Genomic DNA, 72,089 nt, shown 5'->3' with positions numbered 1-72,089 from the left:
AAATTTGGAAAAATGATGCATAACAACAATAAAAATCCCTGATATTCTTATCAGTTGACTCGGTCAAACAGAAAAATTTTTTCGGACAATAAATTTGTGAAAACTGAAAAGACAGCCAAATTCCAGGGAAAAAAATAGTTAAACGTTAATAATTTTGACAAATCTAGTCGAAAAGTTGTAAAATTCGGTGACATGATGCATAACAACAATATGAATCTGTGATAAGCTTATCAGATGACAGTGTTTTATGGAAAAGATCTTTTCAGAGCATATAAATTTGAGAAAACTGAATATCACATGAAAAAGACTGCCAAATTCTAGGGCAAAAGAATAGTTAAACGTTAATAATTTTGACAAATCTAGTCGAATATTTGTGAAATTTGGAAAGATGATGCATAACAACAATAAAAATCCGTTATATTCTTATCAGTTGACTCGGTCAAACAGAAAAGATTTTTTCGGACAATAAATTTGTGAAAACTGAAAAGACAGCCAAATTCCAGGGCAAAGAATAGTTAAACGTTAATAATTTTGACAAATCTAGTCGATTAGTTGTGAAATTCGGTGAGATGATGCATACCAACAATATGAATCTGTGATAAGCTTATCAGATGACAGTGTTTTATGGAAAAGATCTTTTCAGAGCATATAAATTTGAGAAAACTGAATATCACATGAAAAAGAATGCCAAATTCCAGGGCAAAAAAATAGTTAAACGTTAATAATTTTGACAAATCTAGTCAAATATTTGTGAAATTTGGAAAGATGATGCATAACAACAATAAAAATCCGTAATATTCTTATCAGTTGACTCGGTCAAACAGAAAAGATTTTTTCGGACAATAAATTTGTGAAAACTGAAAAGACAGCCAAATTCCAGGGAAAAAAATAGTTAAACGTTAATAATTTTGACAAATCTAGTCGAATAGTTGTGAAATTCGGTGAGATGATGCAAAACAACAATATGAATCTGTGATAAGCTTATCAGATGACAGTGTTTTATGGAAAAGATGTTTTCAGAGCATATAAATTTGAGAAAACTGAATATCACATGAAAAAGACTGCCAAATTCCAGGGCAAAAGAATAGTTAAACGTTAATAATTTTGACATATCTAGTCGAATATTTGTGAAATTTAGAAAGATGATGCATAATAACAATAAAAATCTGTGATATTCTTATCAGTTGACTCGGTCAAACAGAAAAGATTTTTTCGGACAATAAATTTGTGAAAACTGAAAAGACAGCCAAATTCCAGGGCAAAGAATAGTTAAACGTTAATAATTTTGACAAATCTAGTCGAATAGTTGTGAAATTCGGTGAGATGATGCATAACAACAATATAAATCTGTGATAAGCTTATCAGATGACAATGTTTTATGGAAAAGATCTTTTCAGAGCATATAAATTGAAGAAAACTGAATATCACATGAAAAAGACTGCCAAATTCTAGGGCAAAAGAATAGTTAAACGTTAATAATTTTGACAAATCTAGTCGAATATTTGTGAAATTTGGAAAAATGATGCATAACAACAATAAAAATCCCTGATATTCTTATCAGTTGACTCGGTCAAACAGAAAAATTTTTTCGGACAATAAATTTGTGAAAACTGAAAAGACAGCCAAATTCCAGGGAAAAAAATAGTTAAACGTTAATAATTTTGACAAATCTAGTCGAAAAGTTGTAAAATTCGGTGACATGATGCATAACAACAATATGAATCTGTGATAAGCTTATCAGATGACAGTGTTTTATGGAAAAGATCTTTTCAGAGCATATAAATTTGAGAAAACTGAATATCACATGAAAAAGAATGCCAAATTCCAGGGCAAAAAAATAGTTAAACGTTAATAATTTTGACAAATCTAGTCAAATATTTGTGAAATTTGGAAAGATGATGCATAACAACAATAAAAATCCGTAATATTCTTATCAGTTGACAGGTCAAACAGAAAAGATTTTTTCGGACAATAAATTTGTGAAAACTGAAAAGACAGCCAAATTCCAGGGAAAAAAATAGTTAAACGTTAATAATTTTGACAAATCTAGTCGAATAGTTGTGAAATTCGGTGAGATGATGCAAAACAACAATAAGAATCTGTGATAAGCTTATCAGATGACAGTGTTTTATGGAAAAGATGTTTTCAGAGCATATAAATTTGAGAAAACTGAATATCACATGAAAAAGACTGCCAAATTCCAGGGCAAAAGAATAGTTAAACGTTAATAATTTTGACATATCTAGTCGAATATTTGTGAAATTTAGAAAGATGATGCATAATAACAATAAAAATCTGTGATATTCTTATCAGTTGACTCGGTCAAACAGAAAAGATTTTTTCGGACAATAAATTTGTGAAAACTGAAAAGACAGCCAAATTCCAGGGCAAAGAATAGTTAAACGTTAATAATTTTGACAAATCTAGTCGAATAGTTGTGAAATTCGGTGAGATGATGCATAACAACAATATAAATCTGTGATAAGCTTATCAGATGACAATGTTTTATGGAAAAGATCTTTTCAGAGCATATAAATTGAAGAAAACTGAATATCACATGAAAAAGACTGCCAAATTCTAGGGCAAAAGAATAGTTAAACGTTAATAATTTTGACAAATCTAGTCGAATATTTGTGAAATTTGGAAAAATGATGCATAACAACAATAAAAATCCCTGATATTCTTATCAGTTGACTCGGTCAAACAGAAAAATTTTTTCGGACAATAAATTTGTGAAAACTGAAAAGACAGCCAAATTCCAGGGAAAAAAATAGTTAAACGTTAATAATTTTGACAAATCTAGTCGAAAAGTTGTAAAATTCGGTGACATGATGCATAACAACAATATGAATCTGTGATAAGCTTATCAGATGACAGTGTTTTATGGAAAAGATCTTTTCAGAGCATATAAATTTGAGAAAACTGAATATCACATGAAAAAGAATGCCAAATTCTAGGGCAAAAAAATAGTTAAACGTTAATAATTTTGACAAATCTAGTCGAATATTTGTGAAATTTGGAAAGATGATGCATAACAACAATAAAAATCCGTAATATTCTTATCAGTTGACTCGGTCAAACAGAAAAGATTTTTTCGGACAATAAATTTGTGAAAACTGAAAAGACAGCCAAATTCCAGGGCAAAGAATAGTTAAACGTTAATAATTTTGACAAATCTAGTCGATTAGTTGTGAAATTCGGTGAGATGATGCATAACAACAATATAAATCTGTGATAAGCTTATCAGATGACAGTGTTTTATGGAAAAGATGTTTTCAGAGCATATAAATATGAGAAAACTGAATATCACATGAAAAAGACTGCCAAATTCCAGGGCAAAAAAATAGTTAAACGTTAATAATTTTGACAAATCTAGTCGAATATTTGTGAAATTTGGAAAGATGATGCATAACAACAATAAAAATCCGTAATATTCTTATCAGTTGACTCGGTCAAACAGAAAAGATTTTTTCGGACAATAAATTTGTGAAAACTGAAAAGACAGCCAAATTCCAGGGAAAAAAATAGTTAAACGTTAATAATTTTGACAAATCTAGTCGAATAGTTGTGAAATTCGGTGAGAAGATGCATAACAACAATATAAATCTGTGATAAGCTTATCAGATGACAGTGTTTTATGGAAAAGATCTTTTTAGAGCATATAAATTGAAGAAAACTGAATATCACATGAAAAAGACTGCCAAATTACAGGGCAAAAAAATAGTTAAACGTTAATAATTTTGACAAATCTAGTCGAATATTTGTGAAATTCGGAAAGATGATGCATAATAACAATAAAAATCTGTGATATTCTTATCAGTTGACTCGGTCAAACAGAAAAGATTTTTTCGGACAATAAATTTGTGAAAACTGAAAAGACAGCCAAATTCCAGGGCAAAGAATAGTTAAACGTTAATATTTTTGACAAATCTAGTCGAATAGTTGTGAAATTCGGTGAGATAATGCATAACAACAATATGAATCTGTGATAAGCTTATCAGATGACAGTGTTTTATGGAAAAGATCTTTTCAGAGCATATAAATTTGAGAAAACTGAATATCACATGAAAAAGAATGCCAAATTCCAGGGCAAAAAAATAGTTAAACGTTAATTATTTTGACAAATCTAGTCGAATATTTGTGAAATTTGGAAAGATGATGCATAACAACAATAAAAATCCGTAATATTCTTATCAGTTGACTCGGTCAAACAGAAAAGATTTTTTCGGACAATAAATTTGTGAAAACTGAAAAGACAGCCAAATTCCAGGGCAAAGAATAGTTAAACGTTAATAATTTTGACAAATCTAGTCGATTAGTTGTGAAATTCGGTGAGATGATGCATAACAACAATATAAATCTGTGATAAGCTTATCAGATGACAGTGTTTTATGGAAAAGATGTTTTCAGAGCATATAAATTTGAGAAAACTGAATATCACATGGAAAAGACTGCCAAATTCCAGGGCAAAAAAAATAGTTAAACGTTAATAATTTTGACAAATCTAGTCGAATATTTGTGAAATTTGGAAAGATGATGCATAACAACAATAAAAATCCGTAATATTCTTATCAGTTGACTCGGTCAAACAGAAAAGATTTTTTCGGACAATAAATTTGTGAAAACTGAAAAGACAGCCAAATTCCAGGGCAAAGAATAGTTAAACGTTAATAATTTTGACAAATCTAGTCGAATAGTTGTGAAATTCGGTGAGATGATGCATAACAACAATATAAATCTGTGATAAGCTTATCAGATGACAGTGTTTTATGGAAAAGATCTTTTCAGAGCATATAAATTGAAGAAAACTGAATATCACATGAAAAAGAATGCCAAATTCTAGGGCAAAAGAATAGTTAAACATTAATAATTTTGACAAATCTAGTCGAATATTTGTGAAATTTGGAAAGATGATGCATAACAACAATAAAAATCCGTGATATTCTTATCAGTTGACTCGGTCAAACAGAAAAGATTTTTTCAGACAATAAATTTGTGAAAACTGAAAAGACAGCCAAATTCCAGGGCAAAGAATAGTTAAACGTTAATAATTTTCACAAATCTAGTCGAATAGTTGTGAAATTTGGTGAGATGATGCATAATAACAATATAAATCTGTGATAAGCTTATCAGATGACAGTGTTTTATGGAAAAGATCTTTTCAGAGCATATAAATTTGAGAAAACAGAATATCACATGAAAAAGACTGCCAAATTCCAGGGTAAAAGAATAGTTAAACGTTAATAATTTTGACAAATCTTGTCGAATATTTGTGAAATTTGGAAAGATGATGCATAACAACAATAAAAATCCGTGATATTCTTATCAGTTGAGTGGGTCTAACAGAAAAGATTTTTTCGGACAATAAATTTGAGAAAACTGGAAAGACAACTAAATTCCAGGGCAAAGAATAGTTAAACGTTAATAATTTTGACAAATCTAGTCAAATATTTGTGAAATTTGGAAAGATGATGCATAACAAGAATAAAAATCTGTGATATTCTTATCAGTTGACTCGGTCAAACAGAAAAGATTTTTTCGGACAATAAATTTGTGAAAACTGAAAAGACAGCCAAATTCCAGGGCAAAGAATAGTTAAACGTTAATAATTTTGACAAATCTAGTCGATTAGTTGTGAAATTCGGTGAGATGATGCATAACAACAATATAAATCTGTGATAAGCTTATCAGATGACAGTGTTTTATGGAAAAGATGTTTTCAGAGCATATAAATTTGAGAAAACTGAATATCACATGAAAAAGACTGCCAAATTCCATGGCAAAGAATAGATAAACGGTAATAATTTTAAGAAATCTAGTCGAATATTTGTGAAATTCGGAATGATGATGCATAACAAGAATAAAAATCCGTGATATTCTTATCAGTTGAGTGGGTCAAACAGAAAAGATTTTTTCGGACAATAAATTTGAGAAAACTGAAAAGACAACCAAATTCCAGGGCAAAAAATAGTTAAATGTTAATAATTTTGACAAATCTAGTCGAATAGTTGTGAAATTCGGAAAGATGATGCATAACAACAATATAAATCTGTGATAAGCTTATCAGATGACAGTGTTTTATGGAAAAGATCTTTTCAGAGCATATAAATTTGAGAAAACTGAATATCACATGAAAAAGACTGCCAAATTCTAGGGCAAAAGAATAGTTAAACGTTAATAATTTTCACAAATCTAGTCCAATAGTTGTGAAATTTGGTGAGATGATGCATAATAACAATATAAATCTGTGATAAGCTTATCACATGACAGTGTTTTATGGAAAAGATCTTTTCAGAGCATATAAATTTGAGAAAACTGAATATCACATGAAAAAGACTGCCAAATTCCAGGGTAAAAGAATAGTTAAACGTTAATAATTTTGACAAATCTTGTCGAATATTTGTGAAATTCGGAAAGATGATGCATAACAACAATAAAAATCCGTAATATTCTTATCAGTTGACTCGGTCAAACAGAAAAGATTTTTTCGGACAATAAATTTGTGAAAACTGAAAAGACAGCCAAATTCCAGGGAAAAAAATAGTTAAACGTTAATAATTTTGACAAATCTAGTCGAATAGTTGTGAAATTCGGTGAGAAAATGCATAACAACAATATAAATCTGTGATAAGCTTATCAGATGACAGTGTTTTATGGAAAAGATCTTTTCAGAGCATATAAATTGAAGAAAACTGAATATCACATGAAAAAGACTGCCAAATTACAGGGCAAAAAAATAGTTAAACGTTAATAATTTTGACAAATCTAGTCGAATATTTGTGAAATTTGGAAAGATGATGCATAACAACAATAAAAATCCGTGATATTCTTATCAGTTGACTCGGTCAAACAGAAAAGATTTTTTCGGACAATAAATTTGTGAAAACTGAAAAGACAGCCAAATTCCAGGGCAAAGAATAGTTAAACGTTAATAATTTTGACAAATCTAGACGAATAGTTGTGAAATTCGGTGAGATGATGCATAACAACAATATAAATCTGTGATAAGCTTATCAGATGACAGTGTTTTATGGAAAAGATATTTTCAGAGCATATAAATTTGAGAAAACTGAATATCACATGAAAAAGACTGCCAAATTCCAGGGCAAAGAATAGTTAAACGTTAATAATTTTGACAAATCTAGTCGATTAGTTGTGAAATTCGGTGAGATGATGCATAACAACAATATAAATCTGTGATAAGCTTATCAGATGACAGTGTTTTATGGAAAAGATGTTTTCAGAGCATATAAATTTGAGAAAACTGAATATCACATGAAAAAGACTGCCAAATTCCATGGCAAAGAATAGATAAACGGTAATAATTTTAAGAAATCTAGTCGAATATTTGTGAAATTCGGAATGATGATGCATAACAAGAATAAAAATCCGTGATATTCTTATCAGTTGAGTGGGTCAAACAGAAAAGATTTTTTCGGACAATAAATTTGAGAAAACTGAAAAGACAACCAAATTCCAGGGCAAAAAATAGTTAAATGTTAATAATTTTGACAAATCTAGTCGAATAGTTGTGAAATTCGGAAAGATGATGCATAACAACAATATAAATCTGTGATAAGCTTATCAGATGACAGTGTTTTATGGAAAAGATCTTTTCAGAGCATATAAATTTGAGAAAACTGAATATCACATGAAAAAGACTGCCAAATTCTAGGGCAAAAGAATAGTTAAACGTTAATAATTTTCACAAATCTAGTCCAATAGTTGTGAAATTTGGTGAGATGATGCATAATAACAATATAAATCTGTGATAAGCTTATCACATGACAGTGTTTTATGGAAAAGATCTTTTCAGAGCATATAAATTTGAGAAAACTGAATATCACATGAAAAAGACTGCCAAATTCCAGGGTAAAAGAATAGTTAAACGTTAATAATTTTGACAAATCTTGTCGAATATTTGTGAAATTCGGAAAGATGATGCATAACAACAATAAAAATCCGTAATATTCTTATCAGTTGACTCGGTCAAACAGAAAAGATTTTTTCGGACAATAAATTTGTGAAAACTGAAAAGACAGCCAAATTCCAGGGAAAAAAATAGTTAAACGTTAATAATTTTGACAAATCTAGTCGAATAGTTGTGAAATTCGGTGAGAAAATGCATAACAACAATATAAATCTGTGATAAGCTTATCAGATGACAGTGTTTTATGGAAAAGATCTTTTCAGAGCATATAAATTGAAGAAAACTGAATATCACATGAAAAAGACTGCCAAATTACAGGGCAAAAAAATAGTTAAACGTTAATAATTTTGACAAATCTAGTCGAATATTTGTGAAATTTGGAAAGATGATGCATAACAACAATAAAAATCCGTGATATTCTTATCAGTTGACTCGGTCAAACAGAAAAGATTTTTTCGGACAATAAATTTGTGAAAACTGAAAAGACAGCCAAATTCCAGGGAAAAAAATAGTTAAACGTTAATAATTTTGACAAATCTAGTCGAATAGTTGTGAAATTCGGTGAGAAGATGCATAACAACAATATAAATCTGTGATAAGCTTATCAGATGACAGTGTTTTATGGAAAAGATCTTTTCAGAGCATATAAATTTGAGAAAACTGAATATCACATGAAAAAGACTGCCAAATTCCAGGGCAAAAGAATAGTTAAACGTTAATAATTTTGACAAATCTAGTCGAATATTTGTGAAATTCGGAAAGATGATGCATAATAACAATAAAAATCTGTGATATTCTTATCAGTTGACTCGGTCAAACAGAAAAGATTTTTTCGGACAATAAATTTGTGAAAACTGAAAAGACAGCCAAATTCCAGGGCAAAGAATAGTTAAACGTTAATAATTTTGACAAATCTAGACGAATAGTTGTGAAATTCGGTGAGATGATGCATAACAACAATATAAATCTGTGATAAGCTTATCAGATGACAGTGTTTTATGGAAAAGATATTTTCAGAGCATATAAATTTGAGAAAACTGAATATCACATGAAAAAGACTGCCAAATTACAGGGCAAAAGGATAGTTAAACGTTAATAATTTTGACAAATCTAGTCGAATATTTGTGAAATTTGGAAAGATGATGCATAACAACAATAAAAATCCGTGATATTCTTATCAGTTGACTCGGTCAAACAGAAAAGATTTTTTCGGACAATAAATTTGTGAAAACTGAAAAGACAGCCAAATTCCAGGGAAAAAAATAGTTAAACGTTAATAATTTTGACAAATCTAGTCGAAAAGTTGTAAAATTCGGTGAGATGATGCATAACAACAATATGAATCTGTGATAAGCTTATCAGATGACAGTGTTTTATGGAAAAGATCTTTTCAGAGCATATAAATTTGAGAAAACTGAATATCACATGAAAAAGAATGCCAAATTCCAGGGCAAAAAAATAGTTAAACGTTAATAATTTTGACAAATCTAGTCAAATATTTGTGAAATTTGGAAAGATGATGCATAACAACAATAAAAATCCGTAATATTCTTATCAGTTGACTCGGTCAAACAGAAAAGATTTTTTCGGACAATAAATTTGTGAAAACTGAAAAGACAGCCAAATTCCAGGGAAAAAAATAGTTAAACGTTAATAATTTTGACAAATCTAGTCGAATAGTTGTGAAATTCGGTGAGATGATGCAAAACAACAATATGAATCTGTGATAAGCTTATCAGATGACAGTGTTTTATGGAAAAGATGTTTTCAGAGCATATAAATTTGAGAAAACTGAATATCACATGAAAAAGACTGCCAAATTCCAGGGCAAAAGAATAGTTAAACGTTAATAATTTTGACATATCTAGTCGAATATTTGTGAAATTCGGAAAGATGATGCATAATAACAATAAAAATCTGTGATATTCTTATCAGTTGACTCGGTCAAACAGAAAAGATTTTTTCGGACAATAAATTTGTGAAAACTGAAAAGACAGCCAAATTCCAGGGCAAAGAATAGTTAAACGTTAATAATTTTGACAAATCTAGTCGAATAGTTGTGAAATTCGGTGAGATGATGCATAACAACAATATAAATCTGTGATAAGCTTATCAGATGACAATGTTTTATGGAAAAGATCTTTTCAGAGCATATAAATTGAAGAAAACTGAATATCACATGAAAAAGACTGCCAAATTCTAGGGCAAAAGAATAGTTAAACGTTAATAATTTTGACAAATCTAGTCGAATATTTGTGAAATTTGGAAAAATGATGCATAACAACAATAAAAATCCGTGATATTCTTATCAGTTGACTCGGTCAAACAGAAAAATTTTTTCGGACAATAAATTTGTGAAAACTGAAAAGACAGCCAAATTCCAGGGAAAAAAATAGTTAAACGTTAATAATTTTGACAAATCTAGTCGAAAAGTTGTAAAATTCGGTGACATGATGCATAACAACAATATGAATCTGTGATAAGCTTATCAGATGACAGTGTTTTATGGAAAAGATCTTTTCAGAGCATATAAATTTGAGAAAACTGAATATCACATGAAAAAGACTGCCAAATTCTAGGGCAAAAGAATAGTTAAACGTTAATAATTTTGACAAATCTAGTCGAATATTTGTGAAATTTGGAAAGATGATGCATAACAACAATAAAAATCCGTTATATTCTTATCAGTTGACTCGGTCAAACAGAAAAGATTTTTTCGGACAATAAATTTGTGAAAACTGAAAAGACAGCCAAATTCCAGGGCAAAGAATAGTTAAACGTTAATAATTTTGACAAATCTAGTCGATTAGTTGTGAAATTCGGTGAGATGATGCATAACAACAATATGAATCTGTGATAAGCTTATCAGATGACAGTGTTTTATGGAAAAGATGTTTTCAGAGCATATAAATTTGAGAAAACTGAATATCACATGAAAAAGACTGCCAAATTCCAGGGCAAAAGAATAGTTAAACGTTAATAATTTTGACATATCTAGTCGAATATTTGTGAAATTCGGAAAGATGATGCATAATAACAATAAAAATCTGTGATATTCTTATCAGTTGACTCGGTCAAACAGAAAAGATTTTTTCGGACAATAAATTTGTGAAAACTGAAAAGACAGCCAAATTCCAGGGCAAAGAATTGTTAAACGTTAATAATTTTGACAAATCTAGTCGAATAGTTGTGAAATTCGGTGAGATGATGCATAACAACAATATAAATCTGTGATAAGCTTATCAGATGACAGTGTTTTATGGAAAAGATCTTTTCAGAGCATATAAATTGAAGAAAACTGAATATCACATGAAAAAGACTGCCAAATTCTAGGGCAAAAGAATAGTTAAACCTTAATAATTTTGACAAATCTAGTCGAATATTTGTGAAATTTGGAAAGATGATGCATAACAACAATAAAAATCCGTGATATTCTTATCAGTTGACTTGGTCAAACAGAAAAGATTTTTTCGGACAATAAATTTGTGAAAACTGAAAAGACAGCCAAATTCCAGGGAAAAAAATAGTTAAACGTTAATAATTTTGACAAATCTAGTCGAAAAGTTGTAAAATTCGGTGAGATGATGCATAACAACAATATGAATCTGTGATAAGCTTAGCAGATGACAGTGTTTTATGGAAAAGATCTTTTCAGAGCATATAAATTTGAGAAAACTGAATATCACATGAAAAAGAATGCCAAATTCTAGGGCAAAAAAATAGTTAAACGTTAATAATTTTGACAAATCTAGTCGAATATTTGTGAAATTTGGAAAGATGATGCATAAAAACAATAAAAATCCGTAATATTCTTATCAGTTGACTCGGTCAAACAGAAAAGATTTTTTCGGACAATAAATTTGTGAAAACTGAAAAGACAGCCAAATTCCAGGGCAAAGAATAGTTAAACGTTAATAATTTTGACAAATCTAGTCGATTAGTTGTGAAATTCGGTGAGATGATGCATAACAACAATATAAATCTGTGATAAGCTTATCAGATGACAGTGTTTTATGGAAAAGATGTTTTCAGAGCATATAAATTTGAGAAAACTGAATATCACATTAAAAAGTCTGCCAAATTCCAGGGCAAAAAAATAGTTAAACGTTAATAATTTTGACAAATCTAGTCGAATGTTTGTGAAATTTGGAAAGATGATGCATAACAACAATAAAAATCCGTGATATTCTTATCAGTTGACTCGGTCAAACAGAAAAGATTTTTTTCGGACAATAAATTTGTGAAAACTGAAAAGACAGCCAAATTCCAGGGAAAAAAATAGTTAAACGTTAATAATTTTGACAAATCTAGTCGAAAAGTTGTAAAATTCGGTGAGATGATGCATAACAACAATATGAATCTGTGATAAGCTTATCAGATGACAGTGTTTTATGGAAAAGATCTTTTCAGAGCATATAAATTTGAGAAAACTGAATATCACATGAAAAAGAATGCCAAATTCTAGGGCAAAAAAATAGTTAAACGTTAATAATTTTGACAAATCTAGTCGAATATTTGTGAAATTTGGAAAGATGATGCATAACAACAATAAAAATCCGTAATATTCTTATCAGTTGACTCGGTCAAACAGAAAAGATTTTTTCGGACAATAAATTTGTGAAAACTGAAAAGACAGCCAAATTCCAGGGCAAAGAATAGTTAAACGTTAATAATTTTGACAAATCTAGTCGATTAGTTGTGAAATTCGGTGAGATGATGCATAACAACAATATAAATCTGTGATAAGCTTATCAGATGACAGTGTTTTATGGAAAAGATGTTTTCAGAGCATATAAATATGAGAAAACTGAATATCACATGAAAAAGACTGCCAAATTCCAGGGCAAAAAAATAGTTAAACGTTAATAATTTTGACAAATCTAGTCGAATATTTGTGAAATTTGGAAAGATGATGCATAACAACAATAAAAATCCGTAATATTCTTATCAGTTGACTCGGTCAAACAGAAAAGATTTTTTCGGACAATAAATTTGTGAAAACTGAAAAGACAGCCAAATTCCAGGGAAAAAAATAGTTAAACGTTAATAATTTTGACAAATCTAGTCGAATAGTTGTGAAATTCGGTGAGAAGATGCATAACAACAATATAAATCTGTGATAAGCTTATCAGATGACAGTGTTTTATGGAAAAGATCTTTTTAGAGCATATAAATTGAAGAAAACTGAATATCACATGAAAAAGACTGCCAAATTACAGGGCAAAAAAATAGTTAAACGTTAATAATTTTGACAAATCTAGTCGAATATTTGTGAAATTTGGAAAGATGATGCATAACAACAATAAAAATCCGTGATATTCTTATCAGTTGACTCGGTCAAACAGAAAAGATTTTTTCGGACAATAAATTTGTGAAAACTGAAAAGACAGCCAAATTCCAGGGAAAAAAATAGTTAAACGTTAATAATTTTGACAAATCTAGTCGAAAAGTTGTAAAATTCGGTGACATGATGCATAACAACAATATAAATCTGTGATAAGCTTATCAGATGACAGTGTTTTATGGAAAAGATCTTTTCAGAGCATATAAATTTGAGAAAACTGAATATCACATGAAAAAGAATGCCAAATTCCAGGGCAAAAAAATAGTTAAACGTTAATAATTTTGACAAATCTAGTCGAATATTTGTGAAATTTGGAAAGATGATGCATAACAACAATAAAAATCCGTAATATTCTTATCAGTTGACTCGGTCAAACAGAAAAGATTTTTTTGGACAATAAATTTGTGAAAACTGAAAAGACAGCCAAATTCCAGGGAAAAAAATAGTTAAACGTTAATAATTTTGACAAATCTAGTCGAATAGTTGTGAAATTCGGTGAGATGATGCATAACAACAATATAAATCTGTGATAAGCTTATCAGATGACAGTGTTTTATGGAAAAGATCTTTTCAGAGCATATAAATTTGAGAAAACTGAATATCACATGAAAAAGACTGCCAAATTCCAGGGCAAAAGAATAGTTAAACGTTAATAATTTTGACAAATCTAGTCGAATATTTGTGAAATTCGGAAAGATGATGCATAACAACAATAAAAATCCGTAATATTCTTATCAGTTGACTCGGTCAAATAGAAAAGATTTTTTCGGACAATAAATTTGTGAAAACTGAAAAGACAGCCAAATTCCAGGGAAAAAAATAGTTAAACGTTAATAATTTTGACAAATCTAGTCGAATAGTTGTGAAATTCGGTGAGAAGAGGCATAACAACAATATAAATCTGTGATAAGCTTATCAGATGACAGTGTTTTATGGAAAAGATCTTTTCAGAGCATATAAATTTGAGAAAACTGAATATCACATGAAAAAGACTGCCAAATTCCAGGGCAAAAGAATAGTTAAACGTTAATAATTTTGACAAATCTAGTCGAATATTTGTGAAATTCGGAAAGATGATGCATAATAACAATAAAAATCTGTGATATTCTTATCAGTTGACTCGGTCAAACAGAAAAGATTTTTTCGGACAATAAATTTGTGAAAACTGAAAAGACAGCCAAATTCCAGGGCAAAGAATAGTTAAACGTTAATAATTTTGACAAATCTAGTCGATTAGTTGTGAAATTCGGTGAGATGATGCATAACAACAATATAAATCTGTGATAAGCTTATCAGATGACAGTGTTTTATGGAAAAGATGTTTTCAGAGCATATAAATTTGAGAAAACTGAATATCACATGAAAAAGACTGCCAAATTCCAGGGCAAAAAAATAGTTAAACGTTAATAATTTTGACAAATCTAGTCGAATATTTGTGAAATTTGGAAAGATGATGCATAACAACAATAAAAATCCGTAATATTCTTATCAGTTGACTCAGTCAAACAGAAAAGATTTTTTCGGACAATAAATTTGTGAAAACTGAAAAGACAGCCAAATTCCAGGGCAAAGAATAGTTAAACGTTAATAATTTTGACAAATCTAGTCGAATAGTTGTGAAATTCGGTGAGATGATGCATAACAACAATATAAATCTGTGATAAGCTTATCAGATGACAGTGTTTTATGGAAAAGATCTTTTCAGAGCATATAAATTGAAGAAAACTGAATATCACATGAAAAAGACTACCAAATTCTAGGGCAAAAGAATAGTTAAACATTAATAATTTTGACAAATCTAGTCGAATATTTGGGAAATTTGAAAAGATGATGCATAACAACAATAAAAATCCGTGATATTCTTATCAGTTGACTCGGTCAAACAGAAAAGATTTTTTCAGACAATAAATTTGTGAAAAATGAAAAGACAGCCAAATTCCAGGGCAAAGAATAGTTAAACGTTAATAATTTTCACAAATCTAGTCGAATAGTTGTGAAATTTGGTGAGATGATGCATAATAACAATATAAATCTGTGATAAGCTTATCAGATGACAGTGTTTTATGGAAAAGATCTTTTCAGAGCATATAAATTTGAGAAAACAGAATATCACATGAAAAAGACTGCCAAATTCCAGGGTAAAAGAATAGTTAAACGTTAATAATTTTGACAAATCTTGTCGAATATTTGTGAAATTTGGAAAGATGATGCATAACAACAATAAAAATCCGTGATATTCTTATCAGTTGAGTGGGTCTAACAGAAAAGATTTTTTCGGACAATAAATTTGAGAAAACTGGAAAGACAACTAAATTCCAGGGCAAAGAATAGTTAAACGTTAATAATTTTGACAAATCTAGTCAAATATTTGTGAAATTTGGAAAGATGATGCATAACAAGAATAAAAATCTGTGATATTCTTATCAGTTGACTCGGTCAAACAGAAAAGATTTTTTCGGACAATAAATTTGTGAAAACTGAAAAGACAGCCAAATTCCAGGGCAAAGAATAGTTAAACGTTAATAATTTTCACAAATCTAGTCGAATAGTTGTGAAATTTGGTGAGATGATGCATAATAACAATATAAATCTGTGATAAGCTTATCAGATGACAGTGTTTTATGGAAAAGATCTTTTCAGAGCATATAAATTTGAGAAAACAGAATATCACATGAAAAAGACTGCCAAATTCCAGGGTAAAAGAATAGTTAAACGTTAATAATTTTGACAAATCTTGTCGAATATTTGTGAAATTTGGAAAGATGATGCATAACAACAATAAAAATCCGTGATATTCTTATCAGTTGAGTGGGTCTAACAGAAAAGATTTTTTCGGACAATAAATTTGAGAAAACTGGAAAGACAACTAAATTCCAGGGCAAAGAATAGTTAAACGTTAATAATTTTGACAAATCTAGTCAAATATTTGTGAAATTTGGAAAGATGATGCATAACAAGAATAAAAATCTGTGATATTCTTATCAGTTGACTCGGTCAAACAGAAAAGATTTTTTCGGACAATAAATTTGTGAAAACTGAAAAGACAGCCAAATTCCAGGGCAAAGAATAGTTAAACGTTAATAATTTTGACAAATCTAGTCGATTAGTTGTGAAATTCGGTGAGATGATGCATAACAACAATATAAATCTGTGATAAGCTTATCAGATGACAGTGTTTTATGGAAAAGATGTTTTCAGAGCATATAAATTTGAGAAAACTGAATATCACATGAAAAAGACTGCCAAATTCCATGGCAAAGAATAGATAAACGGTAATAATTTTAAGAAATCTAGTCGAATATTTGTGAAATTCGGAATGATGATGCATAACAAGAATATAAATCTGCGATATTCTTATCAGTTGAGTGGGTCAAACAGAAAAGATTTTTTCGGACAATAAATTTGAGAAAACTGAAAAGACAACCAAATTCCAGGGCAAAAAATAGTTAAACGTTAATAATTTTGACAAATCTAGTCGAATAGTTGTGAAATTCGGAAAGATGATGCATAACAACAATATAAATCTGTGATAAGCTTATCAGATGACAGTGTTTTATGGAAAAGATCTTTTCAGAGCATATAAATTTGAGAAAACTGAATATCACATGAAAAAGACTGCCAAATTCCAGGGCAAAAGAATAGTTAAACGTTAATAATTTTGACAAATCTTGTCGAATATTTGTGAAATTTGGAAAGATGATGCATAACAACAATAAAAATCAGTGATATTCTTATCAGTTGACTGGGTCAAACAGAAAAGATTTTTTCGGACAATAAATTTGAGAAAACTGAAAAGACAACCAAATTCCAGGGCAAAGAATAGTTAAACGTTAATAATTTTGACAAATCTAGTCGAATAGTTGTGAAATTCGGTGAGATGATGCATAACAACAATATAAATCTGTGATAAGCTTATCAGATGACAGTGTTTTATGGAAAAGATCTTTTCAGAGCATATAAATTTGAGAAAACTGAATATCACATGAAAAAGACTGCCAAATTCCAGGGTAAAAGAATAGTTAAACGTTAATAATTTTGACAAATCTTGTCAAATATTTGTGAAATTTGGAAAGATGATGCATAACAACAATAAAAATCCGTGATATTCTTATCACTTGACTCGGTCAAACAGAAAAGATTTTTTCGGACAATAAATTTGAGAAAACTGAAAAGACAGCCAAATTCCAGGGCAAAGAATAGTTAAACGTTAATAATTTTGACAAATCTAGTCGAATAGTTGTGAAATTTGGTGAGATGATGCATAACAACAATAAAAATCTGTGATATTCTTATCAGTTGACTAGGTCAAACAGAAAAGATTTTTTCAGACAATAAATTTGTGAAAACTGAAAAGACAGCCAAATTCCAGGGCAAAGAATAGTTAAACGTTAATAATTTTGACAAATCTAGTCGATTAGTTGTGAAATTCGGTGAGATGATGCATAACAACAATATAAATCTGTGATGAGCTTATCAGATGACAGTGCTTTATGGAAAAGATGTTTTCAGAGCATATAAATTTGAGAAAACTGAATATCACATGAAAAAGACTGCCAAATTCCATGGCAAAGAATAGATAAACGGTAATAATTTTAAGAAATCTAGTTGAATATTTGTGAAATTCGGAATGATGATGCATAACAAGAATATAAATCTGTGATATTCTTATCAGTTGAGTGGGTCAAACAGAAAAGATTTTTTCGGACAATAAATTTGAGAAAACTGAAAAGACAACCAAATTCCAGGGCAAAAAATAGTTAAACGTTAATAATTTTGACAAATCTAGTCGAATAGTTGTGAAATTCGGAAAGATGATGCATAACAACAATATAAATCTGTGATAAGCTTATCAGATGACAGTGTTTTATGGAAAAGATGTTTTCAGAGCATATAAATTTGAGAAAACTGAATATCACATGAAAAAGACTGCCAAATTCCATGGCAAAGAATAGATAAACGGTAATAATTTTAAGAAATCTAGTCGAATATTTGTGAAATTCGGAATGATGATGCATAACAAGAATAAAAATCCGTGATATTCTTATCAGTTGAGTGGGTCAAACAGAAAAGATTTTTTCGGACAATAAATTTGAGAAAACTGAAAAGACAGCCAAATTCCAGGGCAAAGAATAGTTAAACGTTAATAATTTTGACAAATCTAGTCGATTAGTTGTGAAATTCGGTGAGATGATGCATAACAACAATATAAATCTGTGATAAGCTTATCAGATGACAGTGTTTTATGGAAAAGATGTTTTCAGAGCATATAAATTTGAGAAAACTGAATATCACATGAAAAAGACTGCCAAATTCCATGGCAAAGAATAGATAAACGGTAATAATTTTAAGAAATCTAGTCGTATATTTGTGAAATTTGGAATGATGATGCATAACAAGAATAAAAATCCGTGATATTCTTATCAGTTGAGTGGGTCAAACAGAAAAGATTTTTTCGGACAATAAATTTGAGAAAACTGAAAAGACAACCAAATTCCAGGGCAAAAAATAGTTAAATGTTAATAATTTTGACAAATCTAGTCGAATAGTTGTGAAATTCGGAAAGATGATGCATAACAACAATATAAATCTGTGATAAGCTTATCAGATGACAGTGTTTTATGGAAAAGATCTTTTCAGAGCATATAAATTTGAGAAAACTGAATATCACATGAAAAAGACTGCCAAATTCTAGGGCAAAAGAATAGTTAAACGTTAATAATTTTCACAAATCTAGTCCAATAGTTGTGAAATTTGGTGAGATGATGCATAATAACAATATAAATCTGTGATAAGCTTATCACATGACAGTGTTTTATGGAAAAGATCTTTTCAGAGCATATAAATTTGAGAAAACTGAATATCACATGAAAAAGACTGCCAAATTCCAGGGCAAAAGAATAGTTAAACGTTAATAATTTTGACAAATCTTGTCGAATATTTGTGAAATTTGGAAAGATGATGCATAACAACAATAAAAATCAGTGATATTCTTATCAGTTGAGTGGGTCAAACAGAAAAGATTTTTTCGGACAATAAATTTGAGAAAACTGAAAAGACAACCAAATTCCAGGGCAAAGAATAGTTAAACGTTAATAATTTTGACAAATCTAGTCAAATAGTTGTGAAATTCGGTGAGATGATGCATAACAACAATATAAATCTGTGATAAGCTTATCAGATGACAGTGTTTTATGGAAAAGATCTTTTCAGAGCATATAAATTTGAGAAAACTGAATATCACATGAAAAAGACTCCCAAATTCCAGGGCAAAAGAATAGTTAAACGTTAATAATTTTGACAAATCTTGTCGAATATTTGTGAAATTTGGAAAGATGATGCATAACAACAATAAAAATCCGTGATATTCTTATCAGTTGACTCGGTAAAACAGAAAAGATTTTTTCGGACAATAAATTTGAGAAAACTGAAAAGACAGCCAAATTCCAGGGCAAAGAATAGTTAAACGTTAATAATTTTGACAAATCTAGTCGAATATTTGTGAAATTTGGAAAGATGATGCATAACAAGAATAAAAATCTGTGATATTCTTATCAGTTGACTCGGTCAAACAGAAAAGATTTTTTCGGACAATAAATTTGTGAAAACTGAAAAGACAGCCAAATTCCAGGGCAAAGAATAGTTAAACGTTAATAATTTTGACAGATCTAGTCGAATAGTTGTGAAATTTGGTGAGATGATGCATAACAACAATATCAATCTGTGATAAGCTTATTAGATGACAGTGTTTTATGGAAAAGATCTTTTCAGAGCATATAAATTTGAGAAAACTGAATATCACATGAAAAAGACTGCCAAATTCCAGGGCAAAAGAATAGTTAAACGTTAATAATTTTGACAAATCTAGTCGAATATTTGTGAAATTTGGAAAGATGATGCATAACAAGAATAAAAATCTGTGATATTCTTATCAGTTGACTCGTTCAAACAGAAAAGATTTTTTCGGACAATAAATTTGTGAAAACTGAAAAGACAGCCAAATTCCAGGGCAAAGAATAGTTAAACGTTAATAATTTTGACAGATCTAGTCGAATAGTTGTGAAATTCGGTGAGATGATGCATAACAACAATAAAAATCTGTGATAAGCTTATCAGATGACAGTGTTTTATGGAAAAGATCTTTTCAGAGCATATAAATTTGAGAAAACTGAATATCACATGAAAAAGACTCCCAAATTCCAGGGCAAAAGAATAGTTAAACGTTAATAATTTTGACAAATCTTGTCGAATATTTGTGAAATTCGGAAAAATGATGCATAAAAATAATAAAAATCCGTGATATTCTTATCAGTTGAGTGGGTCAGACAGAAAAGATTTTTTCGGACAATAAATTTGTGAAAACTGAAAAGACAGCCAAATTCCAGGGCAAAGAATAGTTAAACGTTAATAATTTTGACAAATCTAGTCGAATAGTTGTGAAATTCAGTGAGATGATGCATAACAACAATATAAATCTGTGATAAGCTTATCAGATGACAGTGTTTTATGGAAAAGATCTTTTCAGAGCATATAAATTTGAGAAAACTGAATATCACATGAAAAAGACTCCCAAATTCCAGGGCAAAAGAATAGTTAAACGTTAATAATTTTGACAAATCTTGTCGAATAGTTGTGAAATTCGGTGAGATGATGCATAACAACAATATAAATCTGTGATATTCTTATCAATTGACTCAGTCAAACAGAAAAGATTTTTTCGGACAATAAATTTGTGAAAACTGAAAAGACAGCCAAATTCCAGGGCAAAGAATAGTTAAACGTTAATAATTTTGACAAATCTAGTCGAATAGTTGTGAAATTCGGTGAGATGATGCATAACAACAATATAAATCTGTGATATTCTTATTAGTTGACTGGGTCTAACAGAAAAGATTTTTTCGGACAATAAATTTGTGAAAACTGAAAAGACAGCCAAATTCCAGGGCAAAAGAATAGTTAAACGTTAATAATTTTGACAAATCTAGTCAAATATTTGTGAAATTTGAAATAATGATGCATAACAACTATAAAAATCTGTCATATTCTTATCAGTTGACTGGGTCCAACAGAAAAGATTTTTTCGGACAATAAATATGATGCATAACAACAATAAAAATTTGGGATAAGCTCATCAGTTGATTGGGTCCAACAAAAAAGATTTTGATGATGCATAACAACCATAAAAATACCACCAATACCAGATGCAGATTCCTCCTTTCAATGGGTTTCTGGAATTGGGTTTAGCACACCATTTGACAATGTCCTAAAGCTTGCCACATACCATCTATTGTACAAATGGATGACACAGACCATTGCTATTGCTGTTGTCTTTCACTGCCTGTTTTTTCTATAGGAATTAGCCATGACCAGACAGGAAGAATCAGTTCATCAAAAAAGCCACCACACTGTATGGAAAAGGTCACCTGGAAAAAGACCAACATCTTTAAATATATATACATTCAAAAGACTGCTAAATTCTGTGCCTAAATATAGTAAAAGGTTAATAATTTTTACAAAACTAATCCAATATTTGTCAAATTTCGACAGATGATGCATGACAACAATAAAAATCTGTGATAAGCTCATCAGTTGACTGGGTCCAACACAAAATATTTTTTTCAGACAATAAATTTGAGAAAACTGAAATCAACACTGAAAAGACAGCCAAATTCCATGGTATAAAATAGTTGTCTTTCACTGCCTGTTTTTTCTATAGGAATTAGCCATGACCAGACAGGAAGAATCAGTTCATCAAAAAAGCCACCACACTGTATGGAAAAGGTCACCTGGAAAAAGACCAACATCTTTAAATATATATACATTCAAAAGACTGCTAAATTCTGTGCCTAAATATAGTAAAAGGTTAATAATTTTTACAAAACTAATCCAATATATGGGAAATTTGGACATATGATGCATAACAACAATAAAAATCTGTGATAAGCTTATCAGATAACAGTGTTTTATGGAAAAGATCTTTTCAGAGCATATAAATTTGAGAAAACTGAATATTACATGAAAAAGACTGCCAAATTCCAGGGCAAAGAATAGTTAAATGTTAATAATTTTGACAAATCTAGTCGAATATTTGTGAAATTTGGTGAGATGATGCATAACAACAATAAAAATCTGTGATAAGCTTATCAGATGACAGTGTTTTATGGAAAAGATCTTTTCAGAGCATTTAAATTTGAGAAAACTGAATATTACATGAAAAAGACTGTCAAATTCCAGGGCAAAGAATAGTTAAATGTTAATAATTTTGACAAATCTAGTCGAATATTTGTGAAATTTGGAAAGATGATGCATAACAACAATAAATATCTGTGATAAGCTCATCAGTTGACTGGGTCCAACAAAAAAGAAATTTTTTCCGACATTAAATTTGACAAAACTGAAAATAACACTGAAAAGACAGCCAAATTCAGAAGAGTGAGAATTACAGAAAACATTTTTTTTCAATATCACAACATATAATTAGCCTCACATTTAACATCATTTGTTATGATTCGAGTTTGTTTTTGTAAGAAAACAATAAATACCCATTCAAGACTTCTCCTTACTACCAATACCAGATGCAGATTCCTCCTTTCAATGGGTTTCTGGAATCGAGTTTAGCACACTATTTGACAATGTCCTAAAGCTTGCCACATACCATCTATTGTTCAAATGGATGACACACACCATTGCTATTGCTGTGGTCTTTCACTGCCTGTTTTTTAGCCATGACCAGACAGGACGAATCAGTTCATAAAAATGCCACTACGCTGTATGGAAAAGGTCACCTGGAAAAAGACCAACATATTCAGTCATATGGCAACTGGCTGCGCATAGGAAAATATTCAGAACGGAGCGCGTGCGCTGAGATGACGTTGCGGTCGAAATTTTGTAAAATGCGTAACCATCGCAGAAGTTCATGAATTTTTCTTAATTGCCCTCATACGTGCTTGTGAAAAATTAAGACGTGGTAGCAGAGTTCACTACGCGTCTCGACGTGTGCGTTTCACTTGCAAGGAAGCAGAAATGAACGAGTTAGAACTCGACGAAGTCGGCCAACGGGTCAATTTTGGGCCGTAGCAACACTGTAACAATTTGAGATTTCTCCTTTATTAGAAATAAGGCATCTTAGTAAAGTCCGTAAAATGTGACTTTTTTAATAAGAAATATAATTGTCAAGTTTCATCGAAGTTTATTGTAGCAACTTTTTATGCGAGTTGTTAAAGTGCATTTTTTGACCCTATTCCGCTAGATGTCAGCCATATTCTGACGTCATATTCTCCAATACAGAAGCAAGTGAATGTCTGAAGATTTCATTAAATTTCGAGAAGTAAAATACTTTTCACTTATTTGCAAAATAAAATGGCCTTTTAGTATAATAAATAATATCTAAGGTGTTTAACTCATTTTACCTTTCTAAATGTCTAATTTCAAAAGACGGATGTTTATCGATTTCGCACCTACACAAAACAAGCTGAGTGATGCGAATCCTCCTCAAAATTTGCTTCCATAAGTGTATTCTGCACAATCCGGAGTTACGAGTAGACTGAACACAACATATTCATTCTGTGTACCATTGCGGACTGCGGCTCTGCTTACACTGTTTGTTTTTTATACATAGTAAAAATTATGAATATTAACAGACTTGTTCTTATATTGAGAACGGCTTCGATAGTTTTTCCCGTGGTGTGGAGGAGTTCTATTAGTAGGATGTAAGAACAAGAAAAATTTGGCTTTTAAAGAAAAAGAAGAACTTTATTTCTCATGGCAATCCTAAATTTTCCAGCTTAAAAAAATTCTTCAAAAACGTATAATATGTCAATTACAGTATATTAAGTCAAATTTTAAATAATTTACCCTAAAATCTTCATTCTTCTATTATTCCCACACACCCTTCATTTTGCAACTATGGACTAAGCTACCCAGCTATTTGAGATGCGGCATTTGAATCTTTGATACTTTTTGGATACATTTTTTCACTTGTCAAACTTGTTTACGAAAAAATATATATATAGGTCAACATATAACCTCCTGCATAAATGATATCAGAATACACAAACCCTATCTTAGGATCGATTTTTGTATAAATGATAAAATCCCATTGATGAAATCTAACAGAATAGGAGCAATTTCCAAAATGCACCTACAAAGATACAGGGTTGTCTGTCGCATGCCACGCATCAAGGATAGGTGAAGGTCATTCAGGAAAATACTCACTGGAACTAGTTTAAATCGGTTGCGTCTGATTCAACATCGTTCTCAGGTTAGTTTTTATTATATTTGAATAAAAAGTTCAATATTCAGCAGTATCAAGGTCGCGAAATTTCACTATTTGGCAGAGGTATCGAGAAATGTCAATTTTTTAGTTTTATTTTGTCGACTGTTGAATTCAGGAGCAGTGTGACTATACTAGAGATAACGCATTCTTGAAACTTTGAAAAATAACCCATGATGATATTTTATTTTATATCTAAAAATGATAAAAATTCAGGCTGGCAACTTTATTCCTCGCACTATAGTCCCACCCCCTACGAGATACATTTTTTGGTTCATTTTTTTTCCAAAGTCCTAAAATCGTGTCCGTATTTCATTCATAAATAATGCTCATTTCCGTAATGCTTTGAAACCACGGGTAAGAGTACATGCTTTTCTACATGTCTATAAAAAATGACTGCACAGAGTGCCCTTGTTAGATTTTAATAGAGCTTTATTTGCAAGGTATGATTTTTCACGTCGGCCATCGCAGTTGTCGAATAACGGCGCAATTTCGTGACGCGGACTCACTGAAAAATTTCAAATAACCGCCATGACGTTACATTTTTCAGCCAGTTGCCATCTGACTGATTTAAATATACATACATTGAAAAGACTGCTAAATTCTGTGCCTAAAAATAGTTAAACGTTAATAATTTTGACAAATCTAGTCGAATATTTGTGAAATTTGGACAGATAATGCATAACAACAATAAAGATCTGTGATAAGCTCAGTCTGTTGACTCGGTCCAAAAAAAGATTTTTTCGGACAATATAATATAAAAAAACTGAACATTACATTGAAAAGACTATCAAATTCCATGGCAAAAAATAGTTAAACGTTAATAATTTTGACATATCAAGTCTAATATATGTGAAATTTAGACAGATGATGCATAACAACAATAAAGATCTGTGATAAGCTTATCTGTTGACTCGGTCCAAAAAAAGATTTTTTCGAAACAATATAATATAAAAAACTGAACATTACATTGAAAAGACTGTCAAATTCCATGGCAAAAAATAGTTAAACGTTAATAATTTTGACATATCAAGTCTAATATATGTGAAATTTAGACAGATGATGCATAACAACAATAAAAATCTGTGATAAGCTTATCAGATGACAGTGTTTCATGGAAAAGATCTTTTCAGAGCATATAAATTTGAGAACACTGAATATTACACTGAAAAGACTGCCAAATGCGCTGCCTTATAATAGTTAAACGTTAATAATTTTAACAAATCTAGTTCTATGTTTGTGAAAATTGGATAGATGATGCATAACAACAATAAAAATCTGTGATAAGCTCATCAGTTGACTGGGTCCAATGAAAAAAAAAATTTTTTTTGGACTAAAAATTTGAGAAAACTGCATATTTACCTCTGGGTGCTGGTGTCACAGTTGTCAGTTCATAAATATCTTCTACTATATCAGTGACATCATCCACTGTACATATAGTGGTACTGATATTTACCTGTGGGTGCTAGTGTCACAGGTGTCTGTACATAAATATTTTCTACTAAATCAGTGACATCATCCACTGTATATATAGTGGTACTGATATTTACCTGTGGGCGCTGGTGTCACAGGTGTCTGTACATAAATATTTTCTACTATATCAGTGACATCATACACTGTATATATAGTGGTACTGATATTTGCCTGTGGGTGCTGGTGTCACAGATGTCTGTACATAAATATTTTTTACTATATCAGTGACATCATACACTATATATATAGTGGTACTGATATTTACCTGTGGGTGCTGGTGTCACAGGTGTCTGTACATAAATATTTTTTACTATATCACTGACATCATCCACTGTATATATAGTGGTACTGATATTTACCTGTCGCTGCTGGTGTCACGTGTCTGTACACTGGGAATAAAAGTAACAGGACCTCCTGGCAACTGAACCCCTGGGATGAAAGTGACTGGGGCTTGTGTAGTTGGTATTCCTGGTCAAAAAAAGTTAAAGTATACTGTACTGACAAATGAAGTGGCAACTGTAGCTTTAAGTGGCACCATGCTATAGGAAAAGAGCTTTTTAAAAATTTTTTTGCATGTTTTTTAGGTTTTCTTTGCGGGCCAAGTAGTTTTCTTGTTCCCACTCCCCATATTATACACATGTAGGTCTCCAGTTAATAGTTTGGACAGAGAGATATGTACATATGTATGTGGACCCATCTGATCTATTAGAAAGTTATGTCACTATATGGACATATTTCAGGATTTTGATACATTTGGCGGCTCTTTGGTTCTGCCCAGCCTCCAGCATCCCCAGAGCATGCAGTCACTCTTCCAGTGTCAGACATGGCATCACAAAACTTTTTTGTCATGTGTCATACTGGATTTGGTGACTACCTTAAATAGGCTTAATTAATCACCATATATTGAACCTGATTAATTCACACCAATCATGTAACAGCTGATCACAAAATCACTGAAACGGAAATTTTAAACATCTGAGTGATCAGCCCACTCTCTTATGACCAAACAAGTGCATTTGTACTCATTTATATGGTTGCAATCCATTCTCGGTAAAAAGTACAAGAGTACAAAAGTACAAGAAAGTTTTTATTGACTATCACTATATATTTGACATTAAGGCCACAATGGAAGGCACGATAAAGATGTTTTATGACACAAAGGTAAATTTAACTGATGGTTAAAAAGGTATTTAAGAAAATCTTATATGTGAAACACCATAATATAAAGAGATATAGCCCAGGCTACATTTTTGTAAATTTCGTATTGATCATTTAATCTGAAAAAAAGGCTCCTTAATTAGTGCAATCTTTGCCATAAACTTTTTAGCTTTCTGGCCAATTGGACCACCAGTTTCCTAAAATCTACTGGAATTACTGAGGTCCAAGTAAATTTTTGAATAGACTGGGCATTTTTACTATTGCATTTACTATTTGTAATCAAGACACTGATTTTGTCAAATATTTTTTTAGAATCATCGTATAACAGTTAAATTGAATAAAAAAATAAGATCAAAATTCACCTATCATGGTGCATACCTAGTGTCATTATTATTTTCTTAGTCTCTTCATGTAGTCAGTGCCAGCTTGCAAGGTCTATAAGTATACATGGCACAGGGCTGCAACACTGAACAACCTATTTTCTTGTGTGAAAACTAGGCAATGTGTGTGACCGTAGAAGATCTATTTTACTGGCCAGTCATTTTAAATTAAAAATGGAACAAACATAGAATCCTAGTGTAGAATGGGTCAAGCAGCAGTTAGTGAGTAGGAGATAATTGCTCCTTACCACAGGAAAATTCTTTGGTGGGGGGGGGGGAGGGGGGGGAATGGAGGAGGAGGGTTAGATCGAGTGGAGAACTTGTTTAACTACAAGCAATAAACTGATTAAATACCATGGGCAGTTTTTAAATCATGTTACTTTTAAAATGTTCGAATCAACTGTAGTTAAACAGTATTACACTCATGACATTTTGGCTATATTTTCAGCTTTTCACTTTTACTTTTTTTTTAATAAGTTTTTTTTTTAGCAGTTATGAACAACCTTATGTGGAGATAAAACAGAGTTATAAAATTTACATTCCAGAAATTTTAACAAAATTTCTAAAATTTCATTCAAAATTTTAAAAATAGCCTTTAAGGCCCATATGGCCATATCATGCAGCAACAGATGGGTATCTATGGAAGTTTTGTTACTATGGAAACACATTCTAAAAACCAGATATAATTAAGTTATCTAGGCATGTGATTTACTACTTTTCCACTCATATATATATATATATATATATATAGGGGGGGGGGGCTGCCGTTGTGATCAGGTGCATAGTTGGGGGTGGGGTGGTTGACCCCTATCTCAAACAATTAGAAGAGAATTATGAAGTTTTCAAAAGATCACCCAACTATTCTGAAAATAAATCAACAGGACGTTAGCTGACAGTGGTGCAAAATTTCAAAGTCGCTTTTATCCGGGAGATTTGGTTACCTGTACGGGTGACGGAAAGATTCGTTCTGTATTCAGGAGACTCCAAGATTATCCGGGAGAGTCGACATGTATACAACAAGCCCAAATGAATGTCTACCCGACGACTTTGATTTCAGGAAAACTTGGATGACTGAACACCGTTTTGTGCTGATTAGATCTATGATTTTGCAGAAAGAGAATGAAAGACACGAATGTAGATAAGATTTGTTTGTTATCAAAAACCAGAGGTCTTAGAGCATTCAACAGAAGGGAAGCAAAGTCTTTATACTTACCCAATAAACTAAAATGCACTCCTTTTCGATTGTGTTCACTTGCAAAACCGCGCTTTCCAATCCCAAAAAATTATCACTGAATCTTTGCATACGTAAGGCCAGGTGCCAGTGGCGATTGAATACGTCGTTAATAATCCTAGATATATTCCTTAACGTGCAAAATGCTTGAAAATAGTATTCCGATTTGAAAGAACAAGTCTGTTGATGAAAAAAAAGACCCGCAGTGAAAACGCAATCAACATATCTGTCACAACTAACACACTATATCGGAGGAGAATCGGGGCACATCAAGCGCATCCCAGTTCAGCGCTACGTTCAAGCTATTTCGGCCTAGATCTTTTGATTTTTAGTTCAAATATAAATTGCTAATATTTTGGTTGAAAAGGATTTGAATTGTTTATTATTTAAAAGGAAAAGAAATCATTTTTACACTCCCTTTTTTATTTCAATTTTCGAAGACGTTAGGCCTACCGGTAGGCCTATTGTTTGATGTCCATTGCCCAATATAGAACCAGGGGCGGATCCAGGATTATTTTAAGGGGGGTCCGCCGCGGATGCTTTGCTTACTCGAGCTGATGACGTGGCACCAGCTTTTTTTTGGGCTGAAAACTGTAAGATCGATTTCAAGCAGATTTCCCTCACCTGAACATAATATGCATGTGTAATGTGGGGCTCAGCTAGACCAGTTTTATTATTTCTCCAAGGCGGCTGAACTACCAGCCTCGAAGTACTGTACACTGCACTGCACCTACGTGTAGCTGAATGTTGACATTTTCTCTTTCCGTTTGTAAAGACGACGCGCACCCACAACATAATGTGCAGCGAGGAACCACAACATAAAGTGCAGCGAGTTGTGACAGATATTGGTTCACTATGTGCCGTATCCCGCCCCTCCCTGTACTGTAACTCAGATAACCCTTATGTTCACACGCAAGCTGTCTTAAATTTCAGTTGACTTGTCAACTCTATCATTTATGGCAGCAGTTTCAATAAAATTTTGTTTAGGACTTCCAGGCCTTATAAACGGATTAGGCGTTTACAGACACTAGCCGCATATCTTTGTACATGCACTAACGCCCATATTAACGAATTAGCCAACACACCACACAATTATTTAGCACTAGCAAAGCATAACCTATAGCACTAACATTCATCCGCTCTGGTAGTGTTGGTTAATTGTGGTTAAAATGGGTGTTAGAGATAAAAGATCTTAGGGCCGATTTGGGGGGGGGTGGGGGTGGGTCCGAAAAAAAATCACATTAATATTCCCCTCTTGGATTAAAAATTTTTACTAGCTGATTTATAGTGCTAAACCGTACCAAATACTAATACCAAAAATTGCGGGGTCTTTCACCGGGCCTCGAATCCCACGCCATGGGGAGGGGGGGCTGATTTCGCATCCGCGGCCCCCCACCTTTAAATAATCCTGGATCCGCCCCCTGTGTAAATCTGTCGAAGAGGAAATGCGTCGAAGAAAGCCACGTCCCCAGAGGTATAAATTTGAGTCGGAGAATGCAAAGGAACTTTTTACTACTCTAGTAGTTAAAATATGTATATTATCACTAGCTGGTGAAACACACTACATGTATTTCGGTCTATTTTATCACAGGTGAGGTGAAAAATAACCTAGCTTAAGATTTGGCCCTTAGAGAAAAAATCTCACATGATGAACTTCTGAAAGCTGTCAAAAAAGAAATAAAAAAACCAAGTTTTCAGCTCACCGTGTCTACACCAGAACAAAGTCGATCAACCATGCCATGTTCATTCGCCGCCAGTTTTAACTCGACTGCTGGGATTGTTGCCCTGAGTGTCAGAGTCACTGTGAAGCGGGCAGTTTTGCTGATATGGGTTATATATGAAGTCAAGATCGAGCTGGCAAAACTGGAATCTAGAAACTAGGGTAGGGATTGTGTGGATTTGATCTTATATAAGAATTTAAATCTATGGATGTATTTTATTTCCTCGGGAAATGATATTTTGACATAGGGGGCCCGGTCTATATGTAAAAACAACTTTTTGTACGCGGTAATGTTCTGACGTTTGTCTTGTCTCAACATGGTTGTGACGTCTACCACAAAATTGATGGAAATGTGCTTGATGTGACAAGCCGTCGGCCGCTGTAAATGCATTTAGTAGGCCATAATAACCGATTTTTAACAATCTACCTAAAATATCTTGTTGAAGGTTTTTTAAAGCACGTCTTTTTGGTGCTTTTGTTCCTCATCTACTGATACGCATAGTATATTCCTTTATGAAATTGTAATATCAAGTTATTCATGAATCTCTCAAAAGTAGTATTAGGTCCTACTTGCAAGGAATAGGCTACTACCCACGCGCAAGACACGGTGCCGTATCCTACCCTCCCTGTACTGTAACCAAGATAACCCTTATGTACACAAGCAAGTTGTCAAAAGTGACAACTGTAAATAACGGGGGAACTTCAGCAAAGATTATGTCTCTTGATGCTTACTACCGTTAGCAGGTCAAATGTGTGTTGAAACGGACAGAAATAAACCGCCTTTGAACCTTTCTGTAATATTTGATATTATGGTGCATGGCACAGTGTGACGTGTAATTACACATTTGTGTCCTTCTGTTGAGGTAACTGACAACGGTGAAATACGCTCTCTTCAGGATGTCAGACTCGTTAATGAAGGATTGTAGGGGTATAGGAAGGTGAATAACGACACTTTAAGGAGTGGCCTGAGTAACATAATGCTGTAGGCCCCTTATAAATATATGATGAGAATAGACATTTAGCCCAGATAATAATATTGTGTATCTATGATATCGGAAGAAGAGAGGTAATTCTCGTATTTGTTAGACACATTTCCATTAAAGATCATCCCTCTACGCCTAAGCTAATTTATAGATAATAGCTGCCACTTTTACACTGGGACCTATCCCCTGTATACACAGTTTGGTGATTTGGGTGACTTAACCAATACATGCACAGCAGCAATATATACACGTATAGCAGCCTCGTGATCAGAGTAACTTGATTGTAACCCCGCTGTATTTTAATGTACAAATTAAGTTACTAGAAAAGAGAATTTGGGACATGAACCATAATTCACAGGACAAGAACTAAACGCGAGTAAAATGGGCCAGGTGAGTTTTCTTGTTATATCGTAGTTACATTCATTCAGTAGATTAATTTGTGATAATCCGCTACTGATGCATTCTATTGAACTATCACGTGAAGTACTGGGGTACGTGAGTGTATGCAGTGTGACTGGAGGGAAGGGGGAGGGGAGGGGAGGGGCACCTCGGCCAAAAGATTGATGATACAGGAGAGGCCAAAGCCAGAGTCAGTGCAAACCATCACTTCACCGTCAAATTATTGGCCAATATGAAATGAAGTTTTATTTCTTCCCCCGTTTTTTTTAAATTCGCCCAAACCCTGGTTCTGGAGGATCGTGGGTTGCAAAAATGATTTGACTGACAGACAACAGTTTTATGATGGTCTTCAACTGACTTATATGTATGACTTTTCTTATGACTTTCGGTCTCCAGTGACTGATAAGAAGTTCAGTTCTGAACACCCCTTATGTGATGCAGAAGCTTGGCGTCAAAGTAAATGATCCGTAGGAGATCGAATAATACATATTAATGATTTAGGGGAACGGAAACTTTTTGAAAAAGTCACCAGTTAACACTAAAAGTAAATAGAGGGATATAAAAAGAGAAAAGCGTGCAATACTCAAAATGAAGTGTTGACTGCTTTTTTACACCTGATAAAAACAAGAGATAGAAAATTAACCAAAATATCTTACTTTAATTTATAGCCCTCGACTCATATCAGACGTGTCCAGTGTATCCTATACCGGTATGTGTATCTGTATATCCCATATGTGCGCCCTCTTTCTCTTGTGACATATAAATATGATAAGTCGTCTTCATATTTGGCCATTTGTTTCCAGGGAAATTCAAGTCCTATCATCTCGAATCAGATGATCATAAGAACATGAACAAAACGATGCTTGATTTTTTAATTTGTCGTTAAAATAAACTATCCTGGCTATCACTTATGGTGTATATGTAAAATATGATATGTCGACTGGAAAAACACTTGAACTGGCAGATACATTTAGTGAGCTTTACCAGGCTTTATAATCACTTTTCAGACAGCAAACGTTTCCATGACTCCTTATGAGTGTTATACGGTGTAGAAAAGGGCCCGAGATTCGTGTCTTTGGTAGTATACTTCGAGAGGTTTATTTTTTCCTTATTTTTTCATCTAATTTTTGAGGTTATTCCCAATTTATCTCAACTAATCAGTGAGCCCCCCCCCTAAAATTCTCTTCCACGTATACTACAAGAAGACTCGCTCCAACTAAGCTTATTTAAATGAGTTACGACATTCAGAGCTACACAGTGACAAGGACGAGGGGGTGTGGCTGAATTTAAGTTGGCCCAAGTAGAAAGCCAGCAAGAGGTCCTCTATACCGGCAAACGCACACCTTCCTTTGCTCTCCTTGACGAAATTATCCAATGAAGACATCTGCTATAGTGTTGTCTGAACATAAAACACTGGGAATGCAACGACATCACATCAAATTTTCTCGTGCAACATTTCAAGCAGTCCAGTTGCTTGCTTCTGAAGGACCGCGGGCGGCTCAGACATTGTTCTCTTAATGTTCTAGTCTGTATAGGTCGCAATGAAGGAAATTCCATTTACTTTAACGGAAATTCAAGTTGGGGAACAAACCATGATTTCTAATATATATAGAGCGCATTCAGAACAGTGGACTAACAGATCCGCGGATCAAATATGGCCGACCTACTTCAATGCTTGTTGTGTAATCCCCGCGGGGAATGTATTCAGTGTCTAATCGGGAATTAAGCGGCAAGCTTTTAAGTGTGTCGCCATATTTGATCCACGGATCTGTTAGTCCGCTGTTCCGAATGTGCTCTATGATGCCATGATAAAGCCGGTGTTTTGATGATGTACAATTTTACGGGAGTCTGTCCTAGTGATAACAAATGTTTCATGTAACAGGGAGAAGAATTACAATGCCTACGACCTGCGCCATGATAAACGAGATCTTCTCCTTTTTCATACAAATCGATCTTCAGAACCTAGTGCTAAGGCGGCCATGGTGATCGATAGGCGCATGACAGCTCTGTCTGTGACGGTGGGTTGGTTTAAGTGTGGTGACTATAGGGAAGACTCCGTGTTGCACTAGCAGGCCTTCCTGCAAGGCATATGCTTTCAACCTGTTAAGATGCGGTGAGTTAATTTTTTCCTATGGGTTTCTGTATTTTTTGTGCAATTTGCATTGTATTTCGTCAGACTTGATTTTGATAAATATCTCATTTTCGATGAGGTATATATGTTACGTTTTAGCTGACACAGTTATGCACATATAACTGTCATGTCCGTTATAAGTGTGTGATATGGCAGGTCTGCAAGCGACATACAATGTATCGGGCTTGATTACAACTGCAGTAAGAAGGCTCTGTGTGGACACTGCATTTCACCTCTCCTTGGTATAAAATCACCTTTAAAATATTCAACTGGACAGGATGATCCACACATGTGTAGCTGGGTGTGAGATGATGAAGAATGATGAAGAATCTGAGTGCCATATTCTGGTAGTTGACACTCTCCAAGGACTAGTGTACATGTTGTGATAGCAACAGCACTGTCCTCTCTACGTAACTCGTTAATGCGATGGCTAGGGATGGAACAGGCTTATTTTGTTAAGAGTATAAAATGAAACAATGTCCCACACAACCAGCAGTTTGGCAGAATTATTAAACCCCATTCTACCTCTCAATTATATAGATATTGTCTTGATTTAATTTGGTTAGATAAGAAAAGGAAGACAGAATGTAGCCCTCAATGTTCTAGGTCATTTCTAAACTATGGGCGGAGTCTGGAGAGCTATAACAAGGCAATCAAATATCAATAACGTGCAGCAGACGAGATCAATCGGCGCTCATTAGTTTACGTCGTCTGCGGACAAAGATCAATAACAGCGTCCGATGAGGTGAAATCCTGAGGCCATGTTGTGTACATATATCATATGAACGCCGACAGTGGTGGTGTATATAGTAGTAACCGCTATACGTGGACCACCGACATAAGTGCAACTGTTGCGACTGTTTATTTAGTCAGCAAGTTGATAACAAAGCCTACTTCCTGAATTATGTAAAAAATCTAGCCTATGCCAATATGATCTAAGAATTTTGAACGTTCGCGGCCAGGACACAGAGAGGAGACTGAGATGAAAGCACTGTTACTAGAAGTATATAATTTAGTAGGCTACACAAACTATATTAACGGGGAAATCTATCAACGACAATTGCACGTTGGGTTATCATATTGCTGCGTGTATCGTGACTTGGGTCAGTTGAGAGCCTCACAGTGCTAAACTCGACAGCGTTACAAAATAGACCTGGTCAGTGACGATCAAACTTTAACATATCGATCATGCATTGGTTTTAACGGTTAGTTCTAACAATGGAACTATTCAAACATCCTCGTGTCTGCATATAGCCTGAACGTTCAGGTGAAATTGTTCCAGATTGCGTGTGCTGCAATACTAATATGCTGCTACCCGAGAAGGCTTTCTCTCTCTCTCTCTCTCTCTCTCTCTCTCAGTCCGTAGGCAGAACGCTGTAGACTCATACCCGCGTGCAGAGTATTCATATGGCGTGCACATTTAATTAAAATATGACTCTCATTCACCTCGACCTCTCTATTTACAGTCACTTACATGTAGGTTATCTGCACCGGCGGCTGCAGGTGTGTTATACAGTATCTTTTATCGGCAACGCGAATGTTTTAACATCAGACGCTTTTCTATATTTTATTTTAAATTTAACACTTAAATAAAGATACATGTCGCCATATCTTAATAGGCATATATGATACAAGCTATGGGAAGTTGCTCCTTGGCGGGGACACTTTTCACTGAGAATGTTATTATACGAGTCTTCTTTGTCTAGTTTGTGGCATCATGACGTGAATCTTGGTGGTTTTATATAGGATATGTTCCCGTGGTTGCGAACTGTCGGTGTTAATTGTACCTATTCCAGATGCTTTCAGATCAATGAGCTGCTTTCCCTTTACTCACATACTAGAATAAATCAATGTAATAAAACAATAATGTTTGTGGGCCTGCTGTTGTCAAGTTAAACGTGTTTTGCGTTCATTATTCACCGTACGTGACTTTTCTGTTTGTTCTGCAAATCACCTACAGACGCGCAGGCAAAGACGCTGAATTCCTGTCATGTGTCAGCCTTGCTCAGTGGCGGCACCATATCCATTGAGGTTTGTCCGAGGCGCGGTTATTGCTAGTTGAAAACTATACCCAATACCCCGTGCTGACGTCGTGAAATACCGACGGTAGCATAATTTTTGAACCCCTCTACAGGGGCTAAGAGCAACTTATATCCAAACCTTCCTCCATCTCTCTGTTCATGTTAGGGGTGAACATTTTTTTTTTCAAATTTTGTCGCTGTTTCCCTAGACCATTATCACTGCACTATTTGATCCCCCAACGAACATTTATTTTGACAAAAAATATCGACGGTGGCACAACGTTTGAACGCCTCTACCTGGACAACAAATAAATGACTAGTTGTTTCAATATAGGGCCTCTGCGTGCTGATGCAGAATAATAAGCATACTAAGCTCGACTGTGACACTCTCGAAGACGTATCTTGGGCTGGAGTTTGAAGTCGAGTAAATTCATTCATAATGTTCTGCGTGGACAGTAGAACACTTTTTTGCGAGCTACAAAATTGTGCGAGTTAATGCGCCCTGCCATCAGGTTGACCCGTACGTGCTGTGGCTGTAATCATAACTCATCCCAGTAAACACATCTTGATGATTCACTCGAATCGCTGATCAATGGTCTCTCTACGATTGCGTTTTTTTTTTAATTTTTTAAAAATTTTTCTCTTATTTTATTCTTTTTTTGTAAGCGCATTTAATCTGTTTAGGCTGTTTAACTTAGAGTACGCTATTGGTCACTGCATAATCCCCCACTTAGTTAAATGTTTATCAATATATTCTACTGAAAACCTGGCAGTGTTTACACGTGAACCTTGCTGTGAACACAGTGATCGATAGTATTACAGCACATCACAGTACGAAGGAAACAAGTGAGAGAAATCGATCGGACTTTGAACTCGAAGAAGAAAAGAAAGTGTGCGGCACGGCAAAAAGGCTGTAGTATAATCATTTATAAGTCACTTCTTGCCAAAAAAATGTGTCAGGTATAACTTTTTAAAGTTCATTTTATATTAAACGATTCACAACATTTGTTTTTATAAACTTTATGGATTATATAATCAGTTTGTCAGAGGGGAACTCTTAAGATCAAATTAAAACCATTGAATCGGTCAATATGTAAGACATAGGAAATATAGGGAGATTCATTATATCACTTAGTAAAAATAACTTGTGGACAGAAAAACAAGGCAAATTAAAAACAGATGTAGGATATAGAAGTATTATTTTTCTCGACGCCGCGCACATCACTTAACACCTTCCACTCCACTATTTAGGGTGATTTTTTATCTTTATTATTACTTTTGTTTGGGGGGGGGGGGGGGGTCGTAAAGAAATAACGTGGTATGTCTTTGATGCAAAGTCGGCGTGGACCCAGCAGTGCAGCTTGAAGGCCCTGCCGGTCAGGAACAGGTTATGTCGGCCGCGCGCCGGCGGTTTTATTCTGAAGTCAGAATATAGTAAACTTTAGGAAGTTCAGTATGTGCATAGCGGGTCCTTGGCGACGACTACTGAACATGGATGACAGGTTCGTCGTACACCAGGCTAAATGATGTAAACAGACACATGAATAATTTTTATCGTTTGTTCGTGTTAAGTTACAGAGCATGCGCTGACCCTGAAATACAGCTAGGTTCCGGCGGAGTTCAAACAGGGCAAATTTTAATTACAATTAACTTATGACCTAAATCTCAGCCACCGCGAGTATCATCAAAATATCTAATAAATACCCAAACTTCATTTATCCTTATTATAACATCCTTTACTTTTTATTTCCTATTCAAGGGTTGGGAAAGCAACGCACTTGATTTTGTCCAGCGTTCTCCATCAGTCTCCTGTATAATGCGTTTTCTTAGCTGGCATTACGTATTGGCCAATAGTGTGCTTTTAATTATACCAACTAAACAAATCAAATCAGTCATTTAGAATTGTAAAGCTAGATAGGACTACGTCTAACATGCAATAATGTAATAGTTTACCAGCATTTTAAAATTCACTCACAACTAAAAAACGTAATTTAAAAGTATGCTGTACCGTGTCTGGTGTTTGATACACTAAGAAGACTTCTGACTCTTTAGTGTTCTCAGCACCAATAAAAATGTTTTGTTTGTTTGATACACTGGGGTTCCATTTGTCTAATTTCTGTGTGTAATTTTAGCTGTGCGTTCGTCTACTTTAGCGGCATTTTTCGCCCTCTTGCATTAGTTTGGGTGTCTCCAGATTAAGTCATACATGAAATTAATTGAGTGTGGCCTAATAGTTAATTATAGATTATATTCCTATGTTCAGATTCATCTCTGAGCTGCAGGTGGTGGTAACTGTGCGGTCTTAATAGGGAAATTGCACCATATTATATAATTAACCTACACCTGACCCAACTGAATTCACGGACGGGTTGTTTAGAATGTCTGAAAATATATAAGTGAATGCAAAACAATTCACCGTTAAATCAAAATCATTGTAAAACTAGAATTACCACTGGAAATTATTTTATATAAAATTTGATAAATATATTTTGTAAAATTTAAGTTTCAAAAGTACTGAGCCTTCAGTATTTGTTTTTTGGGTCTGTCTCAACATGATTGTGACGGTGTCCACTAATTTCATCATATTGTGCTTGCGAAGACAGCAATGAAATATAACAGTTTGGTGGGAACAAAGGATTCGCGTGCAACCCCTTGAAAAAATTGAAACATGCGTTTTCTTAATACTTGATTTCTAATTTTTTTATTTCTAGGTGTTCCCAGAACAAAAAACTGTCTCACAAGGATTTACTTTAATGCCATGTGACACACTGTGGCTTGAATGGGCGAATTTTAAAACATGGGGGAAGGGGAAATACCGGTATAACATTCATAATTTAGAATTTAAATAAAAATGAAATAATATACAATTATTCAGGTGATTTGAACCTAGAATGTTTGTATGGGGTCTATTTGGTAAAATATATCCATATTGCAATGCTTAATGGGATCGGGGGAGTTAATTTTATTGTGGGCGAGATTTGTAACTGCTATTATTACTGCAGAGGTGTTCAGCTAAAGTGGCAAATATGGGGGTAGGAAATTACATAATTCACAGAATAGTATCTAAATAAGACAAATATATTATTTATATATCATTGTGTAGTTGAAAAGGGCTCTTTACGCAACTAATGAGGCTTGAGTAACATTGGATGATGTCTAAGTAAAATGGAGTCAAAAGTCAATGAGACCAAATCTTAAGTACTTTAATTTAAACAAAGATTTAATGTAACCTTGGTTGGTTACTGATTAATGATAGAACCGCAACTTGAAAACGCAGAACGACTTCTATTGAAGTTCATGTAGATTTTTGTTTTTCACACACGGGCTACAGGCTGGCACGCAGGCAGGGATAGTCATGGCGATCATTAAGCAATTGCTTGCTTGATGTTATATAAATTATGACAACCTACACGTATAAAATGATATTTTATTCAATAGAAAGATCTGTAATCTAGATATACAGGGTGTTTTTCAGTTTATAAAGGACTGAATAATGTCAATTAATCTCCTAGTTTAAATTTTAATCAATCTCAATTTAATTATATTGAAGTTCTCTAGAAATATATGCCTAAATTCGTTAATTGGCTTGTCTCTTGCCATAAGAATCACTTAAATATATTTACGTGCTTCTTTCTTTGTATCACTACATATATAGAGATCAGACAGATCATTATAGACTAATTTTTTGTCATTCGAACCGAAAGCGTGGATTGCTCTTACTATCTTAGGACACTCCAGATCTCACAGCCAGAGAAATAAACGTCGGAATCAGTCAGTTTGCAGTTGATCTCTAAAAACATGTCATCGATGATGGGTTACCTGCTGGCGAAGTAACTAAGACCTGGCGTCCCTGTGATAGAGTAACCAAGGCAGTAAAACTAGTAACCTAATCTTACAGTTGATGTAAAATCCATGTCCATACCCTAATTGTATTTGGAAAGTTTTAATTCCATTAATGATTAGCTTGTTTATTAAATCCGCTAACATTTCATTAGCAAGGCTTCATTTGATAATGTACCTCCATGCATGATAGGAGACTTAAGAAGATAAGTAAACTTGATCTAAGGTAATTGAATTAAGATTATTGTTTCTTCAAGTCCCCCGTAAAAGAAGTCAACCTTAGCAATATAGTGGCCAGTTAGTCAAGTAGATATGCTGACGACGTTCATTGCGGTCGGTCACTGTGTATTGTGCACTCACTTGTGGAATCAACCTCGCAAAATGTGAATGGGAAGGTAGGCTCATTTGTACTTTAATTGAAAATCTATTAAACTCCGCTGCGTTGACCAGCGCACTTTTGGAAGATTTTTCCGTTTGTGTTCGTTTGATTTATAGTGGTTTCGTTCTCCGTGGTTGGTAATCGTCTGCTTGACGTGATGGTAATTAACAATCCTCCCATTAGCTCCTTCAAACGTACAAGGTTCCTTCTGGTTTATTGCATTTCCGAGAAAAGTACCAGTCCACAGTACAGTGTATGGAGCCCGCTGGACCGACGAGAATGAAGTTCTCATTTGATTATTTTGATTAATAATACAAAATCGATGTTACAGACTATCATTATATACGTGTAGGTTGTCATAATTTAAATAAGATCAAGCAAGCAATTCTTCATAATATATACTAGAAATGACCGGTGTGACAGGAATGGTAGTCCTAGGAATGGAAGCCCGTGGTCTCATTAGATTAGTACAGGTTAGGGTTAGTTGGAGTATTGGGATTAGTACATGTGTATAGGATAGATATGAGAGGGGACTACGGTTCCTAGCGGACGACCATTCCTGTCACAACGTCTCTCGCTCAAACTCTGAGGATTCCGTATGTCATCAATGTGGCTAAATACTAGGGTGGAGTAGGTCGATTCTCTTTGCACGTGCTCTTTAACTTGTTAGATTGTCGGGGGATGTTACTATTTGATAAACAATATAAGATTTGGATCAGGGACATAGCGGCAAAATATACGGGCTAATTGCTTTCAGTGAGACTGGCCAGTCTGAGATTTCAAATGATGGTCTGGTGTTTTAAATGTTTTTAAGAGTTACAATTGATAAACCACAGCGCTCACCGTGAGGTGCAGATTTCAAGAATTCACTGTGGTATTGTATGTTTTGGTCTATTTCTCAATGTTGGACATAAGAAAATGTTGTAAATACTACGCCAGCGCCTCAGGCATAATGCAAGCAAATAAACTGAATAAAAAAAATCTTGGGGGAGGTAAAGGTGAAAATTGGTATTACCTTTATTATTCTCTTATTGTTATTGCTGTTGACAATTCCATTTATTAAGATAATGCCGCAGTGAGTGAAATGCACCACAGACAAACACTTATATTGTTCAAATAAATGGAAATAGGAAAATGCCATCGCCACCTGCATAGCCTGGACATATACATGTAGATTTTCAGTAGAAATATGGACTCTCCCCCCCCCTTCTCTCTCTCTGTCTCTCTCTTTCTGCATGCAACTGTGTTTACATTAAGGCGCTGCAGGGTATCACCCATTACTCTGTCATTTACCGGATTGAATAAATTGTCTGATATCCTTTAAAGGATAATTACTGTCCCGGAAATATGAAAATATTGCAAATCAGCCTATAAGTATCTAAAATGGATGGGAATTATGTAGTCAATTAATTGTATTGTTCGAAACAAATAAAACTCCTCAACCAGACAACTGCGTGTTCAGAAGCTGTTATCTGGAATGGTTTGAAGAGGGATATTTTTGCCACAGAAAATGATGTTTTTGTTCCAGGTAATTGCTTGGATTTTGCCTTTCATTTTGTCGAAAGGCGTTTGTTAAAAGCTTCATTATGATCTTTATGGCAGTATCGGATATTGCCAATATTAGTCCGCCCACGAAATATTTGTTTGGTTTATTCTGTTGTTTGACTGGACAGATGTGTGAACGGGATTTTTGTTAGTGTGAACCCCCCCCCCCCCCAGACTCCACCCATCCACACCCGCCCCTGCACACGACCAGCAGTTGTTTCAGTGGTTTGTCTGTCGGTGCGGTTTTGAGACCGGAAATAACACTTACGTCCAACAGTCGAAGTAATCTGACTTATGCTTTCTCGATTATCGCTTAGTAAAAGTGTATTAGCCTTACAAGATAGCTTATGAGCTATATGATCCACATAATGTAATGTATCTTATAGAGCCTTTTTAATCTGTATTACAAATTGGCCGTCGAAGTAATCATGGAACGTAACAGCTGTGTCTATAAAAGGATAATAAATCGTGTTTTGACCTAATGACAGTTTTTTTATAAATATACATATAAGACCCAATTCCCATACCTAGATCCATCTAGGTACCCCCTAACAGCTTCAGTAGGCGTGTCAGACATCAGAGCTGCTTAAACTGAAAGCAATTTAGGGAGAAACCCTTCGGAGATTGGTCGATCCTGCATATGAAGTCATTTTTTTTGCCACCAAAGCCAACCAAATGCCAGCATATAGTTTCAAGTAAAATAACTAAGAGAATTACCTAAGGGCATTGTTAAGTTTTACCGAAAAATGATATTTGAACGTTTTTTCCTGCTAGCTTTCTATGCTGTATGTCAATGGGGCAGAAAAGTAGGTCACGAAAGTAGGTTAAATTTCTGACCAAAAATTTAAAGAAAGGAGCAGTCTAAAGCTCTTTTATGGCTGATCGAATGATTTATTCACTTTATCCCTAGGCAAGTCGAATTTGTTTGAGTCGTATAAGAAACTTGTAGAAGTGGTTCATATGTGTTACTGGGAATCCACGCTCCACCGATGCTCGGTTCGTATGTACCTTTAAGTGTCGTAAGGAAAACAACGTTTCAAGAAAATGTAGGCAATGCAAATCCCGCGTGTAATACCACATAACACCTTTGAGGGTTTTTACATCCTTGAAAAGACACAGTGACTTAATTGTCTGGTCTGATCTACAGTATCTGTAGCGTGCTATTTAGCGCCATGTTCATGCCACGTTCACTTCATTAACAGATCCGACAGATCGGATGTGCAGCAAAGGTCATAGATTTCAGTGATCATATTGAAGCAGATGATGAGCAGATGAATATGGCGTTTACATTGGGTAGTCCACGGGACAAGAAGCCTTACCACAGTGTCCAGGACGGCGTACATCGTCCATACTGTCAATACTGAATTATCAGCTTTATATCTTAGCACCACAGAAACATTAGGAGTGTGGCGGACCGGGTTCAGGGGCATGCTTCATAAATACTGGAAGGCCTATCACTGAGTAATATATATAGGCAGAGATATATAGCCCCATGCCACCAATGGAACCTCATGGTACATATGGCTCCTATAGGTTCTGCAGATTATTCGCAGAAGTTATATGTATTTAGATATTACTGTTGATTCATAACATCACTGAACAGGAAAGCGCTACGTTCTAGACTACAAACAGTTTGAAGAGACATTCAAGCACTGAGGCCATACTTACGTTATACCACTGTTAAGACATAGAGTAAAACTTAATTAACACTGATTCATTTTGCCTCGATAGTGTAATGATGTCATTGAGAGTCCATTGCCAGCCTCTTCAGCCACACCAGTGACTGGCTGGCAAACTCAGAAGAGAGAGAGAGATCTACAGATAACAAGCCACATTGGCGACATGGAGAGCAAGGTAAACATCCGGCAGAATATGTTGTATGGTAACATCTGGCTCTTTATTCCGTGGCCGTACCCCTATCTAGCCCCTGCCCCAGAAATTTTTAATGCACAGGTATGTTGAGGGAAATGTGAACAAATTCCGGTCTCCTGTTGCCCCCAAAAGATGATTCTAGAAGCCGCACAACGTTTACAGATCCCCTGATCCCTCAGTGAAGTCTAAGATGTGTTGGGTGGTAACTGCACCAGTAACTTGCAGGCGCTGTATGCACGGTGTATAAGTACTGCATATTAGTACATTTAGAACAGTCAAGGTATATGCATGTCGACAATGGTCTACATGACAAATCTGTTGTGATGGCGGAACCTGAAAAGCCTTTACAGGAAAAGTGTTGTTTGTGCCGTATGAAGGGGTACGTCTTGTGTTACGTGTGTGCGTGCGTATGCATGGGCGTGTTTGACGTATATGTACATGCCGGTGAGTGTCTTTGGCACGTGTGTATGTGATTGTACGTGTGTGCGACGTGTGTATTTTTGAATGCCAGTCAGAGGAAGCACATTCCGTTTGCGAAATCTTTTACATTATAAAACATTGGGGATCTGTTTCTCTTGGACCCAGGCTGGTTTCTATCCCCCTTCACTTCGTGATATTCTCGAGCTGCCAAGGAAAAATAATATGGACTGTTTCTGCACCTGCGTATACAAGTATTACATTTCAGCAAAATCAGCTAATTACATTTCATATTTATGTAACAAAGCTTTCATCAGACGGGCAATCCCGGGATCGATCTTATCGGTAATAATAATAATTATTTTTTCTTCGCAGTTTTAAGACAAAGCGCAGTCAAGTCAGCATTTATACGTATCGGTGATTACACTTGCAATGACAGACTTATGAACGTATAATTCATATCTTCTCCATCTGCAGTTACGACATAAAGCAGAGCGATGCCAGGACACTAAATTAATTCTACACCAATAGTAACATCAATAACTGGCATCACAGTTGTTCTGGGAGTTCTCCAGAGACGTGGAGTTAACGGAGATATAGACAGCTGTCATTAATTATTGCTCTGTAAGCGCAATGGATAAAGGAATCGGAATTTGTTTTTAATATGCAGTTTTTGGATTGAACCATAGAGGCAGTCATAAGTACTGCATATGTCAGTTTTTTTTTTTATACAAGGAGTCATACAATATCACTATTGATCATAATTCATATTTATATATATTTGCATTCCTTTGTACATTTTCATCTATCCATGTAGATGCATACGTTACAATGAATAAAGCACATAAAAACAATATTTATGATAGTAAATATGGTAATAAAAGAGTGTTCTATTTTTCAGCAACATTGTGCATATGGGATTCATCATTCAGCGTGTCATAATATTAAATATTAACACCAAAGAAATGCATGGTATTAAATACAAGTAGATAGATCTTGCGAACGCGTTTGAACAAAGTTCTGTAAATAAATAGAAAGAAATAATATTGCTGTCAACAATGATATACAAAAAGTACGAGTGAACGTTCCACAGATAAAGGAACCAGTTTATAGCTGACGTGTTGGCATCAAGCAGTATTTCAGAGCGTGACTCTGCGTCCGTGAACAGAGTGACAACATTAAATACAGTTCAGCCAAATGATGGAACATACCTGTAACTGAAAAGTGCTAAGGAGAAAAAAGATAAAGAATAACCTCCGCCAAATTAACAATATTGCGGCTAGAACTACTTTGGTAGTTTGCTAAACGGCGTAGACATTGTAAGGTAAATGGAGCCCCTGCATTAATGTAAAACGAGGATTATTGCGCGTTAGTAGCAATTCTGTCGCAGAAAATCAATTTATTATTGATGAAAAGAAACATTACTCTTGGTACATATAGCCCTGGTGGCTTATGTGATTGACAGGTGTCACAGTGGCATCACTCGCACGAGGATTCGTGAAGATCAAGCTGGAAGTTGACAGCTTTCTATTAACTTCTTAAGTCAATGTATCCGAAACGACCCATCACTTAAGCATCAGATTTAGAATTCGGGATAGTGTAATAAGTGGAGAAAGAATTTGTCTTATTATTTTTATCTACATTTCGTTTCATCAAATCGTTGGAAAGACACTAATTATGCTTCTCTGAATGTCATTTATAGTTGCAAAGCTATTATCTCTTATTGGCAATGAGTCCTTGAAAATCTCGTTCGCACCGCGCAAGTGCTGATTTCAATAAAAGAGAGAAGCCATGTGAGGACAAAAACAAAGCGTGGTTTCCGGGGCGATCCTTTATATCTAAGAGGAAACCGCTTTACGACATTTTATTATGTAAGAATAGATTCATACTCTTGATATTTCTTCGTAAAACCACGATCACTCAGCAGAGGAAGGACAGAGAGAGAGAGAGAGAGAGAGAGAGAGAGAGAGAGCACGTGTTGTGTTAGAAATATATGGTGTACGCTGCAAGCCCCTTTACTGGTACTTGTGACATTTTTTCCACAAAAATTTATTTTTTTGTGATGAATAAGTATTCCTATCTATAACTAAGTAAAACGTGTGGGTGTATGTTGACCTAGGAATGATAGTTAAGAGAGTTTTTGGACAACCTTGACGAAAATGAACATACAGCGATATGTTATTTATATACCCTTTTAAACGATAGAATATATTCATAATGGCTGGAATGTGAAACCAAGTTAAATAACCCGTTCAACAGAGCAAGCTTGCACTGTAACTGTTTTTTTATTGGCCAAACAGACTTGCTATTATTAAAGTGGCAGTTACGACTTCTAATGGATATCATGTTTACTAGCGAAAGCTTTGAAAGAAGTTATTACCGCATCATCAGCTGTTTCTGTGGTCTTGAGTTAGCTATTTAATCTCATGCGTCTGTCGTGACGTCGTTTGCTATATTTTGCGGAAAATTTATATGGCCAGTTTTTATGATGCCAAGCTACACCAACACTAGTGATTGTCGCGATCATCAGGATTCCCAAATATTCGTGATAAAACGGTATTTTTGACAGACGATCCGTTTTTATCATTTGTCTGTTACGTAATTTTTGCTTGTTATGATTACCTAGCTGCAAAATTTTGCAAGAAATGAGACCATCTGGAGTATTTAAAGGTTGTCGTGATAGGATTGTTTGAAAGAGTTCAAACTAGTTCAGCTGGGAAACGCACACCTGTCTATTAATAGCTATCCCACCACCTAAAACACCGCCCATATATCTGCTACACTCGTTTCCAGTCGCTGCACGCGCCATTAACCATTGCGGTGTAACATGGGTAAGACGTACCCGCCTGTACGGTAGTCTGTCCCTGGATGTACTAGCAATTCCATTATAAGTGTGAAAGATCTAGATGTCATTGCTGGTCATGAGGTACAACATTCGGACTGTTACGACAAAGGAAGAAACGAGGGAACGTAGTTCGTTCCTCGGCAAATAGACCTCAAGGCAGTGCTGGTAGACTGCCTCTGCGGTCTTGGGGTTATGTTTGTCTTGATTTGGAACGCATGCGGTTTGTGGCTGGTCCATTATGTAGGCGGTGGTAAGAAGTAGGCTCGGCAAACACTTATATTAATGTTTCTGTTTATGGCCCATTATTTGTAATTAGAGACGCACCAACACTGGCAGTATTCCGAGCATTTCAAAGGTATTGTGTTTTGATCTGTCAATTTATTTGAAACGCTGTCATTTGATTGAAGATCTGAATTGATAGTACTTTAACTGAACGAATATGCTTTATATTATGTCGTTAGTTATGGGTGTAAGTGTTTAAGTGTTATTACCTGTGGTACCGGATACCATACTAATGTATATTAATTCTTTGATACAGCGGACAGATAAGGGCACTGTGTTCCAAGCATTACAGAATGCTAAAAGCTTTCCTATGTAGGCAGCAATGACAGCCTGCATAATAAAAGGTTTAACTGAAGTGAGGTCATAATGCTTTTTTGCTGATTGATCTGTAATTTCGCGGACAGTTTCTGCTGTTATGGCAGAGTTCAGCCGCCACCTGGGGTCAGTAGACCTGCAGATAACAGCTGGCTGCCTGACCGCTCAGGACTGTGGACCGTCTCCCGGTCGGTTTCAACATTTTCAAGGTTGTATCCTTATTACAAATCTGGACAAAATTTTGGATTAAAAATCTTTGGAGTTCGTTCTATCTTTCATGTAGAAGAAATGTACGTGCAAGCAGTATTGATGAGAAGGTCATAAACAATGCACGAAAACCGCAATTGACCTGCCTTTGTAAAAGATTACATGGTGTCTACATAGTGAACATAATTATTTTGATCTGAAAGATTTAATTATTGCAATATGATAAGAAATTATGCTCAATATTTGCGAAGTTCAACTGAGGTGAATAACTGCTAGACGACAGTTTTGCATTTTATAGACATCTGTGTAAAAACCGACTACGTCCAGTGGACAATCTAAACAGACAAAGAAATGCTCAATCATTAAGTGCCATAAATTAGCTACATATAGCTATAAGCCTATCAAAGAAAATGTGTGTTCCCTCAGTGTATTGAACTATTTACAATTGTAATAAGTAATTTAAACAACGTATACACTGTAATTAATAATCTTAAACACTGTATTAGTAGTAATCCATAGTGATGTATAACTATTTATTTATTTATATATTTGTAGTATAGAGGGCTAACAAATGTAACTGCCACATTTAATGCTCGAATAAATTATTATTATTATTATATAAAGTCCAGGCATGTGCCTAAACATTTCCACGCGGATCTACAAATCTTCAAACAAAAGTAAATTTCAAAGTAGTTAGTGAGCGGATATGCTGGAATGAACACGATTTGCAAACAAGGAAGTTATAAATCTCTAACAAAAATATCGAAAAGAAATAATAGAGCACGTGGGATGTATGTGCTACACTGAAAGGGTTGCATTTAAAGAGCGGAAATTGTTCTTTAGAACCGAGTTACAATGCAGCTCTAGCATGAACATCAATGAGCAGGGTAGTGTTTAAATGATGTATTTGTCTTTGAATTCATACCTTTTCAAAGAACGTCGTGTAACAGGTGCGTTTTATTAACTGCATATCCTTGCGGAAATTGTGACAGAGTTTTTGTCTGGAAATAAACAAAAGCGTTGTTGTTTGGTATCTTATTGCTTTTTTCTAACCTTTGTATCACTGAAAGTGTGTTGTTTTTATTGTGTATTACTACGCATGAAGTCCCGACGAGTGTGTACTACATATAATATAATATATAATATGTCGTCCAGGAGCTGGGAGGGTGATTGCCAAATTTTGCTCTCTCACACACCCCTCAAGCTCAAAATATAGTAAACTTTGGCCTGAGGAACGTAAGTCGATACAAATCGAGGCGTTTTTAATGAGACCGTTAGATGAACCCCCCCCTCCCCCCCCCCCCCCCAAAGCGCTAGTTAATCTCGTTCTTCCACAACTGTGTTCTCGTGATGAACATCACAAAGCACTTAGTTTTGTTTAAATGGAAAAAAATAATATATATTGAGGTCTGCTCCGATGTTCACTTGGGGATTCCGTCTTTGTGATTTTATACTGGAAATGTGTAGAAGTAAAATGTATATTGAACACAACTTGCCTGTATTTAGTTCTAATAAGTGACGAACAGCATTAGCTTGACATTGCCTCTGAATCAAGAAGGAAAGGTAACATAATTCTCCCTTTGTTGAATTCACAATGGCATTGTATTTTTTTATCATCAATAAGCATTCAGATTGACATTTACAGGAAATTAGAAGAAAGAAATGTGAATCTCGTAAGAATATCGATTTCTCTGCAGTAATGCTTTCAATAGTGAAGCGAAAAACTGTAGTATCACTATTCATTATAAGACTACTGGAACGCGAACAGAGAGAAAAATGAAACACAAGGAAAACAAAACCACAGAGGTAGCAGACAATGTTATACATGTAGACATGTATCTAGTACGCGCAAGATTTGTTCATAATGTGAGACGCTTAGTAAAAAGAACAAATAATTTTAGCAAGAAAAATACATTTAACGACTCAAATTTTAATAGACTAAAAATAAATGTTTGGGGGCTGGGTGTCATCCTTTTGTCAGAAATTTAAAGTCATATGTACAATAAATTACGCAGTATTTATTTACAAGTTACATAGACACACGATGTGGCTCACAATGACATGAATTTTCATTTTATTAAAACAAGACAAGTAGGGTCGGGGGAGGGGGTGGGGGTGATGAACTTAACTCAGGATAGAAAATCTCATTCCTTCTCCCGACATTTATAGCAATCAGCGTATGCTCGTAAAAAAAGAGTCTATGTTATTTGAATAACTTACACATAGTCACCGTCCTCTCCACCGTGCTTCATGACGGCGACTCCAGAATTTGCAAAGTGTATTTTATTGATATTTCCTTGAACCGTAGATATCAAATTGTTTTGCAATCACCAAAGTTCACCACGAAAGATTTATATAATCAATAGTAAAAGTATTAGGCAGGGGACCTTGTTCGTTGTAAAAGGCAAATTCGACATGCCTGAAGGTCTGGGGCTCAGGATGACCTGCCTGAAGGTCTGGGGCTCAGGATGACCTGCCTGAAGGTCTGGGGCTCTGGATGACCTGCCTGAAGGTCTGGGGGGAGTGACCTGCCCGAAGGTCTGGGGCTCTGGATGACCTGCCGGTGACAATGTGATCGTTGCTCGTGAAGAGTGTGATATTTTAAACTTTCCAGATGTTCAAGAACTGACCCCTCGGCAGGCTCCGCGTGCAGTTTGCAAAGTGCGTCGTCGCTAAATGACCATGGTCACTTATCTGTAATCTGTCTGTCTTTTGTCTTCTTAAATGATAGGCGCACCAAGCCATTAGACTCAGGTGGAGGGTGGCGGATAATAAAACATACGTGCACATGAACTATTATTTGAGCATAAACGACATCACAAAATGAATGCCATAGCACAGATGATAGTTGAATGTGGTATTTGGTTTCCTTGAAAACAATGAATCTTTAATTCCGGGAAATCAAATCAGCATCCTTTCCAATTTATCTAAGTTGCGAATGCATAATGTATCTTAATGTAATGACATCTTATAAACTCAAACACCAATAAACTGAACATTGATGAAGTTAGAACGTAAGTAAAGTATATGTATTTAATAGCTGCTCGCTGTCCATTCGGACGTGACTGGTTACAAATATGCACAATACAAAACAGATTTCCAGTAAGACCAGCAATAATAGATACATATAGGAATATTACACCATAGACGGATATTGTGATATCAAGATGAAACCATCAATTGCTTTAAAAGAACATCAATTTTCATGTGCAATCCAATTTCTTTGTTCTAACCGGTCTAATATTATTAAACATAACATTCAACCTTCGCAGACAAACAAATCTTCCAGCAATTGCGCAGCAAGGACCCATAACGGCTATCACTGTATACATCGATAATGACTCAAAGAAGTCAGTGCCTGACTAAAACTTCATTGACATAAGAATGATCCCCTCCTTCTCTCAATCGCTCAGTCATGCGTGTATGCATTGATGTATTAACTCACTTTGCTCCTTTTTTTTCTTTTATGTAATTATTCATCTGTCTCTTGAGCACTTTGAGAATTGAGCTATCTATTTGAAAACGTTGCTTGTCTTCTGGCCCCAGAGACCCGAGGCAATGCGTTGACGTCTAAATCAGGTCTGTTGTGGCTACCCATGACTGATCGCCTTGATCTTCACGACTGGGGAGAACACTGGAAGAAAGATGTGGAAAGTTTTTATGTTGTGCAAACATGGACATTTCAATATATATTTTTTCGATTGTCTGTGATTGTTTGTCACAACCAAAATCCCCTGTTGTCAGTAATTTCTCTCTCTCTCTCTCTCTCTCTCTCTCTCTCTCTCATTTTCACTTACTGTCTCTGTTAAACCAGGTGGTTCAGATACGAAAACACTTAGAGCTCCAATTGAAACATTTAGTTCAAGCATTTAAAACATAGGTTACGTGCATTTTTTCATTCTTTCCTCATCTCTTTAATTTGTCATATCGTCGATATTAATCCCTTCGAAACTACCACTTAAAATTATGATAGGAAATATCCGATCGTTACCCGGGCAGAAAGCCAGTACTTAATTACTCTCCAGGGACGCTTCGATTTTCCCGAGGCCTTGGCTCCCAGTCTCTCTGCATCCATTATCTTGCATCAGGCTGTGAACAGAGCAGAGGATTAGTTGGATCGATACTTTAGCAGGCGTTCGAGGCAAGATTGCCTGGAAACCGCTCCGTCGTTCATAGCAAACGTTTCGATCGAAGGGACAGCATGTAATGACCAGTTAATGCGAGTTTGAAGATGGCGTTTCTTATGTGACTTTTGAGTCCAGTGTGTAAAAGACAGGTTGTAAGGTAAGAGCGTGGTGTGGAGGCACCTCTAGGTACATATAACATGTAGGTACTGCTCGAGCGTGAAAACGAATACGAATGTTGATGTTGTTAAGCTGAGAATACCAGTTCATGTTGGAAGTGAAGTGTAGGGTATGAAGGTTACACGTAGTGTAGGTGCGCGGTTGTATACCTGATACCTATGGTGCCGCGCTGTCTTTCCAGAAGTCTTAGTATTCACTTATTTTGAAATCTTTCACCATAGCTTAGTTATTTTATACTAAGTAGCATCAGTGACCGCGCGAGATGTGCAATGTTTATTGTACAATTAGGAGATAAATGTAGTATACAATTAAACATTCACTAACACTGTGATGGCACTGCCAAATTCAAGTTATTAATTATTACGACGGTTGCCGAGTTGTAAAACTTTCCATCTGGTGATGTTTTCACAGCACAATTTGAAAGCAAGATAATGCAGCAATACAATGGGGAAATTGCTGCAAGTAACACCAAAGTTTGAGGTCTTTCTATGGGTTAAAGGATAGGGGTCGATCTTAGACCCTATATTGATGGTGGTATGTAGCTGCCTGATGTCCACCAGGTGTGTCAGAGGTCAGTGACAACTTGACCTGTTCTGTCAACGTGCTTCTGTAGCCTACACTATTAGAAACTTCCATGTCAATTGTTATCCACCCAAAAGGCACAATGTTTGATATACGTGTAGGTGGTTAGGGGGGTTCCTTCATAGTTTTGACAAATTAATTACGCTATCAAGACATGCAGAATAAAGCTAGTGACAGAGGGGACATCTGACAGTCCTGTTGGTAGTGACGCACGAGGGATATGACTGTAAAAGAATGATTTTAAAAATGTTTGTCATGCCGATCGTTTTCCCATATTACTAGGGGCCTTAACAAATAGGCAATATACACAATATGTTAGCTATTCAGAAGCTATTAATATAACTGTTTTATCCTTACCCATAATTAGCCAGCTATTCAGAAGATATTAATATAATTGTTATATCCCTGTTTATTACAAGTGCTTGGTGATTGGGTGATCTATAGGCGAAAGGTGGTGGGAAATTATATCGGGGCATCATATACATTCTGCTGCTGCCAGCCTCTCCTCTCCTCAGAGTACGCGCTGACTAAAATATGAACTGCATTTAGAAAGGAATAGAGCTGATGGGGTTTTCTCAAGTAAGTAATTATACATACTGTTTGAATGGAACTTCAGATGTGGCTCTTATAATTAACTTAAGCGTTAGCGAAGGGCAGGGCAGTAGTGTTAATTAGGTCGAATTCTTTGGCATTTCAATGAAATAAATGAAGCGAGGATCTGTATTTTTTCCGCACTGAATGCATCTTAAGTCTACCCTATATGAGAGGTCCACCTGCCCTTTCTCACTCCAGTCAGGCTTTCCTTCAGTGGCCCTCTGACGTCAATGACTTCCACATTATTACCGGACAAGGACCCTCATTTGGATCTTGAAAAATCTTTAGAGGATATTCGATGCCAGCGCTACCGCCCCTTATGGTGTCGCGTGGTTCTAGACTTACCATGTAGTCAGAGGATAGTACACATTGTACATTATAATTCGAGTATTTGAGAGATATTAAGAGGGCTGATAGTGGGAAGATATACGAGGAACGCCGATAGAAGGTATAAAGCTGTTATGGAAATCTAAGTTGGTTTTTGTTTATTCTGCTGATAGAGCAACTGATTATTGACTGTTACAAAGACAATTGCATGGTTATTTTTGGTCTCTATGACCCCATCTCCATAGATTTTAGATCGATCTATCCCTGTGGGGAGTCTCACTAGATTACTGTCAGCTTAGCCGGCTTAAGCGTCTGTTCCGCCTACTAAAAGCTGTAAAGGGGTAATTATCTATGGTGCGCGCTCGGCTGACTGCAATTTAGCGTGAACCCCCAGGGAGTTAGGTCGATCTAAATCTTAATCCCTGGATCGATCTAAATCTCTGGGAATGCACCATAATACTGATTTGGTACAGTGACTAGCTCGGTGTGGCGCTGGAGGACGGTCAGCTGTGACCTGTGCTGTAACGTAAGCGGGTGGACGGCAGGCTCGAGTATTTAGAATACATTTATTTATATTTTTTGTTTTCGGTTTTCATTATTTCAATTACAAATCTCCGAATGAATAATCTTATAAAGAATTTGCTTTAATATTGCATCAGTATTTTCGTCACTTGCATTCTTTATCAGGTAGCCTTTTGTTTAAAACACAGCATGTGCAAGGCAAGCATTCCCCTGAGTTATCCCTAGGATGTGCACACATGAACTGTGGATAGACTGCCAGACAACTGTGTCCAGCACTTCACGACCAGGGCTGATGCTTGATTCTCTTTGTGTAATGAAAATAGTCAATATTACAATTAGCGTTTTTCTGACAAACGCGGTTGCAAAACGACACGTTATCTGTATACTTCCTACATACTGGAAGTAAACATATTCCAGTTCCCCAAGAATGTATTTGATAAGTATCAGAACCCCACCATGTCTTGTCAGTAAGTGACTCAGTTTTGACTGGCGCCGTTTACAACTTGGGAAGCGTCCACGTGTTCTCATATACATACGGAGTAATCTGGTTAATTGTTCATTTAATGAATATAGTGGGTTAATTGAAATACCAGGATTTAAACTAACTTATTTCGGTCTCTTAGGGCGGTATGATTTATTCTCCAAAATGCTAAACACCGACGCTATGGCACACCCATTTAATTTGCCTGGCACTCACTAGTGATATTTACGCATTTTCACTAATGGTTTAATTGGGCCAATAAAACTTATGTATTTCAACAGTGTCAGTTCAACCCATGGCAGTCTCCCGCTGGGGCACGTACATGTCGGACTCTCTGGAACCTGGATGTCAACTCACAGACTCCTCTCATTCCTTGCCAGCCTTCAGGAAGGCTCATATGATCCTCCACCATGCAGTATTCTTGTTTGGAAAGGGAAGCCAGAGCTAAATTATGCATGTAGACATACGCTAGAGAAATGCATGTTGACACATATTCTATGGGGACTGATTTCAAAGTTGTAGCTCTGAGTCATGTCTGCCCTTCACACACGGGGTGCCCAGTGTCAGCACCAAGGTTTTAAAGAGCACATGCTCATGCCATCAAGCTCACGTGGTGATCGATCAACATGACGTAATGCTAGGGTAAAGTGACGTTAATTGTACATACAAACCCGGACGGTTTATGACGTTTTAACTTTGACTGACAGTCAGCTGATAAACCTATCCAATGTTCACATGTGAGCGTGACACAGAGCCACTACAAAAGTATGTTAGTAATAAACGGTGTATTGAGCGTGCATGCGCGTGTGCGGCTGTGGTTATCCAAATGCACGTGGAAAGAGTGGATAGGAATAACTATGATATTAATAATAAGGAGATCGTTTTTAAAGAGAGAAAGCGTGGCACGAGTGATCACAAGACTGACGCACAACTGAATAAAAAAAAAAGATTCTTTAGAAGCGATTTATTTTTATTATCATTACACAAGAGAAAATGCAAAGCCTATTTCAACGCAGCAATGCCATTGTTGGCTTACAAGTAAAAATGATTGCTGATGCATCAGTTGCATGAATACACTAGTCCGCCTTCCGTCATTGTATTAACTCTCTTCACTGTAAACACCACCAATGTAAACGATGCTCCTCTTTGTCTACCCGCTGTCTAACCATTTTGTTTCAAATGTTTCACTAAATATATTAACATCAAAAGAGAAATATCCACTGCAATCAGAGCTCACAAAGGACCAATCGGTCAAACATGATAGCTGGAGCCCCCCTACCTTTGATCTGGCTATTTTCTAGTTCTTTCCTCAGCGTGTATCTGATTACTGGGATTTCTAGGGGGATTACTGGGGGATCAATATGTCTCGGTCAGCAGACTGTTCTTTTACTATTACATGGGGTACGGGAAGTAACCGCGCGGCAATTTAGTCTGAGATGAGCGCCTGTTTGGTATGGTTCTGGGCTTAATGTGCATGATAGTAAAACAAAGGCGGATTACAGAAAACATTACAAAATTGACCACTTGACCGCCTTGTGGCCATAACTGACCCCTTGTCGAGGATATTTGAAACAAAGGCCACACCACTGGCAGCGGACATTAATTACGGCGATTGTATGATTCTCTTGAGGTGTTGTGTTATCTGACCTTCACTGGCTACCATCCTTTGGGATATTTTCTTTGAAATAATAGTCTGGAAAATGATCGATGTAATTTGACTGTAAGTGTCGGGATATCTGTGTAGTTATCTGTAAACTCGCACAGGATGTCAACGGAATAATTCATGGGTCATTGAGCATATCGATTTTAAACAAAATTGAACAGTAGTATGTATTAGAAGTATTAAAACATGGAAAGTATAAACAGATAAATGAGCAACTTCCCATAGAATATATGAGAATTGTGATCAGATTTGATAACTAATCAAAGTATATTGGAATATTTAGCTTGGCCTCAATGCGATAGACCGTTAGTAGCTGGCGGAAACCGTGTTTTTACTTTAAACATTTGCGTAGATCAAAATGCCAATATAAAACCAATGATTTTGTCTAAGTGCAATGCCAATTCATAAAATCTAGAGGTTGCACACAATATTGAATAATCTATTCAGAATTTGGCGAAAGCAAAAAATCGATTTACATTGGCAAGTGCAGAATAGTCTAATCTTAACCCCCACTCAAATAATAATATAATTAATTAATTTTATAGTATAACATTAACAATTGTAATTTATTATTCTACATATGTAAACATATATAAATGTATATCCTTATATATTATGTATATAATGTAGTCTAGTGAGCCTGCTAATGTATTCATATAATTTAGTGCTCAATAAACTTATAATTATTATTAAATATTCTAACCAAATTAATACTTGTGATCGCGGCTGGTGGCGAAAATAGATCAAAACTGTTCTCGCCTTGACTACTGTAACAGTCTACTTGTTGGCATTCCAGACTACCATAAAAACTCAAGTCCGTTTAAAAAGCATGTGCTAGATTCTTATGCAAGGCAAATAGGCCGGCGTACATTACACCAATCCTGTACCATCTTCGTTGGCTACCTATTTGACAAATGGTGACTTCAAGTCTTAGAGTTTAATTGTTATCTTTTAAGATTTTAAAAAGGAACGCAGAGGTATACATGCATATTGCACTTAACGTTCATTGTCTTAACTTTACACAATGTAACAGTTTAAGATAATTTCTTTAAATTGGCTTTACCGTTTATTGGACTTTTATAGACATTAAAATTTGTCAACTTGTCTCGTCGTTTGTGAGACGCTTACTTTCACTAATTCATATTTGTGTAATTTGAGCGCAGCACTAGAAGTAATAGATGCTTTATTTGTGTCATTAGAGGCCCGTACTCGGAGTAGTACATGCCTTATTTCCCCGGGTACAAAGACGTCTTTGTTGACTGAATAAGTGCGCAATGACACACAGTTAACACAGAAACGTCTAGAACTTAGCAAATTGAAATTAAAATAAAAGACAACGTCTCAATGACTGTCTTTATGTTAGCGGTGACTTCATAACGAATGGTGACTCACATCTCTAATGGCCTGGGTTATCCCACTCAGGGCACTTTGAATTATTACCGTATTAAAGCTTATGGGCGAGTCAATCCACAGCGTGAGGATGTGTATACTTTGGAATATAGAACAGAAAAAGGACATGTTAATTTGTATTCATGTAAGCTAATGGCTCTTGTCTCCTATTATAGCCACGTATACTCAGTATCAATCAAAACCACTGTGATTGCAGAGGTGTTGAATAAGCAACGTACTAATGATGAAAAAGTCATCGAATTAGATAAAGAGAAGTCTAAAAGAATTCTGTATTGATTGATGTCTCTTGCACAGTACAGAGGCTGTTTTCTAATAGATGTTAAGATCATGTTAAAAAGCCTGACTTATGCATATAGTTTCCACATCACCAGGTAACGGCTTCACTTCGCCTACTGTATTTTTTCTTTCCCCTTTCTTCTATACTTACCTCACACAGCAATAACGTGTACTGGCCTAGAAATAGGCTTACTAGTCATGGCCAATGGGAAGGATAAGATGAAAAGGGCATTTATTCAAAATTGACAATGGTTCTTGGAGATCTAGTCCACTGAATGCATATACATACACGTATATTCTCACACTCACAGGTAAAACTACATGTATATACTCATTTGCCAAACTGTTGTAATATTTACAAAGGAAACAAGGAACACGTTGCCAGGATTTCTGGAAACCAAGAGAACGAGATGACTTCGAACGCACATAGACGCAGGCACCTGTATTGGCAAAGCTAACAGCAGATGGCAATGGTTTCTCAGTTTTATTGAACTCCATGGCATGCCTCAAAACAGCCAATACAATACTTTAAGAGAATTGAAATGACGAATTGCTTTGAAGACACTGGAAGTAAATGGAACACCTTGAAAAATCAATACACTAGGAATCGCATGCTTTGTATTTCTGTGCTAAAGAGTTAAGTGCATCAAACCGTGTTGGCGCTGTAAACGGCACAATGCGTCCTGAAGATATTTCAAGTTCATTGAAGTGTTTTGCTTAGATAAATTATGTGCGTTCTACGGGAAATGGGGATTATCTAAAAATTAATTAACGTGAATTTTGATAGCCTTTATTTTTCATGTTTTCAAAAAAAATTTACAAAACGAGGCGTTTTGTGAAAAATTAATGAAGATGTATATTTTTAAGACCAGCTCCAAGACCAACGTAACCCATGAAAAATTTGGTCAGTAATAAAAATGGATAATTTAATCTAAACTTTCTGTTTTATTTTTCAGACGACTCCCGTACCGCTGAACATCCTGTGGCCTAAAGAGGTGCATCTGCTGCCACCATGAAACTCAAGCAGTTTATGGCCAATACATTACCACGTGCCAGGGGAAAATCGAAACGCAAACAGCAGTCTTTATCTTCTGCCCAGGAGCTGACACAAGTGCAACCCACGGCAGACCCACATAACATACAGCAAAACGGACCACAGGTGGCGCTATCGGTACACATCAATAGATATGTTGCAGGAAGTGAACTTGATAACAAGGACGTGGCACGCAATTACAGCGATCCACTTTTTGTAAATTTAAACTTCAGTGAACGCCAGAGCAAATGCGCATGCTATAAGCATGTGATCATAGACGGGCACAATTTCCCGCCATTGCACGACAAAAACGCAGAAAACTGTCCTGCGGACTTTGATCTTACTTCCAGTTGGACAGATAATAATTACAATACACTTCCCAGAGTTAGGCCAAGAATTAAGACGAACCCTTGGTTACCGTCTCCTAGGTCATCGCCCAGTACATCACCAGGGTCAACGCGCACGACGTCATCCACTGTCTCATCTCCGGCCGACGGCAGCCAAGCAGCACTGGAAGATTCTGCACTGGAAGAGCCAAGCTCAACTTCGGGTGAGTGTAACGAGGAATCCAAAGAGCTATCTAAAACGAAGGATTATTTCCCCACAGATCATCTTTGTGGTGAAATGCCGTCGCTTGACAGCTCAATTATGACGTCGATGACCTCTGATAGCGGGCGGTTCTCTATGACTGGAAGTGGTGTGAGTTCTTTGGTCAGTTCCACCATGTCTGATGGCTGCGAGCCAGCGACCAGTCAAGCACCTTCAGACGTGAAGCCCCTAGAGGCAATATGTTTGTCAGATGCCGTACAAACACCAGATACAATCTGTGACACAAATGAAAGTCGCCTATCAGCTTTATCTCAAGCACCAGACATATACATTCGCACTGAAGCAGGACAGAGCGTACAACAAGAAGAAGAAGAACCAGATCTCCTGATTCAGTTTCAAAGTCTCATTCCCAATGATGATGAAGAAGATATAAACTATGAGGAATTGTTTGAAAAGAACATCGAATTGGTGACCTCGGAGAGCGGCTTTTCTTTCGACCAGTGTGTCATGGATGAAGAGGGCAGTCTAAGTGACGACTTCCTGGAATCAGGAGTGGACATTTTTGCTGATGAGTGTACAGATGAGTTTCTCTTTCAAACGGCAACAGGCCGCGATTTTGAAGATAAAACTGACAGGTCTGAGACCTGTGATAACCAACAAGAGGAACATGGTGCTGTAATCGTGGAGAAAGGCCAACTGCTGGCGACCCCTGCAAGGATGCATGGGAGTTACTACGATCAACTTGTCGAGGATATCTGCAAAGACGCCATTGCAGCTGCTAAAATCGAGATCAAGACTGAAATCGATTATCCGTCGAAATTAAATCTTTCAGATGACTGTTGTATTAATGAACCCGCTTTGGGTCGAGATAATTGTACTGCGTCGCTGGTGAATAAGAGTAAAGAAAGTTTTCGTACCGATACAAAAGAGAGCCTACAAGAAAAAGTGAGGCGTTTGAAGGCCGGTAGACGCATCATTGAAGAGAAAATAAGAGAGGCCCAGGAAGAGGAGCAGCTTCGTCTTGAACAGCGCATGCGCTTCCAGAGGCAAATCACACTCCACCGGAAAGAGATGTTGCTTAAAACTCTCGGAAATTTACGGGAAAAGTTGGCAGACCAATGTACACGCCTGCAAGCCAGCTATAATAACGTGCTAGAGATGCAGAGAAATATCCTTCGACAGCATTCTCGTGGCGACCTAATGCTGAGCGGGTCAACATTTGAGCTCACTGTGTGAACTATCCAAGTTCAAAAACCAAATGTAAAAAACGGAACGCTTGGGCGCCCAGAAAGCAAGCTAAAGAGTGAAAAGAAATAAAAAAAGGAAATCGTGATGAAAATATTCTAACACATTGTCGTGCTACTTTATACTTGAGCTGAATCACGTAACGGGGGTACATAAATTGGTAATATATGTATATTGAACATCACGCTAGTATGTGCTATGTGAATAACATTTTTTTTTGTCAATTTACATGAGTATGTGAAGTAGGTTAAAACACTGATATATGTTGGCTTTTCAAAACGTACCAGAATAATACCGTGCAGAACATTGATTACCTGAAAATGTGAACTTGATGCTTGGCATGTTCATCACGGTCGTGTTGATATCAAACAAAACAAGGAATTTGTTTGTCTAAGATCGATGTGCTGATATGTAATATTGAGTATTTGCATGTAAATTATTGTAGGTGTGAAGATACCGTGGTGCAATTTAATTCATTATAAAGGAGATTGGTAAATCATTATTTTCATCATATGTGTCTAACACAATGTAAAGCATTTTAAAATGCGACTATGTAGTGGCTGAATGTGGAATGCTGCCGGTTTATTAATGTTAAACTTTTAATATTCCATATTGATATCTCTATAGTGCTTCACATATACAAGAACATGTTCAATGCAAATTTCGTTACGTGTTACCATATCAGAAGTTCATTAAAAATGAGACGGCTTTCACGACAATCTTCAACTTCAGAGACATCTAGGGGAATAAGTTGAAGACCAAAGAAACTTGATGGCCATTGTTTATGCAGGTTTTAGCCTGCAGCTTTACAATAGTCAGCTAATTAGATGTTATTTTAATGAGTACTGATATCACCTCCTGTTGGCACAATATTATGTGTTCTGAGACTACAGATCTACAAGCACACATGTGCATGATGTCTTTCAGAAAGAAGGTTGTCAGTATTTGAAGTATTTAATTATTATAGTTATTTTGTTGCTTTTCCCGTCTTTTAATTTTCTGTGATATTTGGATACAATTGTGGTTTGGAACTGTGTTAGAGGCATGTCATATACACCATATCCACTTCAAAGCCGTGTGGACTGTATAATGTATCCAAGGTGCCAAACGTAGGAATTCTCCGAGAAAACTAACACTTATGAAGAATTTCTCTTTAGACTACCTGGGGTAAACGACATTTGTCTAATCAACATTTGATCCACCTTTCACGACAGTTGCCATAAATGTGCTACAATCTTGGAAATAAGCAATTCTTTTATAGCGTGGTCGGGTTTTTCAATGGCCGTCATCACTTTAAGCACTGAGTTCCTGGTTGAGCGTGAATCAAAACTGTGTCAAGATGTTAAACAGGTGGCGAGGTTTGATATTTCAAATTATTTTGGCAACATTTAATGATGGCATTTACCTGTAAAAAAGATCATAAAGCTGTTCTTAGATATTTTTAACAAGATGTGATTTATCTACTTGTAAGTAAAAAAACGTGTATTAAAATATTGCGCTTTGTCTCTTAAAACGCATTTTTCACATTGCACTCCCGGCCATGCAGCTCAACTTCTGCTTTTCCTGGTGAAAAGTCTGGGATGCCTTGGTCCGGGCCTCTGCGTAGGCACACCGGCTCGGGCATACCTGTACTTGTAAGACTGCAGACTGTTCCTCGTGACACAATAATCCGTCTAGCAATGTCTAGCTGCTTCGTACCAGTCGGACGCGGAGCAACAATGAGGTTACAAACGGTTCATTTGTTTGCAAATTTTTAAAACTTTCTCTGCAGCGGTTTTCAAAATATGGAGACATATTTGACAGAACCCAACTCTGTTTTATCCATGCTAGGACCACCCCAAAGAAAACTGCTTCTACTACCCAATGAAATCACCACATATTACGTAACATATTATGTAACACGTCTGATATACCTGACTACAAATTTCTCTATTCATATATCTTATGTGAGTAACAAGTTTAAAAATACATTTTACCTAGACATGGTCTTTAAACTGATATATACTCCCCTAGCAAAAAGTTTCACCCCTAACGCTATGGTAAATTGATATAAAAAATCATGTCATGAACCAATGTTCTATTTTCAACTTATAAACGAAAACTTTCACATAAACTTACAGATTGTTCAACCAATGATTTAACTAACCATAGTCTAAAAATGCAAGCCACATTTTAGTATTTTGTACAGTATCCTCTGGATTGGAGGACTCATCTGTCGCACCTGTGCGTGGAGTCAAAAAGTTCTGTAATGTTTGTGGAGTTCTGGCGTACGTCCTTATACGGTTAAAGATAGTATGAGATAATTTTTGCTTGCTCAGTTATCCGTCAGTTATCCATTTCCGCGGATATCCTACACATCCTTAATGTAGTTGTTATATATTAAATAGTAAAATAAAAACGGTGGGACCCCGTTGGGGTGCTTTTTTTGCTAGGAAATTATATTTCATCTTAAATGTCAAGTCTGTATATTAATATATTATAAATAAATAAGTAAAGCACATTTTGCAAAATGTTGTATCTAGATTTTTACATGTGGAAGAGAAGAAGAATATAGTAACTAGCATAGGGTTTGGACAATTTAAATAACCGCGAACTATGGGTACGACAAATAAGTAAAGGTGTACATATATTATTACACATCAAACTAAACAGAGTAAAGAAAGTAACCGTCAACGCCTAGATTGTAGATGCAAGTAATCAAGTCTAGGAGCAAGTTTTAAAATTAATATTCAAGTGGAGCTGAGGGTATATAATATGTGACCCGTAACAAGTCTGGAATTCTTACTATGATCAATGAGTGCCAGACACCATATTTATAGCTGCGCGAGAGCGAGTTGCAAAGAATAGAAATAAAAAAGTGAAGGCAAAACAATTCACCGGTTTGTCAAAAAAGATTGTAAAATTAGTAGAATTGCGTGTACATAGTTATTTTCAAAATTGATAATACGATAAAATACTGCAATGAACGAAAATTAGTTATAACAGACTTGGGCTGCAATATTTGCTCTTAGGGCTCTTTCACAACATGATTGTGACGGGGTCCACAAATTTCATTACATTGTGCTTGTGGAGACAGCAATGATCGATAGAGGGAGCTCACTTGCTTGATTTTTCTTATCACTTCTCATAAGTGCCAAAACTTTATCTTAACTCGACATGTTTGTACTACATACACTTATTTTCAATGAGTCCGAATGAAGAAGTGACTAAATCAGAGAATTAGAAAATATACTCAAATCAATGATCTGATTTTTTTCTTCAGTCAACAGCTAATATTTCGATGTCTATCAGGACATCTTCTTCAGGGAATGAAGAAGATGTCCTGATAGACATCGTAATATTGGAGGTAAAACCTATCTCAATATTAGCTGTTGACTGAAGAAAAAATCACATCATTCTTATAACTTAACACAGCTGATGAAATTTCTCTGACTTACATACTCAAATCAATATTAGGCCCTGCTCGTGAACTGTCGGTATTTATTCAGTGGGTATCTACTAAATGCGTTCAGAAAAAAATTAGAATCAGTTAATGATAATATTTTTTCTTAAAAGAACAAATTGCTATTCATTTTCATACGTTATACTTCAGTGGCAGCTACATGCTGGTTCACTACATAGCATTTGTCTTCATCAACTTATGTGAATTTAATTTACAGTGAATATGAAAAGTATCATCATGTACTACTGTAGTACATCTAACTACTACACGTCCCTGCATACGATACATTTCTTTTTAGGAATTCACGTCATTGAAGCAAGTCACCCATTAATTTTCATAACACACATTTTGTGTATTCTCTTAAGTATGTCAGTTGTCCTAATTTCCCTTGTGTTCCGTTCATGAAAGTAACGTCCGGACTAGTTTTGGTCTTACAAGGAAAAAATATAGATATTCTACATTAAATTTCTCTATTATGCAAATTGTATTGAAGAAAATTGTATCGTCTAGTACATATAAACGCTCAGCCTCTGTGAGAATTTAATGCTTTCCCCCTTATTCTTTCGTTATAAAGGCTTCTATTTTGCGAATAGCCTCCCCCTGTTCCATTTCTGCCCATAGGGTGGCTAAGAGTTAATCTTTAATTTCGTAGCTTTGTTTTACACGATATTACTTCCGCATTATGTAATAACTAACATCTTAACGAATAGGTTTCCCTTCTGTGGACTAAAACGTGCTTCTCTCCCGGCTTAAAAATCTAAATTAAACTAAAGTTTCCAAGAATTTCAGCAAGCTGAGGATATTTGGCCAGGGTAGCCAAGGCTCAGACCCTCCTCTTGTAACCGCAGTATTCATATGTGCACTCTCAGTTTTCTTTCATTCCTGCTCTGCATTCTTCCCGATGATGTGAACGACTGTGTTTTTCTTTTCTTTTCTTTTTTTAGGGGGTTGGGTTGTAAACGCCGTTTGTCGGTTCTGAGGTTTTCTCAAAACAATGAAACTAGCTGCTAATTTTAGATTATATAATTATAAACATTTCTAAAAAATACAACAGAAAACTGGAAAGTGATGCAATAAAACAGTTATTGATTTATTTAAATAATTTATATTTAATCTATATTTATATTAGATAGTGCCCGAAAGTCATCACAGGTATGTTATTTTGATAGAATCACTACAAAGGGAATAGACATCTTCAAATGTTTTGTTTATATCAGTATTGTTCCACCTGTTGGATTTCAACTGGACATGTTAACTGCCTGGTTTCGTTCTTCAGATTGATATACTGTACAAAGCCAATTTAACACTGACGATGGACTTAATGCTTTCTTGTTTCACGGGCATCGTTCATTTTTTATGGGTTTTGGAAATTGTAAAAGTAAGCTAGCCTTGCGCAATTAACGCGATGAAAAAAAAGCAAAGTTGTTCGACACGTGGAAGAGAAACAAAACCATGTCGACTCAACATAAAGTACGTACTTCATTACAGACTGGTAAGCCGCTCATTAAGCTTCATGAGCATGGTAGTTGCGTTATTGGTGGGTTTAAGAACAAGTACAAAAACGTTCAAATTGCGTGGCTTTAAAATGATTTCCATTCTTTGCACTTTACTGTGAGAAGTGGGAACACAAACAATCCTTGCCCTGCGCCCCTGGCGATCATTTTGTTCTAGTTATGATGCCTTAGCTGTTGTTCAGTATCTTCTGAACCAAAGGCCCCAGTGTGGTGGTCACATAGCGCTGGAGTAATGAGCAATGTTCCCGGGTGTCCGTTACCAGATGGTCGTCCCACAACACGATCCCATCTGTGCCTAGTGATTTCGACTGAGCAATAGTGGCATTCAATTCTATCTAAAAACAAATAGAATCCCGCATGGACATATACTATACAAATGAACGACACTGTTAAACATATTTTCAAATTATTGTTGAAGAACTTGGTAAAAATTTTGTCTGAGAATGTTAGGTTAAGCGATTTATTTTTTGCAATAAAGATACATTAATTGCAATATCTTACCAAAGAGTACCACGTGAGTGTGTCAGGGTGCCTGAATCTACTGTACAGAAATACCGGCATGGCCCTTGGACTTAAGCCGACGTACTGACGTATGCGTAGTGCCTCTTGTATCTTGTGGCGCACAAATGCCGTCTTCCATTTAATATCGTATTTTGAGTCAAGATAAGCTGATGGGAGTAAGACTGTGCTTTCCTTGAAAAGCCATTCAAGCCTGTTAAAAATTAACAGTTCGTAAGTAAATTGTTATACCTGAATGTTCACAAAAATAAGTTTTATTTATAATTTGTTGAAAGCGCATGGATGGTTTTAAAAGTGAATTTCACAATAAGATTAATTACATTGAATATAACGATGTTTATTAAGATACTGTCTACGTACTGCTGGTTTCAGCAATTCTGTTTTCACCCATTAGTATACTGCACTGCATAAATTGTTCTGACACAATAATGTAGAAATTTTAATGAGTATCTCAACACATGTATTAAAGCCTGCTTATTATTTGAAAACGACAAAATTATGCAGAAAGAGGGAGACAATGGGAGAAAGAGACAGGATAAATATCTGGAGGTAGCTAAGAAGGCTGTATCTATGATACGTACTCGTTATTTCTTTCTTTCACAATATCTGTGCAGTCGTGTATCTGTGGACCATTGTAATTGTAACAGTCTGGGTACAGGTAAAAACCCCAACGCGCCTTGGGTCTCTCGGCAAGAGCCACTTGCAGAGTGCTTAACATAAATCTCCTTCCAAATATAAAAACTTTATCGTTCACATTTTATAAAATTGTCAAATAGATAAAATTTGATTCAAATTTGACATTACTGACTTTGTTTCTTCAAAGAATAGGAGTGTTTATTAAAATTTTTAATATAAAAAGAAAAGAAAAAAGAAAACCCACTTTGCGGCAGATTGCCACTCTCTTTTCGCCTCTGATTCTACTGTGGTTTCATTCCAGTCGGGATGCCTGCTTCGTACCAGATCTAAAGATGCATTCTTATAGATTAATCTCGTATCCCATAATCTCTCCCAAGTGGGAACCCACGACTCCCAATCTATGACAGCAAGCCCGCTGAAATCTGGACTTGGGATAGATACTTTAATGTCAGCTATGCACTTCTTTAAGTGTTTCTCGATGTCAACAAGCTGAAAATAGATCAATTGCATAACGGTTAGTCTCTTCCAGATTTTTATTAATTTCTCATTGGATTTCCTATCCTAAACTCAATGCTATGTAACTAAAACATATGTATTGGTCTCAGTGCATGTTCTGATGTATGTACCTCCATACTTTCAGACACATTGTTGAGAGATGTCAACTCTCAGAAGTGATGTGAAGGACATACTTAATACAACTATGTACATGTGTACACGTCCAGTCTTGTAGGAAGGCATCGGAGCACCTTTAGAAGACGGAGTAGCCCTAGCGTACCGAAGCTATCTGAAGGTTTTTAGCAAGGTGCGCTGTCAAAACAAACGTCGTTAGGGGCCCAGTCTTGGATGGTGTTATTTTGATAAGAAAGATTTTAACCAAGGCATGAGCCGACCACACCCAAACACCAACTACATGTACATGTAGCTGCTCGAAGTGTGCCATTCAGTTAATCTGACTGCATTCAGCAAGAGTCCCCTAGAACGCAAGCTATGCGTGGAATACTTAAAACATTTTCATGAGCATTGTGAAATGTACTTGACGTTGAGGACAAAATGTGTCAGTAAAATAAACGTGCTTCTCGTAATACTCCTTTAGCGCAGTCCTTTTTTGTTAGTATTTTAATTATTAAAATAACTTAAGGATATTGTCACCCTTCGCCCAAAACTTATTAACTGCCTTGCATACATTCATTTGGATAACAAAGTTACGCCCCATATATACCGATTGCTACAGTTGTGTATCTCACCTCAAAATAGCAAGGTGTTCGATTGTCGATTAAAACTTTGAGTTGCCTATGCAACATTGCAACGAAATATAAACACCGTGTTTTATATTTGCTAGGGTTTTTTCTTTGTTTTAATTCAGCGCAAAGATAGATGCATTATTGAATAATTAGATGCAGGAAAAACCTCATTTTCGGTATCTGGATGATAATAAAGGGTTGTACAATATCCTTAAAGTGTAAATTGCGTGTAGAAGAGACATAATTTCAGAGATATCTATCAACTCAGCATTTTTTCAATGTGAGAGTTCAACCCCGTGAAGAGATGAAAGAGTTGATATGTTAAATACATTTTTGATATAGGGGGGCAAATTTATATGTAATACTACCTGCGGTAAGCCGCCATGGACTCTTGATCGGTTTTCCAATATCTTTGGATAATAACCAAGTTCGTCCTCATAGAATATATTTATAATATTTCCATTCCATTCCATATTGCTGTTTGATGTTATATTATAATGTGATAGATTCAAGTCTATTCCATATTGTACGCACTTTAAAGAAGGGACGTTCCAAATAACAAAAAATGTTTTGTTCCCAATCTTTGGGGTTTTTTCACTTTCCGTCCAATAATCGAGCGTATGGTCTCCATGTAAGTGTCCAGATGTGTTGAAAGGTGAATCAGTACGAATTATGCGGGTAGCGTGCGATTCCTTGGTCTGGTTGACTGTCGCAGTAAGAATACGTTCTGACTGATCTGGGAATGTCACGCGTGAATTGCTGCCGTAGTCCCTGACAACATACGGAATGCTTTGCCAATTTGTAATAAAGCCCACACGGAGACAGCCCTGGTGAAACCAGAAAATGGAGACCAGGACGAAAAAGAAAAGCGTAGTTTGAGCTTCCATTTGTGTGCACACTTAATAGTACAGGTTATAATACAGAGGTCTATCACATACTAACTGCTCACGAGGCTATCTAAGTTATGAAGTTTTACGATGATAAAGTTGAAGGGGCTGCAGTGTAATTCAGGGCGCTTTTATTGCTTTATTGCCCTATTTACGAGCGATAAACTTGTATACTATAAAGAAGAGGTTCGTTGATTACCTATGCAGTTGGTGGAATCTGAAGATGGGCTTATCAACCACTTCATGATCTACATGTATTATCTGGACACAATTGCGGGAATTAGTCAGTCTCAATTACTGCAATTGGACAGCTTAAGTCGTTAAGTAGTCATACAGTTTATAACTAGTTTGTATCACCTACTGAAACAAAATATCCATGAAATAAAGAATAATGAAAATGAACAACAATTGTTGGCGTGTGTTTCAAATTTATCACAATATCAGACTTACATTTGTAACCCAGTTGAGAAATGTTCCGTTTTTGATCAAGTACATGTGGCTTTTACAGTCCATGAAACTGAATCACATGCTAGCTTTTCTATGTCCATGTTACCTATATAGTACACGATTTTCGTTATGTGAATTTGAACTCTCATGGTCCTGAAACTGTAATTGTATTGACCATGTTACCTGTTGATTGACTGTGCTGTTATTCCATAATTATTTATTATTGCATCAAAATTGACAAAATGCCTTATTTTCTGCATATTTATTTTCTGTTTTTCAGCTTTGCTGCCTTGTTTTCTATTCATTTTAATCACTGCGCATGTTTATGTTGTCACTGTATCTTTCTACTCATTTTAATTATTGTACATGTTAGTATTTATTATTACACTGTATTTTTATGTTATTACTGTATGTGTCTGCATATATCAATGTTTTTGACTAAGTTGTCCTTGTACAAATATGCATATATTCTGATCACTGTGTACAGTTTTGGTTGTCACTGATATTATTTGTGTTTATATATATTATGATTGAAGTGTTCAATATGTGTTATTTCTTTGTGTCTGTATAATGTTTTCCCATCACTGTATTTGTTCGTGTTGTTGTTTCTATACATTTGTAACTGTACATGTTTGTATTTATTCTGATCACTGTGTATGTTTCTGACTGATGTGTACATTCTGTGTTGTCAGTGTATGTGTCTGTTTAATTTTATAGTCCTACCACCTATGTTTGTATATATTCTGATCACTGTGGATGTTTGCATTGTGACTGTATTATTTTTGTATTCATTTGAATACTGTGCATGTTTGTGTTGTCACTGTACATGTTTGTATTTATATGATCACTGTGTATGTTCATATTCTTAATGTGTTTTTTTGTATATATTGTGATCATTGTTTAAGTCTTTGTTGTCACTGTACACATTTTCATACCCCAATATATTCTCATTGCTGCTGTGTACAGCATTTGTTGTCACTATTAAAATTTGGGTTTATATGTACTCTAATTGACATGTTAAATCTGTGTTAACACTGTGTGTGCCTTTATAATATATTCTGATCTCTGTGGTGATGTGTGTTTTCACTGTATGTGTTCATATGTATTCTAATCACTGTGTATATCTATATTGTCGCTGCATGTGTTCGTATATGTGTATGTCTGTGTTTTCACTATTATATATTTGTGCTCATTTTGATTACTGTGCACATTTGAGTTATCACTATACATTTTAATATTTATATTGATCACTGTGTATGTTTGTGTTATTACTGTATGTGATCAATATGTATGTCTGTGATGTCATTATATATATTTGCATATATTGTTATCACACAAACTGTATTGTTACAGTAAACATATGTGTCTGTTCTTGTTTTTTTATGTACATTCTTTGTTGTCACTATTGATTCATATTATATTCTGACCACCTAGACTGTCTATGGTTTCCCCATATGTGTTTGCATATATTGTCACTGTGTGTGTTTCTAATGTATTCTGTTCACTATGTAACTCTGTTTTGTGACTGTATTTGTTTGTATTCTTTTGTACTGTACCTGTTTGAGTTATCAATGTGCATACTTGTATTTATCATGATCACTTCGTATATTTATGTTGTTACTGTTTGTGTCTGTACATATCTTGATCACTGTATGTGTTTATGTTGTTACTGTTCGTGTCTGTACATATTGTGATCACTGTATGTGTTTATGTTGTTACTGTTTGTGTCTGTACATATCTTGATCACTGTATGTGTTTATGTTGTTACTGTTCGTGTCTGTACATATAATGATCACTGTATTTGTTTATGTTGTTACTGTTTGTGTCTGTACATATCATGATCACTGTATTTGTTTATGTTGTTACTGTTTGTGTCTGTACATATCTTGATCACTGTATTTGTTTATGTTGCTACTGTTCGTGTCTGTACATATTGTGATCACTGTATGTGTTTATGTTGTTACTGTTCGTGTCTGTACATATTGTGATCACTGTATTTGTTTATGTTGTTACTGTTTGTGTCTGTACATATCATGATCACTGTATTTGTTTATGTTGTTACTGTTTGTGTCTGTACATATCTTGATCACTGTATTTGTTTATGTTGTTACTGTTCGTGTCTGTACATATTGTGATCACTGTATGTGTTTATGTTGTTACTGTTCGTGTCTGTACATATTGTGATCACTGTATGTGTTTATGTTGTTACTGTTCGTGTCTGTACATATTGTGATCACTGTATTTGTTTATGTTGTTACTGTTTGTGTCTGTACATATCATGATCACAGTATTTGTTTATGATGTTACTGTTCGTGTCTGTACATATTGTGATCACTGTATGTGTTTATGTTGTTACTGTTCGTGTCTGTACATATTGTGATCACTGTATTTGTTTATGTTGTTACTGTTTGTGTCTGTACATATCATGATCACTGTATTTGTTTATGTTGTTACTGTTTGTGTCTGTACATATCTTGATCACTGTATTTGTTTATGTTGTTACTGTTCGTGTCTGTACATATCTTGATCACTGTATGTGTTTATGTTGTTACTGTTCGTGTCTGTACATATTGTGATCACTGTATTTGTTTATGTTGTTACTGTTTGTGTCTGTACATATCATGATCACTGTATTTGTTTATGTTGTTACTGTTTGTGTCTGTACATATCTTGATC

At 35.2% G+C, this 72,089-nt stretch overlaps 2 protein-coding genes and 1 non-coding gene across 9 annotated transcripts; 2 read left to right on the top strand and 1 right to left on the bottom strand.

Moving 5' to 3' along the window:
* The first annotated feature begins 31,677 nt into the window (after positions 1 to 31,677).
* On the top strand, positions 31,678 to 62,240 carry LOC106174099 (uncharacterized). Of its 7 annotated transcripts, none has more exons than XM_013555497.2 (2): positions 31,678 to 31,878; positions 58,857 to 62,240. In XM_013555497.2, exon 2 carries the CDS (start codon positions 58,913 to 58,915, stop codon positions 60,716 to 60,718), a length of 1,806 nt encoding a protein of 601 aa, XP_013410951.2. In that variant the 5' UTR covers positions 31,678 to 31,878; positions 58,857 to 58,912; the 3' UTR covers positions 60,719 to 62,240. The 7 variants fall into 7 exon arrangements, with proteins under 7 accessions (XP_013410951.2, XP_013410949.2, XP_086850307.1 ...); XM_013555495.2 differs by lacking the exon at positions 31,678 to 31,878 and adding an exon at positions 33,864 to 34,000; XM_086994181.1 differs by lacking the exon at positions 31,678 to 31,878 and adding an exon at positions 40,195 to 40,274.
* Positions 36,016 to 36,155, top strand: LOC112041570 (U4 spliceosomal RNA). Its single transcript, XR_002886288.2, has one exon. It is a non-coding gene; the product is annotated as a U4 spliceosomal RNA (small nuclear RNA).
* A 2,923-nt stretch (positions 62,241 to 65,163) lies between the features above and the next one.
* LOC106174112 (hyaluronidase-like enzyme CsHyal) lies at positions 65,164 to 69,025 on the bottom strand. Its single transcript, XM_013555508.2, has 5 exons — positions 68,448 to 69,025; positions 67,083 to 67,327; positions 66,784 to 66,927; positions 66,185 to 66,395; positions 65,164 to 66,018 (listed from the first exon to the last, which is right to left on the bottom strand). Exons 1-5 carry the CDS (start codon positions 68,964 to 68,966, stop codon positions 65,851 to 65,853), a joined length of 1,287 nt encoding a protein of 428 aa, XP_013410962.2. The 5' UTR covers positions 68,967 to 69,025; the 3' UTR covers positions 65,164 to 65,850.
* Positions 69,026 to 72,089: the final 3,064 nt, after the last annotated feature.

This window comes from Lingula anatina, chromosome 8 (genome assembly GCF_051362555.1).
Source record: "Lingula anatina isolate TDL-2025a chromosome 8, LinAna3.0, whole genome shotgun sequence".
NCBI lineage: Eukaryota > Metazoa > Brachiopoda > Lingulata > Lingulida > Lingulidae > Lingula > Lingula anatina.
Note: the sequence above shows the minus strand (reverse complement) of the source record. Positions and strands in the feature narration are given on the sequence as shown.

Bases quoted from the DNA above. Each gene is read 5' to 3' on its own strand.
- LOC106174099 (XM_013555497.2), top strand. From the start codon at position 58,913: ATGAAACTCAAGCAGTTTATGGCCAATACATTACCACGTGCCAGGGGA.
- LOC106174112 (XM_013555508.2), bottom strand. From the start codon at position 68,966: ATGGAAGCTCAAACTACGCTTTTCTTTTTCGTCCTGGTCTCCATTTTC. The intron at 66,928-67,082 runs GTGGGTTTTCTT...TATATTTGGAAG, and splicing joins GAGTGGCAATCTGCCGCAAA to GAGATTTATGTTAAGCACTC. The intron at 66,396-66,783 runs GTACGTATCATA...AATTTTTAACAG, and splicing joins GTGAAAGAAAGAAATAACGA to GCTTGAATGGCTTTTCAAGG.